This window comes from Adiantum capillus-veneris, chromosome 24 (genome assembly GCF_014529385.1).
Source record: "Adiantum capillus-veneris isolate H3 chromosome 24, ASM1452938v2, whole genome shotgun sequence".
Taxonomy (NCBI): Eukaryota; Viridiplantae; Streptophyta; class Polypodiopsida; order Polypodiales; family Pteridaceae; genus Adiantum; species Adiantum capillus-veneris.
Window position 1 is genome coordinate 22274507 of NC_140954.1, and position 72089 is coordinate 22346595.

The following is a 72089-nucleotide window of genomic DNA, read 5'->3' on the forward strand; positions in this document are numbered from 1 at the left end:
CTAGAATAGCTATGACTCTTAGACCACAAAGAATATTATTTAAAGCTTTGGGACTAATGCCTTGCTCATTTAGTGGATTAGCTATCCCGACTCTAACTCTTATGCCATGTAGTTTTAATGGAGACTTGGATGTACCTGTTCAAGGCCATAAACCCAATTCCTAGGTTCTTGAGATTTAGGTCTCTTTCATTGTTTTGGTCTTTGGATGCCACCATTTTGTCCAATAGGATGCTCCTCTTAATTTGTTTGTTGTATGTTGAGAGTGCTTTGTGAATCAAGTTCTACGATTGTAGTAGGGACTGATGGAGCCTATTCTTTATCTCCCATGAGAGAGAGAGATTTTGTGCAAGGATTAAGCTTCAATTTTAATGATTGACATGGGTGTATAAGCTTAGAGGAGAGTAAAGAAACACAATTAAGTTTGATGATGTTGCGATCTATACATTATCTTAGGGTTATGGGAACCTCTCACCATACAACCCTCTTATACTATTTTCCCAAGCAACCAAACAAACATAAGAGCTATTGAGTCACATACAAGCAAATACTATAAAAGAATCTCAAAATGAAAACATGTCACCTTAAACCAAATGAGATGAGGTTGCCAAACGTGAATTGGAGAGACTCAAAAGAGAGTTTTGAACCACATTTGCACCAAAATTATTGATTCATCTGATGTGCAAGAGTAGGTACAACTTTGAGTGGAAGTTGTGAATCATTCACTCCCTTGCAATGCTACAACTAGCTCAAAGAAGCTTTCCTATATACCACAAGTAATGGTGTATAGAGAGCTCACTCTCTCTCCCTACAACTAAGATGGAGAATGGTATGCTCAATGTAGTGAGAAATAAGTAGAGATCATTGATTTTACAAAGGGAAAGGACTCTATTTATAGGTGAGGAGAGCCCTTATTAGGATTTTCTCCTAATCAACAGTTACATAGGAAAACATGTATGAAATTCTTTATATGTATTTATGAGAGTGGGGCTCTATAGAAAGCGTGTGTGGGAACAGACTATAAAAAGCTCTCATCTACGAAGGGTAAAAACCAATTGTCATGTTTAAATGTGTGTGTGTGTGTGTGTGTGACCCTCCCCCATCCTTGAGCAGAGGATCCACATGGTGGGAGGTAGGGCCCACCATGTGGAACCCTACCCCCAACCAAATATGAATAATTTAGCAACAAAAATATCAAAATAATCATAATGAAGTGTCCAAAGAGGCATTTATCATATGGAAAAAAGGTTACCATTTTGGTAAATTATATACGCATCCCTTTCCTAAGAAAGCCATTTGATTACGTATATTGTCAAATATAGAGTCCAAGAGAATCTACAATCTAAGGTAATAGAACTATATGATATATGTGCTTGACCAGATTAGGAAATGTGGCCCCAACCCATTCGTTTGGATTAGGTGGGTCAAGTCAAAAAAATTATAGCAGGTCTAGGCACATTATATGGTGCTAACCCGACCAAAGGCTAGCTAGAAACAAGTGTGTGTGTGTGTGTGTGTGTGTTTAAGAAAGATTATGTGACAATAGTTTGTTTTCACAAACTATTGAACCATACAATGGGACTAGAGACCAGTCAACGTGTAAATAACCAAACCTTTTGTATACATTAGATAACAAGTAGATAAAGTTAAGACTACAATTGACATTTAAACTTGATATTGACAAATAGTGTATTACATGTTAGTATCAAAGAATCATATACAAGGGTCATCTATCACTAACAAAAATAACCGAATAGTGGATGATCTTTTGTTATTGCTGTAGTTGTCCTTGTAACTCCAAGGAAAGAATCTCTTACCTATCACCATCCAAGAAACACAAGACCGTCTCACAACTGGAATTGCTTGGGAAGACAGGTGTCAACGATCCCCTCCCCTTGTTATCGGTGTCAAGAATTACAACAAAAACTAACAACATAAGATAGATCAAATATTAAGTTTAGAGAATGTGCCATTTATTTATGATAATTTTTACATCATTTTCTATAAAAAATTGGACAACATCTCCTTTGTAAATTGGATCAATTCTCAAAAGTCCAGTCTAATGCCATCTCATCTGAGACCCCCACTTGAGGATTAAAGCTCTTGTAACAATCACTGGACTAATTTCAAAGTAAATTACAAACATTTGTTCAAAAATTATGCATTTATCCACCACGTAAGGATAGCATCAAACCGCATTTTATGCTTCTTTTACCACCAACGATGGTGTCATTTCCATGGAGATGCAGGTAAGAGTCATAGAAAAAAAAGGCCAACATTCCATCAACTAAGTACTGTCAACCACCAAAAGCATAAGTTCACACCATGCATTTAAACCTCATTCAGTAAAATGAATTTCAGAGTTTTCTTTAAGGTTCAAGGTCTGGATCCGTGTATACAAAGTAACTTTATGATGTTGGTCAGGTTCTTAGTCATCTTGAAGTCAGCAAGCTGAACCTCATAAAATCCAAAGACAATAACCATAACCAGATATGAGTGTTTCCACTCCTTTAATATCGTGTATGATCATTACCGCATGTTTTAAGTGTTATTTAAAAAAACAGATGGCATACTACAGCTTAAGTAAAAAGCGATCGATGAATTTCCACCCAAAATTCTGCAAAAATATGGCAATAATTCACTTGTTCAGTCCACATTAAAAAGAAAAAGTTTTATTCATGTCCAAAAGGCCTGCAATTCATGTGTCTCAACCTAGAGCTGATACTCAACTCCAAATACCAACCCTGGATAAAAAGCACCTCAATATGACAAACATAATGAAATAAACATGAGAAATAATGTATTAAAAAAAACAAGTATTTGTATCATGTATCTACCTCTGTGTGTGTGTGTGTGTGTGTACTAAGTAGGTGCAAGGGCACCTACCTATCATGATGTTGCTCATAGCCTGGCCGATTGGGGATTTGAGTATAATGCTACATCAAGCGCTCATGAGTGATTGCCTTCTATACCATACGATGATGGTTGAGTGCGTGCCTCACATTTGCATAAGCCTGAGAAGATGTGTGTGTGTGTGAGCACACTCTCACCTGCATCATCTCTAGCACAAGAGAGCATGTGTGTGTGTGACTGAGAGAGAGAGAGAGAGAGAGAGAGAGAGAGAGAGAGAGAGAGAGAGAGAGAGAGAGAGAGAGAGAGAGAGAGAGAGAGAGAGAGAGAGAGAGCCACACATGGCACGCTACTGATGGACTTCTATGGTGTTCGATACTCAACAGAGGCCAAGACTTATCATTGTGGTCGCATGTGATGGAATTTAAAGCAGGCTAGCTATTAGTAGTAAGTGCAAGTTACCTATTTTTAAAGAGATTTTTGCTCTTCACATGCATGTACATGTGCTACCATACAGTGCGGGCCGTAGCCATCTGTGTGCCCCATGTGGGATGTATAGAAAGTGTTCTCTCTTGATTGGAGCTCCCTGAGTGATGCCAAAAGGGTAGCATGAGATCGTAGTTCAAGAGATCCATAGCCAAAAGTGGTAGCATGTGTGTGTTTGTGTCCGTGCACATACATACATGTATATATGTGTGTGTGAATCAGTTTATTGATTCCAAGGAAAATGATCCTCCAATGTGTGGTGTCTACATGGGAGCATGGAGCCGTGTCTCGTGAGCAAGCCCTAGACTCTAAAAAAAGGGGGTTATGAACTGGTAATAAGCATAAAGCAAGGGATCAACCTTCTAGGTGTGGGTGTGTGGGGTAGGATTTGAGTGAGAGTCAATGTTGCAATCAGAGTGATGGGAATACTCGAGCTTTTGTCAAGCTTAAAACGAGGAGAAGGGTTCCATAACTATATATCATTGTGTTTCACCAAACTTCAATGTCCAGGCATCGTGAGAAGCTTAGAAGTGTTCATAGCGGTAAAAGTCCATTACTTATAAAGTGATATCATAAGCCTTAGCAGTCATTGTCGACAAAGTAAGTAGAAATCCAGTAAGTATCAGTAATCCTTGGTCTAGTGAAATGTGTGTGATAGTGAGTGTGAGAAAATGCATGAACATCTATGCCCATGTGTGATTCAATGCATTTCTGTGATTGTGTCTACATGACCATATTTATTGTTCAAAATTATAACGTATATAAGCCATCCGACTGCCCGCATGCATGCATGTGTGTGGGGACATTAAGATAGATCAAAGCCAATGAGTGGGGACTCGGCTAGATCTTTAAAGAGAGAGCCTAATCTTTGAATAAATGCAAGTGATAAAAAAAAGAGAGATTGCGATCTGAGGTTATGACACTCATAATGTGTAACGACCATCTTGCTTACAACATGATGCATGTGCATGTCATGCATATGTATTTTTTTGTCTATGCTAGATGATAATAAAGTGATCCCATAATTTATGCTGCCATAAAAGCTTTTCCGATTTCTGAAACTAGCTTTCAAGTTGAGCTTGAGTATCATAGAGATCTCCAAGTGTATAGTTGCACTAGGGTGGGGTTGAGAGCCATAGATAACGGCTGTCTCATGTCAATATAGTTTTGTGTGTGTGTGTGTGTAAAGTAGAGTAAATGCACGATTAACAAAAAAAAAGAAATTTACATGGACAAAATAATACTAATGTTTTTTATTTATAACGATTTGAAATGATGGTTCCATGCTATTTGAATTTGTCTTAGTAGTTATGAGAGGATCAAATTTGTTAAAACATAGTGATTTAATTTCAAGAAGCCTCCACTTTGTCTCTGCACAACTCAATGTGAATCCCTACATTGATGATGAGCTTCCCACCTAGGGACACATCCACGCCATCATCAAGGAGGTTATCCACATTGCTCTCCGCTTCATTTTCCACATTCTTGATAGCTTTTGGTTACATCCCTATATCATGTCATCACTTGCAATTTTTATATTCTCCCCTAGCACCATGATTGAAAAATTATAGCCCTCATAGTCTTGTTGGAATCAGCTGGTCTCTTCAAATATCTATTCCAGGTTGGATTAGAGTTAGTTTTCTGTTCAGAAAGGTAGATAAATCAGACAACTGAAATCGAAATTGAAATGGAAATAGTAACAGAAATGGAATTCGCACATAGACTAGAATTGGAACTAGAGTTGGATTATATTCAGATTACTACAATTGGAATAAAGTACAATATGAGCCAAAATATTGCTCTGAGCTTATAGGCAAAAGAGTACAAGAGAACAATACAAAAGCATGTCACTCCTCAAGGTCTCTCAAGACATCCCCAAGTCATTCCTCGTCAAATGAAGTAATGGCCCCTATTTATAGGTGTCGGACTGGGTCTTTGATTGACTGTCCACTGTGCAGTTACTATAGTAGTTGGCTTGGCAATTACCACTTCAATGCCAGTCAAAACTGTAGCCTAGGGATTGTTCCCACCGCCTACATTTCCTTTCCCCCCTTTCTTTGAATTTTGGAATATTTTCAAAAATTAATATGCATAATATTTGGCAATCTGAATAAATTCAAAGGTTATTTTTTGGATTTTACAATTTGATCTTAGCACCATTGTTGAGCCTTGGCAACAGTAACCTTGATATATCCTTCAATCGTATTGGGCCATTCAAGAAGATCCAATCAACCTCATAAGGTCTTGACCATGCTATTTTCAAATTGGGTTTCTTTGTGCCTAGCTTAGACTGGTACATCAACACTAAGTCCCCTTGTTTGAACTCCTTGTTGGGTGGGCATTTTCTAAGCCTAGTCTGAGTCTTTGGTGAGAAATGTCCGCTACTTATAAAGGCTTACGTGGAAGATAAGCCTTCAACATGCTAGATATTTTCATATATCTATGTATGGCTTTATATCAGTCATTTTGTATATTGAGTAATGCAAGTGTGTACTTCTCTCTCTCTCTCTCTCTCTCTCTCTCTACAATGTAGTTATGGCTACTTTCCACTTCAAATCCCCATGGTCTACTTGCACCATCAATCCCTACAAGTGGTATCAGAGCTCAAGCTTGGGGTGCTATTGAGCTTAACTCTTTTCTACCTATTATTATCTTTCTACAATTCTTAATTGGGAGCACTTAATTAGTGTATGCATGTGCATACATATAATTGCATTTGTTGCATCGATTTAAGCCTGCAACAAGCATCATGCAAGTCGATCACTCAGGGTGATTCAAATCTAGCATCTTGACCAAGCTAAGAGTTGGGTGTAGCAAGCAATTGGAGCCTCTCCTAAGCTTTCTCTTGGAAAATTCAAAGGACAATTATTAAAGCCTAGTGCTTACATCATCTAATCATCTCAACACGCATCTTCTCAAATTGTGCAGCACAATAGCTTGGGCACACTTGGTATCACTTAAACTTTGTGATTAAGAGAAATCACGAGGAGGCAAAAAATAGCTTGAAGGTCACAACCAAGGTCAACACAAACGACATCTTCAAGAGTTAGCAAGTTCAAAGGGCAGCATACATGGCACATGTTCGAAGGCATTCCCAATACTTCAACAAACCCGAGCTTTCTCAAGCTCTCAACAATACAATAGAAAAGCAACAAATTGGGTAGGTTGTTACCCAGGCAGTCATTTTATTTGCCTTCAAATGGGATCAAGGTTGGAGGTGAGAATGGTGAGGCACGCACATTGTAGGCCGTGTGATTGGGTGGTCCAAATTTAAAAATTTGCCTGATCTGAATCACAAGATTGCGTTGCCCAAATTTACAAAATTGTCCCGAATTTCCAAATCAGCATCCATTTACATATGTGGCATTGAAATGCCACATACTTCAATGAATGCATGTAGGTGTGGTGGTTAGAGCACCTGCACCACACACGGGAGGTCGTGGTTTCAAGGCTCAAGGTGCGGACCGAATTTACCTACTGGACCAAATTTACGTGATGGCCTGAATTTACTTTTTGACCCAAATTTACAAATCGGCCCAAATTTACAAAAACACATCTGACGGCTCGAATGACTCTCACCATTGATCTCGATTGAATGCCCGTGCCAAATAGTGCGGAGGAGTCCGATGCCCTCCTTTTCACACAATCATCAACCATCATCAACCGCCATCTCACCTCTATAGAAGTGGTCAACTTTTGATAGCGAGCATCCAAAGACAATAAATCCCTTGCAAACATGCTAGCTTTTGATCTTTTGGTAGCCCTTGAAGCTTAGTGTGCAGTGAGTATAGAAATGGTGGATTTAACACACACACACACACACACACACACACACACACACACACACACACACACACACACACACACACACACACACACACACATTCAATATTTGATAACATTTTCCATATCCTACTCAATAGAGCTATAGTCCGCATAAATTGCAAGGCCAAGGCATCCCCATCTGCACATTTAGATCATGGCACGACTAAAAATCGGCATCCATCCACACTTCAAAAATAGCTACTTCATTCCAGCCTCCATCATGTAACTACCTCTCACTCTCTCCGTTTTATTGTTTTTCTTCATAAAACAAAAGTTATCGTAATGGTTGTCTCCACAACAACACCAAATAAAAAAATAAAACTATATAATATTTTCAAGAGATGACTCCCATGCTGCAACTACATTGTAGCTCTTAAGGTAAGTCTCCCACATAGCAAGACCTCAAAGAATTTTCTCTCACAATCGAACCTCAAGAAGCCTTTCACACACATCCTTCACACTAGTACAATGTTCAATGTATCTCAAGGTTTTCCCTATAGTCACATGACCAAAAGAGAATTGATAACAAATGCCATGAAGCACATGCAATTGACTTCAATGAATGGATCATATCATTATGCACATCCAAAACACCTTAAAATGTATGTTTTATCTACCATTTATGGGTTTGGTACTTTAGGTGTGCTCAATGTGATAGGGACTAGATACTACTACAATTGGTGGGTAAGATGTTCCTTGAGAGAAAATTTTGCGACAATACCATGCACATCATTTGCACGTTTCTATGTATGCAAAATATCTTCTTCAACAAGAAATCCAAAGGCGGAACCATGGATGAGCTAGGCAATGGTAGCAGCAAACCGTAGTAGATGTGGAAAAGACACCTAAGCTTCAAGGGAGGTGCAACTTCAAGTATACATTGGCAGCTATACTGTAGTTATGGGTGGCCTTTTGCCTTATGTGTTTTGAGGGGACGAATCTTTAGTTTGTGTGATACCATGTCAGATGAGACCTACTTCTAGTTTGTGTGACTACAGTCTGTATGACTATCCCAATATATGTGACTACTAGCATGTGTGGCATTGATTCTTGATCTACCTTTCCTTAGTAAAGGCCATGCCCAAGGGAAGGATTGTTGGGTGGGCACGTCCTAAGCTAGTCTGAGTCTTTGGTGAGAAGCATCCCCTACTTGTAAAGGCTTATATGTAAGATAAGCCTTACCATGCTAGATATTTTCATATATCTATGTATGGATTTATATTAGTTAAAGTCCCCAATCAGATCCTTATAAATAAAATCTTACCCAGTGTGAGGTGGATTAGGTTGCTGGGGTTCCCCTCTACACACATCCTCTTCGGCGACTTTTATCCCATAGGATGTATGACTTTGTGTAGACACTGGATTGCATCTTATGCATCAGGCCGTTGAGGCATTGTTCAGGGTTCAGTCTTGAGACAAATACAGGTTCTGTGATCGCCCAGACAGGAGACAGTGTATGCTTATAGGACAGCATATTACAGAGATTTTTAGATTTGTCACTGGTTAGCTATTTATGATTGTTTTTGAGCTATCTTTTGGTTCTCAGAGCTCAGTTTACAGGGGAGACTCTGTCAAAATTTTTCCAAAATACTGACAGTTCCTGAGGAAAGGTGTTCAGCTTGTTGTTTACAGCTTGTTTACTGTGTACAGATGCCAATTTACAGGGGAAACTCTGCTGGATTTTTCCCAGAAGTAAACAGTTTGGCAGATATGGCATCTTCTCAAAGTGAGACTCTTTACAACATAAAGAAGCTCGATGGCACAAACTTTCCATTCTGGAAGAAGCAGATTTGGCAGGTTTTGGTGCAGAAAAAACAAGTGAAGCCACTGAAGCTCAAAGGGGAGAGACCAGAAGGTATGGCTGAAGATGAGTGGGAAGAGCTTGACGAGTTAGCTTGTTCCACAATCATGCTGACACTGGCAGAAAATGTTTACTTCAACGTAGCAGAAGAGACTACAACGTATGGCGTATGGCAAAAGCTATGTGGTATGTACGAGAAACAAAGTGCTGCTTCTCAGATTTACTGGCTCAAGAAATTGGTGGATTTGAAGATGAAGGAAGGGATAGATATGTCAAATCATCTCAATGAATTTCACACAATTTTCAGCCAATTAACAACACAGGAGATAGTCTTTCCAGATTCAGTGAAGGCTATGTTTCTCTTAATCACTTTGCCAGACAGTTGGGATACTTTTCGTACAACGTTAAGTAATTCTGTCGCGCCAGAAGGTCTTACAAGTGCCAATGTAGAAGGAAGCTTGCTCACAGAGGAAGTAAACAAGAAGAACATTGACAAAGGCAAAGGCAAGAGTGATTTGGTCGTTCGAGGGAGACAACAGTCTAAAGAGAAGAAGGGTAAGAAGGAACAAAACCGAAGTAAGTCTCGTGACTCGAAGTCAAAGGATGACATAGAGTGCTACCATTGTGGCAAGAAGGGTCACATGAATAGAGACTGTACGAAGTGGAAACAAGAAAAAGGCAAAAAAAAAGAGTTCTGAGCAAGATGAAAAGAAGAGTTTAGTGAAGATTGAAGAGGTGAATGTCACAGGATCTAGTTCAGACAGTGATTCTAGTATAGCAGCTGGTGACATCTTCCTCACAAGCAATCTTGATTCTGTTTTCTTGACTGCAGAGGATGGACATGCTATGAGTGATTGGATTATCGACTCAGGGGCATCTTTACATGTTTCTCCGCACAAAGAGTGGTTTACATCATATGTGACTACTAAAGATTATGTTGAACTTGGCAATGAGCAGGTTTGTGACATACTTGGAGTGGGAGATGTGCAGTTGAAGTTTCAGAATGGCTCTTCTTTATGGCTCAAGAATGTGAGACATGTTCCAGCAATCCGTAAGAGCTTGATCAGTACAGGGAAGTTGGATGATGCCGGTTATGTGACAGTCTTTGGGAACAACGGTTGGAAGATCTCCAAAGGTTCGATGACTGTAGCACATGGCAGCAAGTCAGGAACTCTGTACACTTTACATGTTTCAGAGGTTAAAAACCATGTAATCAATGTGATTGAGCAGCCAAGTGTGTCACTGTGGCATTGTAGGCTGGGACATATGTCAAAAAGAGGAATGGAAATACTTTCTCATTATGTTTATTTTCCTGGCTTTTCATTTCAAGATTTTGAGTTTTGTGAGCATTGTGTTTATGGTAAGCAAACACAGGAACCGCACAGATCAAAGAGGAATTGTAGGGACGAACAGTTAGCTCTTGTGCACAGTGATGTATGCGGACCAATGCCTAGTTTGTCACTAGGGGGAGCGGCGTACTTTTGTACATTCATAGATGACTATTCTCGCAAAGTATGGGTTTACTTCTTGAAGCACAAGGATGAGGTTCTCAAGGTCTTTAAGAAATTCTTGCAGCTTGTGGAGAATCAAAGTGGTCAGAAGCTGAAGTGCTTCAGAACTGACAATGGTGGAGAGTACGTTGATAAAGCAGGAACTTACTGCACCATACAATCCTTCACAAAATGGAGTTGCAGAACGTATGAATAGGACCATACAAGAGAAGGTCAGAAGCATGTTGTCAAATTTTGAGTTGCCTGATGGATTTTGGGCGGAAGCAGTGGCTACAGCAGTCCATTTGATCAACAGGTTTCCTAGTAGGGTTCTGGATAAGAGTGCAGTGGTGGCCAAGATGCTATGGACAGGCAAGGCACCTTCGTATAAGCATCTCAGAGTCTTTGGTTGTGAAGCTTATAGCCATATTCCTACGGAGTTCAGGAATAAGTTAGAACCAAAGAGCAAGAAGATGATGTGCATTTCATGAAGCCAAGTTTCACGCTAAGCCAGAGAAGACAGAGGAGATCAGAAGAGTTTTCTTCAGGGAAGTGTTGGGGTATAGGCGTCTGTGCCTTGCCCGGCCGCCCAGAGTCTGGGCGCCCACTGACTTGTATACCTTATACAAAGCATAAGTGTATAGGGGGCTGCTCACTCTTTTGAGTCTCCCCACCCATATCTGTGTCGTGTGTCTCCTTCTCTCTCTCAGTAGCCAGAAGGGTTTGTTGAGAAAGGCAACGAAGATTTGGTATGCCAATTGTTAAAGAGTCTTTATGGCTTAAAACAATCACTGAGGGCATGGTACCATAAGTTCCACCAGTTTATGCTTTCTCAAGGCTACAAACGTAGTGAGTTCGATCAACTGTCTATACACAAAGAAGGCTAAGGATGGCAGTTGGCTGATCCTTATTTTGTATGTGGATGATATGTTGATTGCTGGCAAACACTTGGAAGAAATTTCAGCTTTGAAGTCAAAGATGGAAAAATCGTTTGACATGAAAGACATCGGTGAGGCAAGTCATATACTTGGTATGCGCATTGAGAGAGACATATCAAAGAAGCTGATTTGGTTATCTCAAATAGAGTATATTGACAAGGTTTTGCAACGTTTCAATATGGAGAAGGGAAAGGCATTGAGTGTTCCATTGCCACCATATGTGAAACTTAGCAAACAAGATTGTCCTATGTCTGAGGAAGAAAAGGCTGAAATGGATAAGATTCCATATGCGTTTGCAGTGGGTAGTTTGATGTATGCAATGATTGCTACACGTCCGGATATTGCATTTGCAGTGGGAGTGGTTAGCAGATATATGTCAAATCCCGGCAAGAAACATTGGGAGGCAGTGAAAGGTATCATGAGATACTTAAAACATACAAAGAGTATGCGCATATGCTATGGTAGTCAGGATTTGAGTGTTAGAGGATACACTGATTCAGATTATGCAGGAGACTTAGATAAGAGGAGATCTACACCAGGCTATGTCTTTACATTGGCTAGAGGTGCCATATCATGGCGATCTCGATTACAAGATTGTGTTACGCAGTCTACTACAGAAGCTGAGTATGTTGCAGCAAATGAGGCATGCAAAGAAGCTATTTGGCTTGGGAGATTGGTAGCAGACTTGGGAATCAAAGTAGATATGCCAGAGTTATATTGTGATAGTCAAAGTGCTATACAATTGGCAAAGAATCCAGTGTTCCATTCGAAGACTAAGCATATTGATGTGAAATATCACTTCATTAGGGAAGTACTTGAAGACAAGCAGATACAACTGCTGAAGATCCACACCAAGGACAATCCTACTGATCTACTCACAAAGGGACTTCCAGGAGAGGGCTTTGTGCATTGTCGTTAGTTATTGGGCATTGGATAGATGGCAGCCATGAAAATCTTTGTACATTTATGTTCATAGATTTACAGTTACTTAAAGTGCCACATTGGACTTTAAGTGGGAGGTTGTTGGGATTAAAGCCTAAGTGGCCTCTTATACGGATATGGCCGGACGCCCGCCTAACACACTTACCTCTAACTCTTTGTATATACTCACTTATACTTTTGTGGATAATAAGTTTTTGGGAGATAACCCTTCAAACAAACTTCTCTGCGTACTGTGTAAGGTCTCTGTGCATCTGTGTGTGTGTGTGAGTGAGTGAGAGAGTCGATCCACGCTTCGCTTCGCGACTTCAGTTATAGTATGTGAGCCGATCCATTGGTTCCAGATGTTGAAAATACAAGGCTGGAAAAAACCTAGACAGCTCAGTCTCCCTAGCAAGCAAGGCACACACGAGAACTGGAGAATCACGTACAAATTCTAAAAAATTTAGAATAGTCTAGTTATCCTGCTGCATCATCTTCCTGGTGGCTCTAACCAGCTGGAACAATCTTCGGAGAGCAGTTGCCTGTGTCCGTATTGTCATTTGAACTTGTGGTCCCTTACTGCTGGAAGCTTGATCTTCAATAATAGCTTGTACCCTATGGTCCAGAACTCCTCTGGCAATTTGCATTTGCAATAGGGCTTCTTTCAGTTGATTTCTGACCTCTTTCATACATTTATATGTGGGACTATCCCCAAGCAGGAGCTCTAGTTCAATGGCTGAGGAATGACAGTCTGCAGTAGACTGCCGTTGCCAGTTTGCATTGACTAGCTTATCATCAAAGGTTAGTGCCCATTCAGGTGCTCTCTCTAGCAACTGAATTCTGCTAGGATGCTCAGGCAGTTGGCACACCTTGAAGATGGTTTAGACAGTCTCACTGGGTGGGAATCGACTCCTGTGAGATGAATAGTGGATCAATCAGTAATTACCATGACAGTTACCACAGTAATTGCCAAAGCATATAAATAGGACCCATTACATTGTAATCGGGTTGTCATAAGTCACGGGCATGAATTGAGTCATTTGTCGACTGTACCTCTGTTAAGCTTTTGATTCATAATCCTTAGCCCTAAGTTGTTCTTGAGCTACATCATCTTCATTGTAATCTTCCATCTGTAATCCCAAATACAACAGTACAATATATTCTAGTCATACATACTTTGTACTCATTCTCTGTGAGTCTGAATCTAAATCTGAACATCATTCTCAATACTTCAGTCTGGTTCTCATTTCAGTAGACGTATTCCAGTTCAGTTTCTATTTCCTTGTCCAGTCTACCGCTTGAACTAACACATCACCAGTAGTTGTAAACTTCTAACACTGGAATCAGCTATCTAAAGAGATCAGCTCCAATTCCATTTTGGCGATCACGGTGGCTAGAGTTGTTGCTGATTGACTAGAAAACTCATCTCCCATTTGGAAGTTTCTCAACAGCAGTAATGGCACCCAAAACCAGTCGTGGCTGGAAACCACCATCTTACCGTGTTGACCCTATTCTTGAGGAGTCAGAAAGAGACTCTGATCCCAAGCATGAGTTGGTGACTGACACTGAGGCTCAGGAGGAGCACAATCAGGCTGATGAGGCACAGGACTCACAGCATTCCAGTCAGTCCAGACGCAGAAGGGTAGAAAGGGAAGCACACAAGGCTAAAAGTCCTCGGTCCAGGCAGGAGTACAAGGGCGCCAAAGGTAGTAAAGGCAGTTGCCATACTTCCAGTAGACAGGCCAGGGAGGACACAGAAACAAAGACAGAAGCATATATTAATTGGGATGCAGATACCAACAAATGTAAGAAAACTCCAAAGCGGCGTCCAGACTCTAATGTGAGAAGTGGAAGGACCAATGGTGATCGGCATGATTACAGATCCTCGTTGAAAATATCTTTTCTAGTATTCAAAAGAGGCAAGAAGGATGATTTGGATGTTCACATCCAAGCTTTTGAGCAGTATGCAGAGCTGAAAAATATTGATGAAGATGACTGGGGTGAATACTTTTCGCAAACTCTGAAGGAGGAAACGAGAAAGTGGTACTACAATTACCCGGCTTGTCAGCTTAGATCCTATAATAAACTAATTAAAGCCTTCAGACTGGAATATTCTAACAACAGAGGTGATGAGGATATTCTTTGTGAACTGGATAAGATTAAGCAGACGAAATTGTCAGTCCAAAGCCATGTTGAGAAAATCAAGGAGCTGACAAGGCAGCTGCAGAAACCACCATCAAAAAAGCGACTGCGAGCATGGTTCTTGAATGGCTTTCGCAACACGAAGCTTAGGGAGCAAAAGGTGCCAACACCGACGAAGAAATTCAATGATTTGGTGCAGCGAGCCCTGAAGCTGGAACAAGAAGCTAAGAAGGAAAAATGTCATAAGAAGAGGAGGTCCTATAGTAGCAGTTCTTCTACTGATAACTCTGATTCAAGTGGAGTTTCCAACAATTCTGAGAGTATCTCCAATGAGAAGACCAAGGATAAGCCTAAAAAGGGGTCTTGGGCTAGAAAGATTGAAGAGATGCCTCGGTAAATTGCTGCGATTAGCCAGACCAGACAACCAATGAGAAGAATGGAGACTTGGTGTTCAAAATGTAAATCTAAGGACCATGTTTCCAACGAGTGCGCACAATGTACTTATTGTAAAGCCTATGGCCCTTTATGGAATAATTGTGGCATTAGGATTCATCATTTCAAAAAGGGCAAAGACTTTTCAGTAGTGGCATATACCAATGCCGAACTAGTAAGAGTGGAAACTGCCAACACTTCTTAGGAGGAGAAACCAGGTACCAGTGGTACTGGTCCAGGGCACGGTAGATACCAAGCGGGTACTGGCCGGGGCTGACTGGCCGGGGCTGAGGGTGTGGTAACTTCCAGAGCCGAAGTTTGAATTGCTATACTTGTGGAAAGTATAGGCATTTTGTGGCTCAATGTCCAGATACACTTGGGACTACGGCTACTGGGGTGAAGGTACCAGAGCCAGTTCCAGTACGCGTAGTTACACAAAGCAAAGGAGTAGTGATTGAGGAAATCCTAGAGATTCCAGAAAAACTAGTCACTACTGAGAGAAAAAAATGGGCTCAATAGAGAGAGGTATGGAAGGCCGGTAAAGAAAAGGTGGTTGATGAATGGCAGGAGCAGAGAGAACTAGCGGCAAAAATCACAGAGGATTTAGCCAAGAAGCTGCCAGAGCAGCCAGAAAATTCTGAAGCACGGGTCATTCAAAAGATACCAGCCCAATCTACTGAGACAGATTAGTCAAAGCTCGGCATACCTGAGACCATGCTGGCTGCAGTAAAAGGGATGATTGAAGAGTTGGGAGTTGATAGAGGAACTAAAAGCACCACAATGAAGGAATGGCATTGTGAAGATATGACCAGTTCTTCAAGTTCTGACAACCACTTTGATAAGGAGAAAGAGGAAATTCATGTCAAAATCTGTGATAGAATCCAAAAACTCACTGTAGAGTTGGAAGATATTAGAAGAACTTTGCCTGAAGCAGCAAAATTCATCAGACAGCGAAGGAAGGCTGAGGCGGAGGCCAGGACAATTGAGTTGACGACTGTCCGAGATTATGAAGTGCTGCTAATTCAGATAGATTACAAAGTCAGAAACAATGGGAACGAGTTTCAAGTGTCATCTTGGATGGAGGAGCAGGAGTAAACATCATGGGAGTACATCTTCATCAGAGGATGGGCATTACAAATTTTTGAAGACATCACCTTTCAAAGTGCGGATGGCAGATCATCGAGTAGTGCAAGCTAATGGTATGGTAAAAAATATGCCAATACGAGTGGGCAAGGAGAAGTTCAAGACCAATTTTCCAGTTCTCGATGTGCAAGGGGCATATGGAATGCTACTAGGGTGCCCATGGTTGTGAATGGCACAAGCTGTTCACGACTATGCTAATCAAACTCTGCCTCTATAAGGGGCCAGTGGGAGAATCCAGATTCAGAAAAACAATACTAGAAGCTAGAGAGAGGAGTTGAGACCTAAAGAACTATGCCAGAAGTATAAGATCAAGAAGATTGAAAGGATGTCAGTAGCTCTAAATATTTTTTCCTTAGCAGAAATTGATCTCAATGCAGTTCTACTGAACAAGGAGCAAGCTGACAACAGAAGAAGAAGTTTCTAGACCAGTTTACTCAACTCAATTCAAGAGAACAATCAGTTCAGTTAAGTGTATGACCGGAAGGATCAATTGAATCCAGTACGCCAGATGAGCCAGCACATTCTAGGGAGGACACGGCAAATCAGAACAGTGATTTGGAATTCAAGGGGACGTCTTGGGATTATGCTGAAGAGTCAACTAAGAGAAAAGGCGGCGGGCCTAACTGGTTACTCGTAGATGACCAAGAGATCGAGGAATGGAATTTAGGCTCTGAAGACAACCCTAGAATGATCAAAGTTAACAAACATCTCAACCCAACAATGAAGGAGAAAGCACGCAAAATGTTCTAGCATTACAAAGATGTTTTTTCCTGGGAACACACTGATTTGAAAGGGGTGGATCCAAAGGTCTGCCAGCACAGGATACCACTGAAGCCAGATGCCAGGCCAGTAAGACTGCAGTGGTACCGAATGAATCCCAATTATGCTAAGAAGGTCAAGGAAGAGATTGACAACCTTCTCAAAGCTGGGTTCATCATTGAAGTAGCCAGTAGCGATTGGTTTTTTCCTATTGTAGTTGTTCCTAAAAAGAATGGGAAGTTGAAAGTATGTGTGGATTATAGGAAACTTAATGCTCAAACCATCAAGGATCCATTTTCATTACCTTTCACAGATATGTTGCTTGATGAGATTGCAGGATATGAGATGTACAGTTTTATGGATGGATATAGTGGCTACAACCAATTAAAAATTGCTCCCGAGGACCAAGGGAAGACCACTTTCATTACAGAGTGGGGAGCATTTATGTATTTGGTAATGCCATTTGGCCTATGCAATGCACCAGCCACTTTTCAGGGGTGTATGATGGAGATATTCAATGCGTTTCTTCATCGGTTCCTCACCATATTCATGCACAATTTCACTGTATATTCAAATGAGGAACATCATTTACTATTCCTGGAAATGGTTTTCAAGCGCTGTCAGGAGAAGGGGATTTGTTTGAATCCATTTAAATCTGTTTTTCTAGTCTGGAAAGGACAGCTATTGGGACATGTAGTATCCCGCAATGGAATAGAAATGGCCAACGACAAGATCTAGTGTGTTCAGCAGGCCAACGCACCCAAGAATGCTTCCGAGTTAAGTTCTTTCTTGGGATATATTCATTTTTACAGAAGGTTTGTGTATAAATTTGCCTCCCAAGCTTTACCACTATATGAGCTCACAAAGAAAACTAGCAAGTTCAATTGGACTGCTGAGTGTAAAGAAATTTTCCAGAACTTAAAAAATGCCATTATCAGTAAACCAATCCTTCGGAAACCAAATTGGGATGTTATCTTCCATGTACATGTGGATGCTTCAGGGCTAGCAATGGGGGCGATACTAGCCGAGCCAGATGAAAGGACTGACTATCCTGTCTACTTTGCCAGCCACAAATTTAGTCAGGCTGAACAAGGTTATACAACCACTGAACGAATATCTCTAGGGATGGTTTTCAGTGCTACAAATTTTAGGCATTATTTCTAGGCAAATTGTTTCATTTCTATGTGGATCATCACGCTCTCTTATTCTTGATTAATAAAGTCATTATTCAAGGCAGATTAATACGGTGGATGATGTTCCTTATGGAATTTGAATTTCGGGATTTTCATAAACCTGGCAAGAACCACTGTGGTGCTGATTTTCTCTCTAGGAGTACGGAGGGCTATTTTGAAGTGTCTTTAAGAGATGAACCAGTGGATGCTGAATTATTTCACCTGGAAGCGGCAGAAGCAGTTGATCCTGAATTATATGAAGTATATCAGTTTCTTTCTCACGGTGGTTTCCCAGATCACTGGAAGCAACACCAGAAGAAGGCTCTCGTCATCAAAAGCTTAAAGTTCACCATCATGGGGGGCTCACTCTACCGGCTAGGTGTTGATGGTACTCTTCGCCGATGTGTGCCTATGGAAGGGAGAATGCAAGTCATCTCAGAGACGCATAATGGAGAATCTGGTGGACACTTTTCTACTGATGTTACTTACAAGAAGATTTTGTAGGCTGGTTTATGGTGGAAAAAATTGATATCTGATGTCAGAAGCTTTTGTAAAACTTGTAACATATGCCAAAGAATGGGTAGACCCACAACTACAGACATGAGTCCCTTAACACCAGTACAACCACTGGGTGTTTTCATGAAATGGGGTTTGGATTTTATGGGACCTTTCAAGAAGGTTACTCCCAGGAAAAATAGGTATATAGTGATGGCCACCTGCTATGTAACCAAGTGGGTAGAAGCTAAGGCTCTTCCTGACAACACAACCAAATCCACTGCAAGATTTTTATTTGAGAATATTGTCTGTCGCTATGGATGTCCTGTGGAGATTGTGTTGGACCAAGGGACACACTTCATCAATGACACTATGGAGATCCTTCTGGATATGCTTTCAGTCAAGCATCGGAAATCCACACCTTATTATCCTAGATGCAATGGGCAGGCCAAAAGCAGTAACAAGACTATTAAGACTATTCTCACTAAGATTGTGCAGAAAGATCCGGACAAGTGGGATTTGAAGCTTTAGACTGCTTTATGGGCATACAAGACAGCTTATAAGGTCACTATAGGATTAACACCATTCAGAATGGTATATGGCACTGAAGCTGTTGTCTCTATGAAGTTTGTTATTCCAAGTCTCAGAATGGCTGTAGAATATGGGTTAGATTTTAATCACAATCTTAAGAAGCGACTGGAGGAGCTTACCCAGTTAGATGAACTCAGACAACGGGCTATGCTGGAATAGGAGATTGTTCAGCAAAGAAGGAAACACTAGCATGGCCAAAGGATTAAGGTCCAAGAATTTTAGAAAGGGGATCTGGTACTCCTATATCAATCCAGATTGGGTCCTAAGACGCCAAATCTAAAGATAGCCTGGGTAGGACCATTTGAAGTGGATTGGGTTTTCTCCAATGGCATGGTAAGACTGAAAGACCTATCTAGATTATTCCTGCCAGGGTTGTATAATGGAGCTAAAATCAAGCTCTACTATTCATAAGCTAGAGAGCCTTGCCAGGAACAGGGTACTGAGGATCTGGGCGCTGAAGACCAAGCAATTCCAGAATCAGCTATCTTGGGGCTTTTTCATGTGCAGCCAGTTCTAGTTTCAGAACCAGTTTCAGACCAGTACCAGTACGAACAAGTCAGGTTGATATCAGGAGTAGAACAGTGGGGACAACGTTATCAATTTTCAAGGGACCAACAGTTAGATGGAATATCAATGGTAATCATTTCAATGAGGGGTGAAAGTATTGTCCAATGCATGTCTGCCATGTCAGTTATGGTGCACAGAAGTCTAGGAACGGTAAGTGGTGGAGCTTTTATGGCACGAACGCTTATAACAGTAAGGCGAGTAGGCATTTTTCCGTGAAAATCCCCTGCACAACAATTACCTCTTGTTGTCCACTCGCCATCGCCAAGCTCTGAAATATCTTCATTGCAGCCACAAACCTCATCCTCTGAGGAGACCGTGGATTGTCGTCTGACTTTTCCAGCCACACTTGGGTATGGTTTCGAAGAATCAAGTAAGTCATCTTCTTCTTCACCTGTTTCATCATCTTCACGGTGCATGGGTAGGAGCAAACTGTCAGAAAAGATGTAGGACACTATTGACGAAACCGAATGTTGGGGTATAAAGCCCAATGTGGTCGCCCAGGTAAGTGGGCGGGCCGCCAGGTATGTACACATATTCTTTTGTAAAAACCTAATAAGAACTCACTATGCTCTACACATTACAGTAGAGCGAGTTCACCATATCGTCGTGCTCTTCTTCTCGCACTCTCTCTCGCGTCGCACTTCCGCTCGTACTCCTTCAACTGGTATCAGAGCTCAGATCGAGACTCGGGGCAGCACTGCAGGAGGCTAGAGTCACTAGCTCAGATTGGAGTGAAATTCGACAGGCGAAGACACGGCCCCAAATCTCGTGGGTAAGCCCGTAGGGCTTGGTGTGCTCAGAATTTCATTCTGAGGTCATCTCGGTCACCGTTCGGCTTCGACAAAGGTCTGCGCAAGCCATTTTTGACTAGGTGGTCTCGACGGGTGCAGATCCGACCCTGCAAATTTGGGGTTTTCGGCCTACGACTGCAGGTGCTGAGGATATCGACTCTCCCAGAGTGTTGATTTGTGGCTGTCTACACATCGAAGGACGGCTCACAGTTCTTGGAGGTGTGTCACATACGACACAGGCGCATCTACACACAGACTGTAGGCGACACCCACTAGTTCATCAGGTAGCTTGTGTTTGCTGCTTGATATTCCAGATTTCATCATGACATTGCAGGTACTTCCACATGGGATGTATTGTCAGAGATGATGTATGTCTGTTGAGGGTTTGCTGGCTGTGAGTCACGCAGCAAACAACCGCCGCAGCGGTTACAACATACAGTGGGAAATTTGTGGATGTATGACTTTGTGGGAAGTCTATGTACTGTCAGATTTACTGCATCCTTTTTTGAGGGTCGAGTGAGGTTTTATTGAGCTGGGGGATTCTCGAATGTTGAGATCCTTTCGGTGATACAGGTCTTGGAGCGATCCCTCGAGCACCCTTAGATAGGCAGCTAGGATGTATTGACTGTGAGTTAGACAGTTGGGATTGCATCTTTGCTTTACTGCCGTTGAGGAATTGTCGCAGTCTATGCTTATAGGACAGTGACAGGACAGTCAGAGACAGTACAGGTGCATGACAGGTTTACCCGCAGCTTACAGTGTCAGAGAGACAGTGTTTTTGAGCTGTTTTTTGGTCTGTTTTTGAGTACACCAGAGCCATTTTACAAAGGAGAGTGCCAAAATTTATGCAGAATCTGAAGCTTTTTTGGTTCATTTGACAGGTTGATATTGGTTCAGAGGTCAGTTTACAGGGGAAACTCTGCCGAATTTTTCCCAGGAAAGTAAACCACTGTGAAGCGTAGCTATGGCTGGATCACAGGACACTGCTCTTTACAATATCAAGAAGCTGGATGGAACCAATTTCCCATTGTGGAAGAAGCAGATTTGGCACGTGTTGGTACAAAAGAAGCAGATAAAACCTATAAAGCTCAAAGGGATAAAACCAGAAGATATGGACGAAGATGAATGGAGCGAAATGGATGAATTGGCACTTTCTACCATTATGCTGACTTTGGCAGAAAGCGTTTACTTCAATGTAGCAGATGAGATGTCGGCTTATCAAGCATGGTTAAAGCTGAGTGATATTTATGAGAAGCAGAGTGCAGCTTCACAGGTATACTGGCTTAAGAAGCTTGTTGATTTGAAGATGAAAGAAGGGACACCTATGTCCAATCATCTGAATGAATTCAACACAATCTACAGTCAGTTGTCAGCTCAAGGTGTCAAGTTTGATGAACCTGTTAGAGCTATGTTCCTGTTGATCACATTGCCGGAATTTGGGACACTTTTCGCACAGCTTTGAGTAATTCTGCACCTCCAGATGGTTTGAACATAGCAGGTGTAGAAGGAAGTCTACTCACTGAAGAAACCAATAGAAAGACAATGGACAAAGGCAAAGGAACAGCCTTAGTTGTCAGGGGAAGGACCAAAGAAAAGTACAAAGGTGGAAAGAGGAATCAGTCTCGTAGCAAGTCCCGCAGTGCTAAAGGCAAGAGTGACATAGAATGCTACCATTGTGGCAAGAAGGGTCACATGAAAAGAGACTACAGAGAATGGAAAGCAGAAAAAGGCAAAGAGAAAGCTGAAGACCATGGTGAGAAGAACAAGTCCTCAGTGAAGATTCAAGAAATAAATGTGACAAACACTGTTGCAGAGGATGACAGTCTAGTGTCAGGAGACATCTACTTCTAGAAGAATACAATGGACTCAACTCTTCTTACAGCATCTGATGGAAATGCACCGAGTGACTGGATTATAGACTCAGGGGCATCACTTCATGTGTCTCCAAACAAGGAGTGGTTTACTTCTTATGTGACCACTAAAGATCATGTTCGGCTAGGCAATGGGCAGACATGTGAGATCTTAGGTGTTGGAGATGTTCAATTGAAGTTTCAGAATGGCTCTTCTTTCACGCTGAAGAATGTGAGACATGTTCCCGCAATTACAAAGAGCTTGATCAGCACAGGTTTACTTGATGATGCTGGCTACGTCACCACTTTTGGACAGAACATGTGGAAGATATCCAAGGGTTCTATGACAGTAGCATATGGAGTAAAGTCTGGAGGACTTTACATGATTTATGTATCAAATGTCTCTAAAAATGTAATCAATGTAACCGAGTAGCCGAACGTTTCTTTGTGGCATAGCCGGTTAGGACATATGTCCAAGAAGAAAATGGAAATCTTGTCTCGTTTTGGTTATTTTCCTGGCTTTTCATTTAATGATTTTGAATTCTGTGAACGTTGTCTGTATGGTAAGCAAACACAGCAGCCACATAAGCATAGAAGCAGTAGAAGAGATACACAGTTGGCACTTGTTCATAGTGATTTGTGTGGACCTATGCCTAACCTATTTTTAGGGGGAGCTTCTTACTTTATGACATTTATAGATGATTACTCGAGAAAAGTATGGGTTTACTTTCTCAAGCACAAGGATGAAGCGTTTAGTGTTTTCAAAACGTTTGTGACACTTGTGGAGAATCAGAGTGGCAAGAAGCTTAAATGCTTACGCACTGACAATGGTGGAGAGTATGTTTCAAAGGCCTTTCAGGACTTTTGTGAGTCAAAAGGTATAAAACGTGAACTTACTGCTCCTTACAATCCTCCTCAAAATGGTGTTGCTGAGAGGATGAATAGGACCATACAAGAGAAGGTCAGAAGTATGTTGTCTAATGCACAGCTGCCAAATGGGTTTTGGGCTGAAGCTGTATCAACAACTGTTCATCTTGTAAATAGATCTCCTAGCAAGGTTTTGGAGAAGGATTCAGTGCCAGAGATGGTATGGTCAGGCAAAATGCCCTCATACAAGCATCTCAGAGTCTTTGGCTGTGAGGCATATACTCACGTTCCAAAGGAATTTAGGAACAAACTTGAGCCAAAGAGTAGAAAGTGCATCTTTCTAGGCTATGGTAATTCTGGTGAGATGGGGTACAGACTTTGGGATCCCGAATTCAGAAAGGTTGTCCGCATCAATGATGTTCACTTTAATGAATCCAAATATCATTCTAAACCAAAGAGGGTTGAGGAGATTAGAAGAGTTGTCTTCCAAGAAATTGGACCTGCACGTGCAAGACAAAATGTCAGGGCTCAAGAGGAGCAAGGATAGGATAGAGTGGAACCACAGGTTGTGGCTGAGCCTGAGCCACCTATTGTGCGTAGATCTGGACGTGTCACGTGACCTCCTGATAGGTTTGTTCCATCTATGAACTATGTCATGTTGACTGATTGCAATGAGCCTTCATGTTACAAGGAAGCGGTGCAAATGAAGGACTCCGGGAATTGGCAATTGGCCATGCAGTCAGAGATGACAGCTCTGCATAAAAACAAGACATGGAAGCTAGTTAAATTACTACAGGGCAAAAAGGCTCTACCTTGTAAATGGGTTTACAGGTATAAGATCACCGCTCATGATAGTCAGTCAAAGTACAAAGCAAGGCTTGTTGCCAAGGGCTTTAAGCAAGAACAAGGCATTGACTTTGATGAAGTCTTCTCTCCGGTGGTCAAGATGACTACATTGAGATGCTTTCTTGCATTGGTTGCCATATTAGATTTGGTGTTGCACCAAATGGATGTCAAGACAACGTTCTTGCATGGTGATTTAGATGTGGAAATTTACATGCAGCAGCAAGAAGGGTTTGTTGAGAAAGGCAAGGAAGATTGGGTATGCCAGTTGTTAAAGAGTCTTTATGGCTTAAAACAATCACCGAGGGCATGGTACCATAAATTCCACAAGTTTATACTTTCTCAAGGCTACAAATGTAGTGAGTTCGATCACTGTCTATATACAAAGAAGGCTAAGGATGGCAGTTGGCTGATCCTTATTTTGTATGTGGATGACATGTTGATTGCTGGCAAGCACTTGGAAGAAATTTCAACTTTGAAGTCAAAGTTGGCAAAATCGTTTGACATAAAAGACATGGGTGAGGCAAGTCATATACTTGGTATGCGCATTGAGAGAGACAGATCAAAGAAGTTGATTTGGTTATCTCAAACAAAGTATATTGACAAGGTTTTGCAACGTTTCAATATGGAGAAGGGAAAGGCACTGAGTGTTCCATTGCCACCATATGTGAAACTTAGCAAACAAGATTGTCCTGTGTCTGAGGAAGAACAGGCTGAAATGGATAAGATTCCATATGCGTCTGCAGTGGGTAGTTTGACGTATGCAATGATTGCTACTCGCCCAGACATTGCATTTGCAGTGGGAGTAGTAAGTCGATACATGTCAAACCCATGCAAGAAACATTGGGAGGCAGTGAAAGGAATATTGAGATACCTGAAAGCTACAAAGAGTATGCGTATATGCTATGGGAGTCAGGAGCTAAGTGTAAAGGGTTTTATAGACTCAGATTATGCAGGTAACTTAGACAACCGAAGGTCTACGTCAGGGTATGTCTTTACATTGGCTGGTGGAGCAGTATCATGGCGTTCTAGATTACAAGATTGTGTTACTCAGTCTACTACAGAGGCTGAATATGTTGCAGCATCAGAGGCATACAAAGAATCAATTTGGCTTGAACAGATTTGGGAATCAAAGAAGAGATGCCTGTGTTATATTGTGATAGTCAAAGTGCTATACAATTGGCTCGCAATCCAGTTTATCACTCAAAGACAAAGCATGTGGATGTGAAGTATCATTTCATCAGGGAAATGCTCGAGGATAAGGAACTTCAGCTTGTCAAAGTTCACACCACAGAAAATCCTGCTGATCTACTTACAAAAGGACTTCCCTCAGAGAGCTTTGCGCATTTTCGCAAGCAGTTATGTGTAGGGTAGTACATCACTTCTCTACATCTCTTGTATATTAGCTTGTATAGTAGCTTCTCTCACACTTAAAGTACCACATTGAACTTTAAGTGGGAGGTTGTTGGGGTATAAAGCCCAATCTGGTCGCCCAGGTAAGTGGGCAGGCCGCCAGGTATGTACACATATTCTTTTGTAAAAACCTAATAAGAACTCACTATGCTCTACACATTACAGTAGAGCGAGTTCCCCATATCGTCGTGCTCTTCTTCTCGCACTCTCTCTCGCGTCGCACTTCCGCTCGTACTCCTTCACCGAAGCTCTTATTACTGCTACAAAGGCAACTCTTCCACTCATCCCGTACAACAAAATTCAGCATTATGTGTTTATTGAGCAAGCTATGGCTCTACTGCAACTGCGGGACTTGCGTGTGGTTCTGCAAGCCACAAGGATTGAGTTCGACAGAGCCATCATAAGGCAAGTCTTGGACTCCCTACAAATGCCATGCATTCTGGTAAAAGCTTTCAAAATATCTAGTCTAAAGTTAACTTCCAATAGAAGAATATTTAATTATATAGCTAGATTTTGAGGATTGTCATTGTGAATTCAACAAGGCCTTTGTAGGACAAGTGGCACTGCCGACTGAATATGTGCATAGTTGACAAGACAATGGAGTTTTCTCCATCCAAGTATTCCCTCATATAGGCCCCTTATCGCATCTTGAGAAGTTGATAAACAACATGACTAGTCAACCTTGCATGGGGTTGTGCCCCCTTTGGTTCTACCTTTGTTCTGACAGCCTTTTTTTTCTCTTTTTCCTTGTCTAATTGGGCTAAGCATACAGGCACACAAACGTGGTTTTCTTATTCAAATTGTTAGTTTAAAACTGAAGGCAGTGGTCCTCCAAGAGAAATTGCAAAGTCCACGAGCAAAGAAGCTAATGAAATGATGGTGAGAATCCTTATTGACTGTAATTAAAGCTTACACTCTGAATATGACTTAACATATAGTTATTTACAGAAGTGAACTATCATCATTTGGCATGTGATGTCTTAGGGGGGGATAAATTTGATTTGATTTGGTATTAACGTCCGCGGGGGGCCAGAAATGACCCAGAGAGAGAGAGAGAGAGAGAGAGAGAGAGAGAGAGAGAGAGAGAGAGAGAGAGAGAGAGAGAGAGAGAGAGAGAGAGAGAGAGAGAGAGAGAGAGAGAGAGAGAGAGAGAGAGAGAGAGAGAGAGAGAGAGAGAGAGAGAGAGAGAGAGAGAGAGAGAGAGAGAGAGAGAGAGAGAGAGAGAGAGAGAGAGAGAGAGTTCATGCCGACCCTTGAGGCATTTTTGATGGATGATTCCAAATATTATACAGAGACAATCCTAAAGTAGTGAACATCTATACAATGTAGACTCAAGAGTTACACAAAGTAGACTCAAGAGTTATACAAAGTATCTTTCAGCTCATTTTGAGGCTTGAGGTGTCCTTCTATGAGGAGCAATACAAAGCAGTTACACAAGCTGGTATTGAGCCTTGAGGTGTCTCTTGATTCCTTCGAAGTAAGTGTTGGTGTAATCTTATCTAAAGCATCTTTTGCCTTGCCTGGTAAGTCTTCAACTTGCTCTTTGCTTGGATTTTCCCCAGGTACTCCTGAACCACCTATGCAGTGACATCCCTTGTCTCTGTTTCTTGCTTAGTAATCTTCACAACATGTTTCTCTACTTGTTGTACTTCACGTCCTTTCTTAATGGAGCCATGTGTTTTTGCATCTTAATTTTACTAGAGTAATGAAATCATGGTCCACTATAGATGCCTGCACTTCAGCTGGTACTGTCTCCTGTCCTTGAGCAAGCACCTAAGTATTCCTTAGAATACTTTTTGCTCTCAATTCTAGCACCTCAAATTCAAAGTCCTCAAACCTTCCTTGAAGCAACAAGCACTCAACATTTTCCTCTGAGAGCTAACATGTATCAACCATCAAGATCTAAATCATATTTAGGCATACCTCTCAATTTGCCTTCTAGCCCCTTGCAAGCTTGCATTCTACTAAGCAGAATACTGTTATTTGGTTGAATATTATAATAATCAAATTTCTACTTTTTTATTTGCTCAACCAAACAAGAGGACATTGATGTCACGATACTTTTGGAACATATGAACGGAAGTGTTTACACATATGATTGACACTCTTTTTCTACATGGCCCTGCAAAACACTTCATCGGATTTCTTGCATGCAAAATGTATTGTGTTCTGTATCGGTAGCAAAAGAAAGTTTGACATATTAGTCACAACAGCTAGCTGCAAGCTGCATGCTTTGGCTACAGTTTGATGAAGCCATGTACTTTGGTCTGCGGCACTTCTTCCTACAGTAACTACATTTTGTACCTCAATGATTGTACTTGGTTGTCAAGTGTTTTGGCATGTATATATCCATGGTTGTAAATCTACAAAGCTACTTTCTGCTTTGGAAGGTGTTTTCTATATTACCATCTACTTACATGTGGGATTCTCTTCTTCTCTCTCTCTCTCTCTCTCTCTCTCTCTCTCTCTCTCTCTCTCTCTCTCTCTCTCTCTCTCTCTCTCTCTCTCTCTCTCTCTCTCTCTCTCTATTTGGCTTATTGCCTCCCTCCGACATTGTCTGTCATAATTTTGGAATTATAGTTTCCATGCCCATATGTAAGTTAGATTGTGGCTTCCATGCCTATGTTGACTATATATAGCTAGCTTTTGGAATCCTATGTTCAAGGTGGAGAATGATGGTGCAAAAATTTTCTACAAGAGTATTAGATAAGGGAGATAAGGCAAGGTTTTATTTTTTGTTATTTGAGAACACAAGCATGGGGAAGAATTTTGCCATTCTTATAGAACTATTTCAAAGTATATTGTAGAGGTAAATTAAAAACAATTATGTTAGAGATTTCTATCGATAGAATAGACCTGCATGTATGATGTCAACAAATTGACAAAATCACAAGACTTAATTTGCCTCAAATTGAGTCGACTCAAGAAATAGAGCAGCTTGTCAAGTCGCTCGAGTAGTTCTGAAGTTTGTAAAGATATATGTAGAAGAAATTTGAATGATTTTTCAGGGACAATGATACTTCATGAATTTGACGAAGACTTTTTGAAGGAAGGGAAGAGCACCATGAGAACAAAATCACTCCAAATCACATAAAGCTAAAACGCCATTATTTGAGAAATAGTAGGTACTTGGATACTTGCTTTTGTATCTAGAACGTCCACATAGCAAGCAGGAGCATCATCAAAGTGGGATGCTAATTTATGCTTGTCGCTTTTGCAAAAAAAAAAAGAGGGTGTGCTGCTTGTTTCTTGGTAAGGGCGTTCTGTGTTTAGCTGAAGAACTGCAATTTCGGTTATTTAATATCGAAGTGGCTGTGCTGGAAGCCCAATACTATTGCTCTTCAAGCCCTCTAAAAGTATAGCAAGGGTTTTACAAATTTCTTTAGGCTTTCAAATGGCGGTCTCTGTTCCTGAGCGGTCGTCTTACATAAGCACCATGAGCATCACTAAATATTTTTTTTGCTTTGAAAGTAGGAGTTTTGGCCAAGCAAGGATTTATTGGTTTCTATATAAGTTATATTTCTATCTTTTTTAGATGAGTGCCATTATAGAAAGTAGCACAGCATCGTGATCTGACCAATAGATTGGAAAATTGTGCACAACAATATTGACCAGGGGTTCATTGGTTCAAATGTGATCAAGTAAAGTTTTATTTGTTGTTTTGAAAAGTGTGTTTGCAATGTGAAGCCTATGTTTTCCCATCATTCGTTGTAAGTGCAGCTGCGGTCCAGATTGTGTGAGCATGTCGATGTTGAAGTCACCAATTATAACAAGCATGTTTTGGCTATTTTGCATCTCTATAACTTTTTCTAGGTCATCTAAGAATGGTTGAATACTGTTATTGGAGACCGATATAATGCAATTAAATGTAGAGGCCTGGAGTTGTTGATGTACCATATAAATTCAATTATATCATAGTATATTGATGTGTGAGTTTTTGATGAGGTAACATTCAACAAAGAGTCGTATAAAATGGTTGTGTTATGTTTGCTTTGTGTTGGGATTGCTTTAAACTTTTTTTTAAAGCCTATTGATGGTGTGGAATATGTGTTTACTTCTTGAAGGCAAGCGACATCAATCATATCAATAAGTGGATGAGACTTTAAGTCCTCAATATGTTTTGGTAGTGATCTAAGATTCAATGTGAAGATGTTGATGGTGTTTGCATCTCTACAACTGAAATATGGGACTGAAAATTCCCACTAGGATATTGAAATAAATCTAGCATGCTCCTCTCTTACAAAGTCATCGACTGTGAAGCTTGATTGTTCTAGACAATCTAATAAAATAAATTTTTCTTTCGTTCGAGCTCGAGAAAGCGCAGTATACGTCAAACCGTGCTTAGTACACTTAGCAGGCGAGAATGCCATCGGATGGAATGAAAGTCCTTGAGAATGGTGTATGGTTCGTGCAGAAGCTTGTTGAATCGGGAATTGAGTTCTGTATGTTTTTTTACTTGCATTTTTAGTTACCTGGAATTCTTTTGTTATTGGGAATATGCATGTCCATGTGGGTTCTATGTCTGATCCATATAATACTTTGTGTTTTAGGCACGTTTCTTGTCCTCTTCTTTTATTAGAAAATTCAATCCACATTATTTTCTTGCTATTGCAAGTAGTTATGGTTTGAAAGTAGCCATCTGCTCCATTCACAAGCCCATCGTTTATATTGTAGTCTCCTGCGCATAGCTCAACCAACATGAGAGGTTTGGTCTTTAGGACTGTTTGTAAGCCAACTCTTTTGTTCGTGACATTTAAAATTAAATTTGATGTAATTAGGGATCGTCGTTTGCTTTTAGTATGTATGGTCGCCCTTTCATGGCCTCAAAAACATTACTGTTGTGTCTAGCTGTGTTTTTTTGGGTGTAGAATAGGTGAGGTGTGTATGTGTCGAAGAAATTTTGCTTTAAGCAGCTACTGTTCAAAGCTTGAATATCACTGTCCGTTTGTTCATTTTTTCGAATTTGGTTTAGCATGTCGGTGAAACTAGTATTGTTTAGGCGCATTACTTGTGTTAATTCATATTGCTTGAAGTATGTTTACCAAATGGTTTATTAAGAGAATCAATATTTGCAAAAATCCACTTGTCTTTTACTGAAGATAGTTGATAAAGGTCTCCAAAGCATAGTATATGCAGACCTCCAAATGGTAGATGATGTATATGATTAATGGCTTGCAACCGTTTGTCAATGTATGAAAATATGCCTGCTCCTACCAACTATATCTCATCCACAATGACCACTTTCAGTTCATTGTACGTTTTTGATAGGATGTCTAGTTGTGAAGCCGGGATTTGCAATAATGTTTTTTGATTTATTGGTATATGCAAAGTTGAATGTATTGCTGTTTCATCGACATTGTATGCTACTTTTCCTTTATAAGCCAACTTTAAGATCTTTGGTTTCTGTGGGTCGCACAGTTTATCAGAGTTATAGTATCTAGCAAGTTGTTCTGCAATAGCTTTTAAGAGAACTGTTTTACCGGTGCTAGCTCCTCCAATTATGAAAGCAAAGAGTTGTATATGTGGGTCATGCTGTATTTTGTGCAAGACATCGTTGAAAAAAGCTCGTTATCGTATGTTTAGGTTCCTTATTTGTTCATACTGCTCGTTTGTTTCTAGCACTATAGATGTAATTATATTCCGTAGCAATGTCAGCTAGTCTACAAGTTTCTAGATGTGAAGGCCTTCTTTTATACTTCTCTATAATTGGTTCCCTCATAATGTCCACAGAATCGTCCGGCAAAGCCTCCAACTCATGTCTACGTTTTAAGATGAACACACGGTCTTGCAGAGGTGCTGTGTTCATGAATTGAAACTATCGTGAAGCATGAAAAAGGGGCAAAGAAAGTATTAAATATACAACTTGTTGAGCAGACATTTGTTGCATATTCAATAGCGATAATCCCAATTGCTAGATACGCGAAGCTATGCTTGAGTTGCTTAGCCTTGCATGTTTGAGAATTTGCTAGAGCGTTTTTGTGAAGTTATTGTCAACTTTTGTTAAATACGATGTACAGTATAATGGTGCTACATAAGGCTCTAAAAAGAACTGAGAGTCAATATTTGCTTCCCAAATATTGATGATGTGTTTCGCGAAAGTGTTTGTTTGAATGTTTTGCAAGTTTCTTTTAAGAAATACTGTTGGATGCTTGATGGTTGTTGCGATTGCTCTAGTGTACGCTTCTTGAGTGATGTGCAGGTTTCTAATAAAGTCTTCAAATTGAAGGGGTTTGTCAGTTTCTTCATATGTGTCTAAAAAGTCAAAATTGTTCTTTGCATTCTCGATATCTGTTGAAGTTGGATTTTCTAATGGCTCAAGAATTGTAGTTGTTTGAAATGGTGGCTTTGGGAACTTAAATTTGCATTTTTTTCTATTATTTTTTTTACATGTGTGTGTATGAAGCTGTGTCTGACTAGATTTCAGATGCTCAAGAATGTTTTCTTTGTCACAAAATATATAAGTGTCGATAAAATTCGTGATTTCTTGTTGATTTTATCCATTGTAGATAGGTGCGTCCTTTACCCAAAGTAGCCCATGGTCACGTTCACTACCACGCGATTGGAACTCTGTGACGAGAAAAAAATCCTGTATGTGGCCGTATATGTGTGATGTTTGCTTTAACAATTGTCTTAGACATGATGTTCTATGGTGATAGTACCTAGCACATGTAACATGATCTCCTCTTATAAGGTCATTTAAGTTTAGTGGTTAATTTTGCTCTGCAAGGCTAGTTGAAGCTAAGCTTTTCAGAACCTCTTGTAGTGGTTTTCAGTTGCGCTCGCCGCTTGTGAATGTGATAAAGAAGGTAGGTGGCCCGAGTTGGCAAATCATTGCAAAGAGATTTCTCTGAAGGCGCTCAAAATAGTATGGAGAAGTTCTCAATCGTTCTAAATCTCAGTAGACAATGTCTTTTTGTAAAATATCCTCAATGTTTTCTCTTGTCTTTACATCTCATGCACAAATTAGTTTGTTATTTAGAGTAGCTTTTTGCAAACGCACACATGTCGAAGTGTGGATTTGATGGATACTTATTTTTATTACTTTGAAAAAGATGTTGGTAATATGATTTGCAAATCTTCGGTCACTATTCATGAGTTCCCATTGGCAAATTTCTAGGAATGATTAGTGGTATAAGGGAGGTGTATTTTGTCGTTGGCTCCCATAGAATAAGGTAGGGAAGTTCAATTCTTCGCAATGTTGATCGATAAAAAGGCCAAGGGATTTCTTTCCCTCGCATGGTGCAAGAGTTAAAACTTTTGAAAAAGCATCAAAAAAGTCATTTGAGTCTGTGAAGTTAGGTAAAAGTGTATCTGTGTGCAATTCGGTTGCCTCTTCATGTAGATCAATGTTTCTTTCATTGCTCACATGACTTTGATTGTCTCTGGCTAAATCAACTATTTCTGCTGTTACGCTCTCAAGCTCTAAAGATTGTCTATTTGTTTTTTCCTCAAAATCTCTAATGGTATTCATTGTATCGTTAACCTCGATTTTATGTTTTTTGTTTAAAGGAGTTTTAACCAGTTCGCTTAGTGCATCAATAATAAGCTGAGGTTGAACTTGTCCACTTTTAAAATAGATTTGTACTCAAGTTTTCTCTTTACTGCAACTCCTATTGTTGTATGTTCTAAAGTCAATTGTGGCAAGATCCTTTGTATTGTATTTGTAGTGACTGGAACGTTGATTATGCTTCCTTTTAGTGAATGTTGGTCGTGGTGCAAGTATTGGTGTATCTACAAAAATGTATTTCTTGGTGCAACCAGGTGCTCTTCTAGCTCATTAAGAACTAAGACTTTTTTTATAGGTTCAATCATGTGTATTGAGAAAGGTGACAAGAACTTTGGAGCCTTTTTTACTTACAAAAGCTCATACAACTTTTCCATATTTTAATTGTTTTTTTGTTATTACTTGTACTAATTGCAATGGAAGTTTCATGCTCAATGAAGTTTATCTTGTATGAACATCTAGCAACAAGCTGTTCTTTAAAGAACAGTCGCCTACAACAACTATAAATTTTTAAGGTGTCTGTTGGACGCGCTTGTAAAAATATTGTTCCAATTTTGCTGCTTATGTATTGCTGATGTTAGCTGCTGGACCACGATATTGTGTTTGCTTGTTTTTATTTATTAGATAAAGCAAATGACGTTTTATTTGTTTGGAATAATTTTGCGGGAGGTTGAGGAGCTTCATAAAATGAAAGCAAACTTGTTCATGCGTGTTGTATTTGTTTTCTGTAAGTAAAGCTAGCAAGGAGTTATTCGTGTGTTTCAAGAAAGAGAGTAGTTCTGTGAATTTCTTCTGCAAATTGGAAATTCATGCTCCATTTCTTTGCTGATATTGTACTGTTTGAGAATGTATGAGAGTCTATTTACAATGCTCGGTAGCATTGAAGCCTAGATATCAGGATTTTGCTGCAAGAATAGGGTCTGAAGTTTGTTTTTTTGAGAGCTCTTTGTGCGCAAAAAAAAGAGTTGCAAGCTTGTTTTCTAAATCTGTGGTCCACTGAGTATATGTCCGTTTTTTTGCCCACTTCTTTTTTCTCTTTTCCTTTACTTTTACAGTTTTTGTAGTTTTTTCAAACTCTTCTTGACTTGGCTCTTTTGTTTCTGGTATAAAAATAAGGGGTTCATAGTGCCCATCTTTCCCGCATTCATCATAAAAAAGTAAATCCAATTGTTTTGTGTTGCTTGCAAAATTCACTTTGAAGATAATCAATTTAGAAGTTAAGCTCCAAACATTGACATTTAACTGCAAGTCTCGTGTCAGCCGAAATAAAATTACTGCATCTCCCCACAACCCTCCTGTTCTTGCTGGTAATTTCATCAACTAAATATACTCCTTGAAGCTATTGATATTATGAGTTTCGCATAACCAAGATGCACTCAAGTGAATTTCTACTATTTCTTTTATCGGTGTATCATCAAGTCTTAAATTTTTAAGGAGCTGAAAGATGCCTAGTTGCCTTAGGTTATGACTCGAAGTTTGATTATCTAATAGATATACTATGCTATCAAATAAGCAATCATCAGCATTATAGTTAAATGCTTTTAGAGGCTGAAGATGTATAAATCTTACAGCATTTAAGTTTTTTCGCACCATGTTACAAGCATTTGGGATTAAATCATTGTTTGAAGGTACAAGAGGTTCAAAATGTCCAACGTGCATTGATCGGTCGTCATATATTATATGTGACTTCGTTGTGAATTCTGAGGAATATGTAATGTATGGCTTGGAAGTTGTTTTCGACCATAATGTAATACTTCTTTCAAATAAGCGTGAAAACCAAAAGATACAGAAGTGATCACCCCATAATCCACCATTAGCAGCTTGTAGTTTCATTCGGTGTATGTATTCCTCTAATGAATGTACTCCATGCAAACTTACTAGGAAATCCATACATAGAAAAGTATGTACGCAATGAAGTGCATTGTGGTCTTCTCTATTGATAGCAAGAATGAAATTTGAAACAATAGCATACCTCAAAGCAGTTGATGATAAAGAGCGTTTAAGCAAATAGCTAAATGTGTCGAATAGGCAATCTCCGACGACGTATACGTAGTCTTCTGGAATTTTCAGTATAACATTGCCAAATGTAAGTCTAGTTGTAAGAGAATTACAATTTTCTAGCATTGCAAACAAGGTACAAGCTGCTTCAAAAAAGCTAGGGTTTATTGACTGCATAACAAAGTTCACTAGTGAGGCATTTATACAAGCATATTTTGAGAAAATGTTTTTTTTAAAAACATTAGGAAGAGGATGGGGTGCAGGAGGGCCTCTTTATTTGCCACGGGCTTATGGAGGTGATTAACATTTTGACGAATAGGTGTACGCCACGTGTGCAAGAATGGTGGGTGTGTAAGAGATGTGTAAGAGTGGTCAAAGGATGCACTTTTCCCCCCGAAAAAGGAGGTGGACAATTTTATGATTTTTGGCCTTTCATAACTCCCACATATGGTCTCTGATTTGAGTGGAGATCATAGATCTGTAATCTACGGATCGAGCTCTTTCCATAGATATGCTACATGATATGGTTTTAATTGCTAGATTTTAAATTCTATTTTGGGGGGAAACTTTGAATTCAAATAAACTAGCTGTTTTGCATGTTTGAATTCAAAAGATGTCCTTTGATTACTTTCTTAATACTAAAGGTTTGAATTCCTTAAACTGCCAAATAAAGAGGCCCTCCTAGACCCCAGTCTCTTCCTAATGAATGTCTTTTCTAGGAAAAAACCAAATCAGATAGAGGTTATTTACCACAGTAGGGCAATATCTACAGAGGGTTTTTGTGCAACGGAGGTGTCTACAGGGATTTCAAATAGCTGATCTTAAAAAAAAAGATGTCTTGTTGTCCTTCTAGGTGAGTGATTGGATAACAACTATTTTTCTCCTCCTTCGAACCATGGCGCTGAAGACAAGCATCATCCAACAGATTCCTGCATTGGTAAAAAGAAATTGTTAACGTTAAGAATACAAAGTCAGTGCATCCAAGACTGAGTTTGCTCTATAAGGGAACCTACGCTACATATCAAGCTCGTTGGTGCTTTGCAGGAAGCTCATCGTACCCCACTAAAATGTTATTTTGTCTATTGTAAAGTGTCGGTGCGTTCGGGTGGAGCTTAGTTAATTGTAGTCTAAGTCCCTTTTGATTTTTTCAAAGTACGTCTCACGCGGCTCTTTGATTCTGAGCAACAAGGGAACCCATTTGTCAACAATGGATATCCTTATGTAGCTGTTGTCGCTTTCAATTGCGCCATTTACGTCGGGAATGAGAGTAGGGGTAGTAACTTGTGAGCAGTGTACTGTTCATTTGACTGAGAGTGCAAAGCAGAAGGCAATGCATTGTGAATTATGGTTCTACATTTCTCACAGCCTGTAAAGAAAGGATTGATTGTTGGAGAAAAGAGCAGACAACCATCTACCTGTGCAAACCATGTTGAAAACTGTGAGGAGGATTTTCTTTCCTTTTTTAAAAAGGTATTGAGTATTGATACCTGTTTGACCATCTATTTTTTTTTTCCAGAAACTGGCAACTTGCATCAACTCTAATCTCCGATCGGTTTCATTAACGGGCGCAATGATTTTCGATGTACGAAACTGTAGTGATCGTGCACCGAAGAAAGCTCCTGAGAATAAGTTTTTCAAAGTGAACATTTCATGCTCCTCTTTGCGAAACTCTTGCACAATGTAGTTTCTTCGTCTTCATAAGCAGTGTTGAAAGCCACCTTTCCTTTGCATACATAACAACATGTTAGCATGCTAAAGAAGGGTTTTTTTTTCACCAGCTAGATTAGAATGTACCGCATGGTTTTACATATCGAGACGTACAATTTGGTAGTCAGTTTCTGCGGTGCCGTCTGCGAAATCAAACTTGTATATTATATTTTTCCTTGTTGTTGTCTGAGGGTCTCTGTCTTGCATTGCAACAACCGAAACTGTTTCCTCTCTCTCTCTCTCTCTCCTTATGCTTGAACCAAACTAGAAAGAGTTGCACTTGGAAAAAAAAGTATTTCACATGGCTGCGGAGTCATACTTGATATCAGCGAGCTTCCAGTAACTATGATGATAGTTGGTGCATCCCCTTTATTAAATTTAGGGTTTTTAGGATGAAGCCTGAAGTTTTGTATGCGTACCAGGTCCTTTTTTTTATCAACTCTTCAAATTTTTGAATTTCATCTTTGTTTATTTGCAGTGCGACTGTCACAAAGCCATCTTTCACTGTTAAGTTTGCATGCAAGACTGGAAATGAAGGACTGATATTTTGGTCATAGCTTTCGTAACGGCTCAAAATTAGTCCTTTAAACAGGTCTCCATGTTGCATTCTTTCTGAGAGGTCAGTTACTTGCATGAACTTTTCAGTCTTTTTTTGTTGTTCCTTCATGTTTTTTGGAAAAATAAACCATGTATGAGTAGTTAGGAAGAACATTTTCCCTCTTTGAAAAGAATAAAAGCCTGTTTATGGCTATGCTATTTGTTAATATTTTGCTTAGGTGGAAGTGCTATGATGTTAGTAAACCTTTCTCTATGTAAAATAATGTACTTATTCTAGAGTGTGAAGGCCTATTGACCTCTTGGTTAGTAGCGTATATGATGAAGAAAAATCTTGTTGGAACTATGGCTCTTGATCTATGTTGGCAACCAATATATGAATTATACTTTATATAGTTGCGCAAGAGTCTAAGACAGGCTCTTACAGTTCTAGAAGAGGTGCATGGCTGCTTGATTAATTCCTTGATCTTTCAGAGAGATGCATGTGACCCTTGAGAGGTAGTTTTAGGAACTTGCCACTACTATATAAAACATGTTTTGTTTGTGCCATTCAAACATGGCATTAATTCCAACATTAAGGAAAGCATCATTAGAGTCTACGCTTTCCTTTTTGCTTGGATTGAGAAATCTGTATATGAATCAAGTATACCAGCATGAATACTATGCATGGTAATTTTGCTTGATTCTTTTAACCGATATTGGATCTATGGCGAGTAATTAACCTCCTCTAATTATTCTATTCATCAACTCAATTACCGATTGGGCCCCTCTTTTTTGTATTGGTCATTAATAGCAGTAGGTCACACAAATCGTGTTCTAGATTCCATAGTTTTTTTGCTACGTTTACCATGAGTTAGTACTTCCAACTGTAAGAGGCATGCATGATTATTAGCAATTGATGCATGCATTAGTTTGCATTTCCATTTAGCGCATAATTTGTTGTTGTTTTTGACATATATTGAAGTTCAAATGTTTCTACATAGAGCCTTAAATCATTCCGTTAAACATGTGGGGAGACAAGGCTTCTTGGGCTCTCTTTCATAAGCCCCAGTTTATTACATTTCATGGTTTGGAACTCTCCCATGTCCATTATCTGATTTTTACAGAAGTAAGATATGTGTATGTGTGTACTTATGTGTGCATGTGAGTTTACTGCTAAGATGGGGTTTTGTTGAGCTTCTTTGGGATTGCTTATATATAAGTCTTAAATCATTCCATCGAGTGTGTGTGGAGGCATGTCTTATTGGACTCTCGTCGATGAGCTCCCCTTTTTTTGTACTCTGAGGTCAAGAACTTCCCTGGCTCCATCAACCATTTTTCACTAAAATAAGGTGTGTGGTGTGTGTATGTGTGTCTGTGTGCATGTCTGTTTTGGAAGTGTCGGCCTGCAAGTACTCAAGGCTTTCTGATTTGTGAATCTTGAGTCTCCAAGCTTCCAAAAATCCTACCTTAGGAATGCTTTGTCACGCACATTTGGAGCTCTCTTTTTTCCCCCTTTTTACCTCAATAAGAGCTATTTCCATTTTAGAGCTACTCCTTCCATGGTGATTAAGTCCACATGGCTTTGCTTAGTTTGTTTTCAGCAAGGATAGAACCTGAATGAGTAGGGAGCCTGCTAGCTTGGTATAGTGGGAGTAATTACCTGTAGGAGGGAAGATATGGATGCAAGTAGCTTTTCCTTTTTTTAATGTACTATGGGATTGTTAGGCCAGTGGCAAAGAAAAGTACAATGCGCTTAGCAAAACTTTGGACAGTATGTACAATGCCTTGTTTGCAATGGCATCTAGAGAGAGAGGGAGAGAGAGAGAGGGGGGACTGCATTGTAGGAGCCCGAACGAGAGCTAGAGACAGACCGATCATCCTCCGTAGAGGGAGAGAAAGAGAGGAGTCATGTTGTTGTACTAGGTCTCCTGCCCACAATGGATTTACATTTTGTCATGGTCGATGGGTGTTGTGAATATTAGAGGGTATTTGCAAGGTTACTATAAGAGTGTGTGTGTGTGTGGGTGGGAAGGGGGGGGGGGGAGTTTTTAAACGTATGTGCAGTCTGGAAAAGTGTCATGTTTTTAATATAATGGGTCATGAGCTTAAGCTTTGTTGAACTTTCAGGATCATGTATGTATGCGAGAGAGAGAGAGAGAGAGAGAGAGAGAGAGAGAGAGAGAGAGAGAGAGAGAGAGAGAGAGAGAGAGAGAGAGAGAGAGAGAGAGAGAGAGAGAGAGAGAGAGGAGGCATTGCAAGAACAATCTGAAAATCCCTTGAAGATATTTTGAATGTCAAAAAAATAAAATAGGAAGGAAATTTTGAGGAGCACAAAAGGATTCCTCTAAACATTGAATTTGACTTAGCTAGTATGAGTTCAGTACATGTTACCAAACGCAAGTTTAAACTTATTATGCACGAGTATGTTTGACTCTATTGCAAGGAGATCTCGACAAACATTGCAAATTGAACCAAATAACACGAGGTCAGCACGTGTTTCCAAATGGAAATTAGGCTAATTGTATGTCTGCATGTAGCACAAAGAGAGAGAGAGAGAGAGAGAGAGAGAGAGAGAGAGAGAGAGAGAGAGAGAGAGAGAGAGAGAGAGAGAGAGAGAGAGAGAGAGAGAGAGAGAGAGAGAGAGAGAGAGAGAGAGAGAGCACTCTGCTTTCTGACTGAAGTCACAGTTTTTTCCAACCTTATTTACTTAATTTACACTACATAAAAGATCTTATGTCAAGTAGTTGAAGGTAAGTATGCACAAAATTGATGCAAAAAAGCTGTTTTTTTACAAACCACTAATATCCAGAGTCCATGGCTCCAAAAATAGAAAGTATACACATCACTCATTCCAAGGCCTCAATCCTGCATCTCTATTCAATTTCACCCCAAAGTATTGACTTCCTGCTATTGCATTCATTACATCATACGCAGGAGGCCTTTCGTTTCAATCAAGAGACATGCCTTTCCAAATCCAAGAGCCAATGTGTGTCTCTAATGGCTTATCTGGGTGGTTTTCCTCTATCTTCACAAGTTTCAACAACTTGCTAATAATATAGCTAATAGAATATATGTCGTGGTTGGTGGAGGGCGCGACCATTTGTTTGCTTAAACACTCATGAGCCAATCAAGGATGTTTGTTTTGAGCAGGTGGCTGCAGACTCATGCTTGTAATCTGCAGGGCGTGGTATGTACAAAGAAGCACTAGCTCTTGTTGAAATGCTCCAGCCCCCAATGCCTGCATACACAGCATCTGGGTTCTTTGGAAAGTGGAGTAGTATATTTCCAGGCTCAAGATTGTTATGCAGAATATTTCTTGAGTGCATGAAGTCCACATTTCCTTCGAGTACGATCTAGACTGCACATGTCCTCCACAACATGTGGTAAGTCTTGTGGAGGAGGTTGTTTTTGCTTGGCTTTGGCCACCCATAGCCACCCTTCTAAACTACCCCCATTCCAAAAAGGAAAAGTTACGAATGGTTGTGCTGCATCTTGACATAGCTCCACCGCACTTACAATTCCCCGATGAGCAACTGGGAGCTGAGTTGCTTCTAATGCTGCATGATTATCCAATGTCTGGTTGGCTCTACTTGAATGGACGATCTTAGCTGCGTACTGTTTCTTTGAAACGTGTCTATCCAACACCTGACTCTTTGCTACAGTTCCAAAAAAACCAGCTCCAAGGCAGGCTTTTGGCAGGAATACTATCTGCGAACACTCCAACTGGAAGAGAGGAGGTGCGCAATCTCTAAATTGATTACTCAAAAGTAGTTCTTGGAGTTGGTTGCTTGCCGCTGCATCTGTACTTTTACTATGTCTATGTCTTTTGCTCCGCCTGTGTTGTTGAGTGTTGTATAGCTCCTCAATCAACAATATTTTCTCAAAAATGTCTTCTCTTTCTGTGAAAGGCTTTTCAAGTAGATTGATCGAGCATCTGATTTCACCTAGCGCCTTCAAGCACTCATTTCATATAGTTTTGTTGTTGACTAGGTGAGCCTCAAACTACAAACGTGGGCATGTATTTTGGAGAATATCCTAAACCAAGGGCACAACCCGGTCAGTAACTAGTTTGAGGTCTTTTTGGCCTGGATCGAATAGTTGGTGCAACTTTTCTTTTGTTAGTTGCAGCAAGAAACGAAGCATTGTTGCAATAAGAAAGTGGCACTCATGTTTCTCAAGATGGGCTCCTCTATCCGTGTTCCTCTTTTGAAATCAAATTTACATATCACTGAGTCTAGTCCACTAGTTGAAAAGGTTGATGCAACGTCAAAACTTTATAACAAATTTAGCCACGAAAGATAACCAATGCTGCAGTAACTGAATGTTGTTCATGGTGATAGCCATTTTTCAGCTCTTCGTAATTGCCATAGTGAGCTACCTCACCCTATCAAAATCACTCAAACACTATGGTTATACTCACCTCTTAACTGTACATAGGCGTTGTCAGGCAGTTTTTGGATGAGTACAAAAGCCATAAATGATGCCAAAAAAACTTGCCGACCACCCTCATGTATATATATGTACATAGTGCTTCCAGCTTTGAAAGTGTCTGTGTAAAAAACCCTATACAAAGGCTTGAAGCTATTGGTTGAGTTTTGGGTTGGTCGAGCTTTCAAAAAATAGTTTTTAATGAGCATTCCTAGCCGTGCTTGATAGCTTGCAAATCGGACTCCGACATCATGAGTTACACACGCTCGAAGTGGATAGTTTTTCACTTAAAAAATGGCGGCGGATGCACGTGGGAAGATGGCAAGTGGACCGAGTTGATGGTTTTTTTTAGCAATCGCATGCTTAGAAATTTTTGGAGTTAGCCGGGGTAATAAGCTCCAAACTGTGCTTTACGGCGCTATATTTGGTGGTCGGGGTCACCCGCTACGCCTTCGAGAAAATGGCTCAGTTTGGGGGCAAAACAAAATTTCAGGTTTGAACATGGGGAAGTTGGGGAGAGCATGCCATGTGGCAATGGAATAACCCCACATGGGGGGGAGCAATTGAAAAATGGAGGGTATAAGGGGGGGAGTGGGTACCCCCTAAGAGTGTATCAAAGGAGTTAATGGAGCTTCTTGGCCTTGCTTGAGAGAGCTCGTGGACTTTGGGGAGAGGAGGGGGCACCCAATCTGAGTTCCCACTACCTGGACACGCACCCTGCCCATTTTTTGGTCCCCGGACACTGTCCCCCCCCACTTGCCTTGGTCAAAAAGTGGCCGACAGCCCATTTTTAATCCAAAAAAGGCTCAAAATGGACCAATAAAAAGGTGCCTAAAGGGGGAAATAAAGTCGGCTAAGAGGGGAGAGAAAATCCCTTGGGATAAGAACCAAAAAAATCCCCCTTTAATAGATGCATTTTCCTACACATCCCTTTTTGCTTACAGAGACTTGTTTTTTGGAGCTTTTGAGAGACCTTCCATCTTCAAAAGCTTGTAACTCTCTCGTCGGTTATCAAAATCAAGCATATGGATGATCTACGGAGATCCTCATGACACAAGATTCGTCTTTATGGTCTCGGTTTTTTGAAATTTTAGCCATGGTTTGAATTAGAGCTGTTTCTCGCCCATCTTCATAAGTGTTCGACTTTGGTGTATTCTACCGTCATACAGGGTTTCTTTCCAATGGTGTGACTCGTGCAGAGTTATAGAGGCACTTGTTTTCCTTGTCGTTGGCATGCTAACATCATTTTGGTGCCCCCACTGAGGAGAAATCCTCATGTGCTCCAATTTTTGCAAAAATTGTCCACTATGTAGGCAGAGAATGTAAAGGGGATGTGGGTCCTTATGGACAACCGCCTATGTATGTGCTTATTATGGATAGTAAGTGAGGCGGTCGTTTAATTTGGATTGCAGCCTTCGTGAGGGTCGTGAGGTTTTGTGAAGCCGAGCACTGGGGTCCGGGTTACCCAGTGTGACGTGGATTAGGTACTGGAGCGATCCATCGACATCCCTTGTAGTTTCGACGTCACATGTAAGTGTTTGTGTGGGAATCAAACATGGCAGACGAGTTTCCTAAGTTTCATGGATTGCCTAGTGAAAATGTGCACTCTTTTATTGAGAAATTGGAAGTTACTTGCTTGCTTCGGGGCATACAGGATCCGACTATACTGTTACGGCTGCTGCAATACAGTTTACAGGATGAAGCAAAAGCTTGGCTACAAAATTATGGAGAGGCAGCACAGGCACAAACGCCAGGGATTGTGTTGGACTATAATCATGTGAAGCTGGCATTTTTGGCACAATACCGGAATGTCGAAGCACCTGATGAAGTTTGGCATGAGATTTTGGGCTACAGTCAGAGGGCTAATCAGAGTGTGGATGATTTTGTCATGCATTTTACCCGCCTTTGGGATAAATGGGCCCGAGCATTGGGAAATGAAACCCCTCCCGCCATGTTAAAAAGGACCGTTTTGTGGAAACCTTGAAAGAGAGTTTGAAGTTGCCTACCACTTTTGAAGAATCAATTGTAATTACCAGGGGGAAAGAATGGAAAGCTCAAAGACTTAAAGAGTATGGGAGAGTGGTCCATGGACAAGTTAACGGTGGCCAAAATGAGGAGAGCTAGGTAGAGGCTGGAGTTCAACCTATGCGAAGGGCTATAGACACTGAGCAATTGCAGCATAATATGCAGGACATGATGACCATGATGCAAGAGTTACGACTCAATGTCCTTGGAGGTGGTCGTGGTCCTGGCGGTGGTAGAGGGGTGGATCAACCATACGAAGCTCAACCTAATGCCAATGCGGGTCGTGGACGAGGTGGTCCTCAGCCAGCAAGAAGGTTTATCCCTACTTGTTATAATTGTGGTGAACTGGGACATATCAGCACTCATTGTACAAAGCCAAAGAGGATGGGAGGTGATATGTACCCACTTCCCCAGTAGGTTTGTGACAGGTCTAATGATTATTCCTTGGATATACAAGAGGATCGTGGTGTTGAACATGAGAATCAAGCTTCAACATCAGGTGGTCACGTGGGTATTGTGCAAGTTGAGAATAAAGAGGTAGATATGATGCCATTGGGGAAGAGGGAAAGGGCACCAAATGGTGCTGGCCCTAGCAAGAAGAAAGGGAAGGAGAAAGAGGGTGAAGATGCAAAGACCAAGAAGAAAAGGAGACCTCACAGGAAGTTTGAAGTAGCGGATTTGCCATTGGGAGAAGGTCAGACAGCTTATAGTCTCAAGAAGGATCTGATTGGGAGGAAAGTAAATTGTACTTTTGGACAATTGATGAACATGGTACCCAAATTTAAGAGGCAGTGGAAGTTGTTAGTGAATCCTATTGAAAAAGAGCCGAAGCGTGGTCATGTCAGAGTGTTGTCTCTGGAGGAGTTACCTGACATCTGTCCTCTGGTGAACGCTTGGCACAAAGGTGTGGGCATGGGAGAGGCCTACATTGATGGAGGTGCTGAATTTTGTGTGATCACATAGTCATGTGTTGAGAGACTTGGCTTGATCATGTCCGGAAGCTCTGGGTTTAGGATTCGACTAGCAAACCATGCCAAAGTTTAAGTGTTTGGGACTAGTCAAAGGCTTGGAGATTGATTTTTTTAAATGTGAAAGTTATGGTGAACTTTCACGTTATGCCGGCAGGTTTGGGAGCTTTTCCTCTCATATTGGGACGACCTTGGTTAAGAGCTGTTGGTTCTGTACAAGATTGGGGAAAGGACACAATCGCTGTGTATAGCAAAAAGGGAGAGAAGAGGATGTTTGATATGATTACCAAACAGCCTCTGGCATTAGAAGAGGTGTCTGAAGATGATGAATCTGAAATCACCAGTGAGGGAAGCTCAGAGGATTCAGATAGTAGCGCTACTTCGAGTTCCAGTGACGAGGGTGAAGTGTCCTTTTTGTTACTAAATGAAGAGGAGAAAGAAGATGGTGAAGTGCTGCAAATTTCAGAGGATATAAATGCGTCAAGTTGATTGGAGCAACTTGAAGAGTTAATGCAGCCTAAGCAAGAGCTATCAGTGAAGAAAGGACTTGTTCAAAATATGCTAAGTACAGATTTTTCACAAAAAGAAAGGGCAGAATACTTGAAGATGTTGGACAAGTTTCCGAATCTTTTCATTACATCATATCAAGAAATAAGGGGTTTTGTTGGGGACCCAGTGAAGATTGAGTTGATAGAAGGAGTAAAGCCAGTGAGATAGAAACTAAGAAGAATGGGTAAGGAGCAAATGAATGCTTTAAAAGAAGAAGTGGATAAGCTTTTGGATGCAGGGTTTATTGTTCCAGTAGATAATGCTGAGTGGGTCAGCCCTGTAGTGGTCACTCCCAAGAAGGATGGGCGTTGGAGAGTTTGTGTTGATTATAAGCCATTGAATGCAGTGACCAAGAAGGATCCTTACCCGTTGCCTTTCATTGATCACCTCTTGGATACAGTGGCAAGTTTTGAAAGGTATAGCGTCTGTGATGGTTATTCAGGATACTTTCAGCTTATCCTTGCTCCTGAAGATCAGAAGAAGACTACCTTTATCAGTCCATGGGGTTGTTTTTACTTTCTTTGCCTTCCCTTTGGGTTGACAAACGGGCCTGGGGCTTTTGAGAGAAAGGTAGATTGGGTTCTTACCCCGTTCCTTGGGAAGTTTGTCAAAGGATTCATAGATGATTTTTGTGTGTACAGCTCACGCAAGGAGCATGTTCAAAAGCTTGAGATGAATTTTGCAAGGAATGATGAATGCGGGGGTCAGTTAAACCCTAAAAAATGTCATTTGGCACAGCCAAGGGTGAAGCTTATGATCTCTGAAAATGGAATTGAAGTAGATCCAGGGAAGGTAGAAGCTTTGCTATTGCTGTCATCCCCAAAGGATACAAGACAATTGGCTACTTTCATTCAAAAGGTCAAATATCTGTCTCGTTTCATACCTTTGGCGTCACAGCTGTTGTATCCTTTGCAACAAGTGGTCAAAAATGATCCTTTGGAGTGGACACGTGACTATGAGGATGTTTTTGACAAAGTTAAAGAAGTGTTGAGCACCTTACCTATTATGCAAGCCCCTGATTGGGAGAAGGAGTTTTATGTTAACCTGTCAGTTGGAGAGGATGCTATTGGGGCTATGTTGTTGCAAAGAGGGAAAGAGTCTCAGTATATGAAGCCTGTTTATTATGCTAGCAGGGTCTCATGAAAGAGAGTACTCAGAGGTTGAATTGGTGATGATTAGCATGGTCTATGCATGTAGACGGTTTAGACATTACTTGTTGCAGAAACTGTTCACCTTTCTCACCAGTTTTTCATTGCTTCCTCAATTGTTCAATAACTCAAATATATCAAAGGCAGTGATGAAATGGGTTATTGAGCTGCAAGAGTTCCAATTCACTTTTCTAGTGGAAGAGAGTACTCGGGCTACTTTGGCAGACTTAGTCACTTATAAAGAGACTCCTGTTTTGGTTAAAGAGGAGGCAATCCAAAGGAAAAAAGTGGAAACCCCTGCTATATCAAATGCTTCATTGCTACATTTTGATGGCTCTTATCGAAGAAGTCATGCTGCTGCTTCTGGTGGGGTTGTTATTTATGATGCACAGGGAAATCTTGTGAGGAAGCAAGGGTTAAAACTCAATGCAAAGAGTAATAATGAAGCGGAGTATATGGCTCTTGAAGGCGGGTTACACATTTGCCTACAATTGGGAATCAAACGTTTGCAAATCAAAGGTGATGCGTTGTTAGTGGTAAAGTAGGTGTTGGGAGTATGGAAGAATAAAAATCCTAGACTAAAGAATCTATGCTTCAAAGTGAAATCGCTACTCAAAAAGTTTGAGGCATGCATCTTGTAGCATGTCGAAAGGACTCAAAATGAAGAAGCGCATGAGGCCGCGCAAGCAATGATTACTTGTGTGTTTGTGTTGAAAGCGGATTCCCCTTTGTATCATGGAAGAGAGGTGCTATCAAAAGAGGTGGATTTCTTGTTGACCGGTCTCTTGCCTGAAGATTTGCCTTCATCTAAAAAGTATGCTTTTATGAGAAGAGCAAGGAAGTACAAAATGATTGGTGACATGCTTTACATGAAAGGAAGTGATCTGGTGTTGCGTCATGTGCCTTGGAAGGAGGAGATTTACAAAATTTTAGAAGAAAACCATGAAGGGTCTTGCGTAGGTCATTTTGCTATGAAGATTATGCTTCACAAGATCTTGCAAGAAGGCTATGTTTGGCCTAGTATTCAACGAGATCTCAATCACTGGTGTAAATCTTGCTTGGCTTGTCAAAAGATGGGAAAAAGGGTTCTTAAACCCGAGCTGCGGAAGACAATCTTGGCTAATGAGGTGTTTGAAAAATGGGGTCTAGATGCTATTGGGCCATTACCCACTACAAGTAAGAGGAATGTGTATATTTTGACAACGATGGATTATTTATCACGTTGGGCAGAGGCCAAGGCTGTCAAACAAATTACCAGCAAGGAGATGGGAAAATTTGTGTATGAGCACATATGCTGCAAGTTCGGGGTGCCATTGGAGTTACTGTCTGATAGAGGGCCAGGGTTTAGAGGTGAAATGTTCGATTTCTTATGCAAGAAGCTTGGCATAGAGCATAAATACATCACCCCTTATTATCCGCAGTGCAATGGACTTAATGAGACGTTTAATGGAGAATTGGTGAAGATTCTGACAAAAATGACTTTAACACATGCAAAAACTTGGGACTCAGATTTGCCTTGTGCGTTATGGGCATATAGAATGGCAATAAAAACTAACACATGATTCTCACCATATCACTTGGTTTATGGCAAAGAAGCCTTGATGCCTATTGAAGTGGAAATCCCTGCACTCAAGTTTTTGTCATTGCAAGATGAAGAGCAACAAGATGCTTGGCAACAAAGGTTATTGGATTTACAATGTCTGCAGTTAGACAGGATTTTGGCCTTGGATTACTATCAAGAAACATGTAAAAAGGCCCAGAAAAGAGCTAATGAATGCATGAAAGATAAGGGAATTGAGAAAAGAGATCTTGTTTTGCGATACAATAGTAAATTGGACCACACTTTCCAAAAGAAGTTTCAGATCAAGTGGGAGGGTCCTTTTACCGTTGTAAATAAGTTTGATAATGGGACATATCAGCTGGCTGACGTAGATGGTACACTACATAGCTACCGTGTTAATGGTTATAGACTCAAGAAGTATTTAGCACGGTTGATGACTATTGTGACAGATGAGATGCTATCAATGGAAACAAAGAGTGTGAATGCGCCACAAAAGGTGGATGAGGTTTCTAGGGATGAGCTGCAACAATTGTTCACCCTGGGGACCTTTTGTTGTCATGAATGATCAAGCAGGCTAAGGGGGGTTGACAAGTTATGTCAGGCATTTTTTGGATGAGTATAAAAGCCATAAATGATGCCAAAACAACTTGCTGACCACCCTCATGTATATATATGTACATAGTGCTTCCAGCTTTGAAAGTGTATGTGTAAAAAACCCTGTACAAAAGCTTGGTTTTGGTCAAGATGTTGGTTGAGTTTTGGGTTGGTTGAGCTTTCAAAAAATATTTTTTAATGAGCATTCCTAGCCGTGCTTGATAGCTTGCAAATCGGACTCAGACATCATGAGTTACATGCACTCGAAGTGGATAGTTTTTCACTTAAAAAATGGCGGCGGATGCACGTGGGAAGACGGCAAGTGGGCCGACTTGATGGTTTTTTTTAGCAATGGCATGTTTAGAATTTTTTGGAGTTAGCCGGGGTAATAAGCTCCAAACCGTGCTTTACGGCGCTATATTTGGTGGTCGGGGTCACCCGCTACGCCTCCGAGAAAATGGCTCAGTTTGGGGGCAAAACAAAAATTTCAGGTTTGGACATGGGGAAGTTGGGGAGAGCATGCCATGTGGCAATGGAATAACCCCACATGGGGGGGAGCAAGTGAAAAATGGAGGGTATAAGGGGGGGAGTGGGTACCCCCTAAGAGTGTATCAAAAGAGTTAATGGAGCTTCTTGGCCTTGCTTGAGAGGGCTTGTGGACTTTGGGGAGAGGAGGGGGCACCCAATCTAAGTTCCCACTACCTCGACAGGCACCCTGCCTATTTTTTGGTCCCCAGACACTGTCCCCCCCCCCCCCCCCCCCCGTGTTAATGGTTATAGACTCAAGAAGTATTTAGCACGGTTGATGACTATTGTGACAGATGAGATGCTATCAATGGAAACAAAGAGTGTGAATGCGCCACAAAAGGTGGATGAGGTTTCTAGGGATGAGCTGCAACAATTGTTCACCCTGGGGACCTTTTGTTGTCATGAATGATCAAGCAGGCTAAGGGGGGTTGACAAGTTATGTCAGGCATTTTTTGGATGAGTATAAAAGCCATAAATGATGCCAAAACAACTTGCTGACCACCCTCATGTATATATATGTACATAGTGCTTCCAGCTTTGAAAGTGTATGTGTAAAAAACCCTGTACAAAAGCTTGGTTTTGGTCAAGATGTTGGTTGAGTTTTGGGTTGGTTGAGCTTTCAAAAAATATTTTTTAATGAGCATTCCTAGCCGTGCTTGATAGCTTGCAAATCGGACTCAGACATCATGAGTTACATGCACTCGAAGTGGATAGTTTTTCACTTAAAAAATGGCGGCGGATGCACGTGGGAAGACGGCAAGTGGGCCGACTTGATGGTTTTTTTTAGCAATGGCATGTTTAGAATTTTTTGGAGTTAGCCGGGGTAATAAGCTCCAAACCGTGCTTTACGGCGCTATATTTGGTGGTCGGGGTCACCCGCTACGCCTCCGAGAAAATGGCTCAGTTTGGGGGCAAAACAAAAATTTCAGGTTTGGACATGGGGAAGTTGGGGAGAGCATGCCATGTGGCAATGGAATAACCCCACATGGGGGGGAGCAAGTGAAAAATGGAGGGTATAAGGGGGGGAGTGGGTACCCCCTAAGAGTGTATCAAAAGAGTTAATGGAGCTTCTTGGCCTTGCTTGAGAGGGCTTGTGGACTTTGGGGAGAGGAGGGGGCACCCAATCTAAGTTCCCACTACCTCGACAGGCACCCTGCCTATTTTTTGGTCCCCAGACACTGTCCCCCCCCCCCCCCCCCCCCCCCTTCCTTGGTCAAAAAGTGGCCGACAGCCCATTTTTTATCCAAAAAAGGCTCAAAGTGGACCAATAAAAAGGTTCCCAAAGGGGGAAATGAAGTCGGCTAAAAGGGGAAAGAAAATCCCTTGGGATAAGAACCAAAAAAATCCCCCTTTAATAGCTGCATTTTCCTACACATCCTTTTTTGCTTACAGAGACTTGTTTTTTGGAGCTTTTGAGAGACCTTCCATCTTCAAAAGCTTGTAACTCTCTCGTCGGTTATCAGAATCAAGCATATGGATGATCTATAGAGATCCTCATGACACAAGCTTCGTCTTTATGGTCTCAGTTTTTTGAAATTTTAGCCATGGTTTGAATTAGAGCTGTTTCTCGCCCATCTTCATAGGTGTTCGACTTTGGTGTATTCTATCGTCATACAAGGTTTCTTTCCAACAGTGTGACTCGTGCAGAGCTATAGATGCGCTTGTTTTCATTGTCGTTGGCATGCTAACATCGTGTGTGAGTTAGGAAATTTTTCCATATCTCCCTAAAACCCTCAGCTAGCTAGTAATTTGGGCTAGTTGAGCCAAAAAAATTAAATAAATTCAAAAAATAAAATATACTATGGCCCATTTTTGTATAAATATTGCATTGTACATAGGGCCTAAATATAGAGTTTTCATAATTATTTTAGTATTTATTTAAATATCTCTACCTAGGTGTGCGTTATTTGCCTATGTATGCTATGTACATTGACTCACCATTGCCACAATTTTTCTTACCATTTTTGCATACTCTTAATTCCATATAAATATGTTTTCATGCAAGCTTCTCTTATTTTTGGTGTGAATCCACTCCAAGAAAAACCCTCAAAAATACCTTCCACCATCGGTCATTGTCTTTCACTAAATTCCTATTGTCTATAGGTACCCTTTCTTACCTCATATAAATAAATATACATCAATAAAACAAATGAGGGTCCTCCTTATTTGACTCCCTATATTTTCATATATTTATTTTTTATATATATAGCCCACACTATTCTACATTCTATGAATTGTCTATATATACTAGCTTGTTTTTTTCCATCATATCCATATATTATATTTATGCATAATTCATAACCATGCATAAATTCAAACCCCTAATAATTAATTAGGTCATGGTATCATGCAAGGAGGGGCTCACCTTTGGAGCCATATGCAAATTCAACAAAAGGGGGTCCACTTAAGACTTTTTTGTGAAGAAAAACAGGTATGTCTTGGTGTAAGTTGCTTGTGTGTGTGTTTTGTGGCTCATCTTCTTGGTTGTGACAAAATCTCTCTTGCGTCCTAATTTGCATACAATAACTAGGTGGTGCCTCTATCTTGTTTGGGTTTGACTGTCGGTTTGTTGTTGTGTTGTGCTTGTTGTAAGTAGCCCCAATTGAGCAGCACGGGTGCCTTGAGGGTTGTTTAGAGGTCGCCTCTCTTGTTGCCCGGGTCCCAAACCACCTCAATGTGTTTTATATCCTTCTACATGTTCCTTTGGATGCAGAAAACCATCCCAAAAGCCCAAAGCTGGCAGGAGATCTGGCAAAGTGATAGAATTGACCTAGCTTCCAATCCAGGTTCATTTCTGAAAATTTTGATACCATAAGACCTCCTACTCATGCTGAACCTGATGGTATCAAGAAAAGTCCGTTTGGCTTCCAAACATGGATCACGATCCATCTTCCTTTGAGTCGGAACAGAAGCAGAATCTCACCACCCAAAGAGCTAGTCCACAGGACCCTGGTGGCTCTTTCAAAATTGAAGTTGGACCTAAATTTTTGATGTTGTGTGAGGAATTGTGTGCTGCTGAAAAACCTAGCTAAATTTAGTTGATTAAAAGCTAGAATCAACAAGAACGGCAGTAAGCTTAGAGCTATCAAGAAAATGTTGCAGGTTGCAGGTACTAGAGGATACTACCCAACAAGTAAGATCAAACAGGGATTCAAAGTAGCTAATGAAGTAACCCGGTTTGGATTTTGCAATACCAATTCTTCATGAATTTGCGATCAGGAATCCAAGCATCTTTGACCAAGGGAGCAGTCACTCAACGAAAGAAAGCATGAATCAGAGACCACTACCGCCTTTAGAACCCATTTTAGATGAGATCTTCTCTGACACTTTGTCAGAAAGATCATATAGCATCATGACTGAGGATTCTAACAATTCTAACCCGAAGGAACAACTTCAACGCGGACAGGTCCTTCTCAACCTGCATCTGATCTTCAAACAAGTGTTGAGAGTGAAACAGGTAACTGATTTCCATACTCAATATGAAGGTTTTGGGTTGACGTTAGAAGGGACTACTTTGAATTCGTTCCAAAACTTAAATAGCTTCAAGTTTCCAAGTATTGAGTAACTTCTCCGAGAGTTCGCTAAGGAATAAAGAGGAGAATCAAGCATAACAATGTCTACCAGATCTATGCATTTAGGCAAAAGGAGAAAGAAAAGGTGAAGGAAGCATCGCTTCGTTTTAAGAAATATATAGAAAGATGCCCTGCTCGAGAACTACCTCAGGATGAGAGACTGTCAGTCCTTTCCATACAAGGATTTTAAAGAAATGACACGCTTAAAAAGGACTTGCACATGAAGGCATGTGTAACTTTGGAGCAAGTCACAAAAGAGGTGTTGTATCTGGTAGATAATTGCAAGGCATATGGGAAGGTGACTGAAGACACAGATCAGGGACAGAGTAGTACCTCTTCAACCACTAGTGAGTTCATGATAAAATTGGGCGGGCAAAACCCAACTATGCCGCACGCTGATCAAATGTTCGAGGAAGTGATCAAGAGGATAAACCAAGGAAACAGGACGAACCCGCAGACATGACAACATCCCACCAAAAAATGTGACACTTGTGAAGGAGATCATCCAACCCAATGGTGCAATCTTCAACAAAGACAAGGAGTAAATGCACCGCGAGTACTGAAGTGGTGTGCTACCGAACAAAAATGGACAAACCATGAAACCCACGAATGTTTCTATAATCAAAACTATGTTAGAGAGAGACAATATGGACCACATGGACGGCAAAATTTTTTAACCCCCCCAAGGTACCAAGTAGGGCCAAATAACACAATCCAAGGGTAGGAAAAACCTCAACCTGTGTTGGGACATCAACCTCCCTTACCCCAAGAAAATAAGGCTATGGAAAGGATCTCTGAACCCATAGAACCACCTTCCGATCAGAGTATGGTCCAAGTAGTCTCATATCGGTAAGATTCAGACAATACCTACGAGAGGGCATTTGATGGGAATACATATTATTTGAAGGGACACATTCCATGGATAATTTCTGAAAAGATGTTCCAGCCCTCATATATAGCATAGCCAACTAAAAACCATTACTTGGTCAATGAAAATATGCTTATGTTCATGGAAAACATGGCTACAAACCTAGGGAGTATCCTCCTAGAGAAGGACAACCAATGGGGGCTCCAGAAGCTTCTCCACCACCTGTAGGACCATGCTATGAAGGTGGTGGTGATCATTGGGCAAGGGTTTGTCCAAACAAAGGTGAACGAGTTAAAATTTTTGGGTTTTGTGATGGATGTACCACTGAGCATCTTATTCCACATTGTCCAAGAAACCCTAACAACAAAGGGAAAGCAACCATAAATAAGATAGGGATTGTGCCAAACTCAAGTGGATCAGAAACAAAACCAACCATTTCGATAAACGTTGTAACAAGAGCCCAAGCACATGAGGCAGCAAGGAACATCCCAGCCAGCCAAACAAAGATAGAAAATTTGTCTGTCTGAACCCGTAGGAAATCTTGGAAGGCAAAACAAGACAAGATGAAAGCCAAAAGAGAAAAAGAAAAAACGGGATTGGAAACCAAATCACTGCAAACAGAGGAAGAACGGCAAAGGGAAAGAGACCTTAAGGAAAACAACGAGGTAAAGAAAACATCGGTTATACCATTGGGAGGATCTGTCTTGGTAGACAAGGTTTTTGAACTTTTGGATGCAATTTTAAAAGATTAAGATGCAAGGTTAAAGCTTAACCAAACCCAAAAGGACAGGTGGTTAACATACCCTCATCTGGGCTATGAAAAGGAGAGGCTAAAGATGTGCAAGGATCTCATCCAAGCGCTCAAGCGCTTATGGAACCATCAATTCCTAGTGCTCCAAAAGCTAAATTATTAATCTTAGAAAAAATTCAAGAGTTAGAGGGGCAGGGAATTGAAAAGGAATACCAACAAAATTCTGTAAACGAAACACCATTAGATATGAGGGTGGCAGCCAATACGAAAGATGGAATGTATTCTCAAGCACCACTGCCAATTTTGGAAGTAGAAGAACAATGGCCTCAGGAGCTCTGGGAACAGATCAGGAATAGAAAAGATGGAAGTGCTACACTTCTGTCAGCTCCCATCACAAAGATCCACTTGGAGCATGGGCTCTACCCAAATGACATCAGATCACTGTATGGCGATGCAGGTACAATAATATCGGAAGATAGTAAACCGCAATCATTGAAGACTTTACCTTCATTTATTGGTAACCATGAAAACCGGTCAGGGTGAATAAAGTACCATCTCAATGAAGGCCAATCCAAAGATGATGGATACCAAAACTCTTCATGAGTTGATGTCATCTCCTATCCGTTGTACGCTAACTCTGTTAGAGTTACTGCAAATCAGATCGCATCTTTGGAAGGAGGTCGGAGAAAATTTGAAAAAATAGGGCTCATAATTCCGCCACCCAATGCTTCTCCAAAAAAACTAAAGTCATACCCCTCGAAACAAACTAAACATGAGCCAGTACCAATAAACAAGGTAGGGAATTCTTATGAAGGTGAAGAAGGAAATACTACCCTGCCGGTGGAGTACAAAGAGGTTAAGTCGATAGCAATATTGGATAGTGGGGTTGGAGTAGCCATAGCTACCAAAGCAATGTGAAAGAAGTAGGAAAAACTTGCTCTTCAAAAGACTAGAATGAAACTTCAATTAGCAGATGGGTATATGGAAAGACCAATTGGCATCTTGGAGTAGATTGTGGTAACGTCTTCGGAATTACATATGAACACACATTTCTATTATGAATTTCGATGAGAGCACCAATTTCAACATCATATTGGGCAGACCATTCATTCATCATCTCAAAATGGTGCAAGATTGGGGTTATGAATGTATCTATCTAAGGAACAAGGATGTCACTATGAAAATTAGTGTCACAGATCATAGCTATAGAGATGTAGAACGAACCCAAGAGAAGACTTAAACTCCACACAAATGACCAAGAAGGGGGAATATCGGCTTGGATGCAAAACAAAGCTCACTAGTGGCGAAGCTTCTGAAGGTGAAAGGAAGATTGCATTCTTGATAGGACTACACAAGATGAGGAATATATACCAAAGCCTTTTCTAGAATAGATGTTCGAACCTTTTGGATGGCAACAAATACTTGCCACTCTTGATGTTTTTGTAAACGAGGTGACCCTCACCAAATTCTATGATGAGGAAGGATATGATATCATTCCATTGTAGGTATTGGGTGTTAGCCTAGATCCAAAATTAGAATGGGAAGTCCCTGACAAGGACGGGGTTGCCAAGTATCGATGCATAGTGGATGAAATCTCAGTAAGAGACGTTGACCAAACGGACAAAGACATTTCTAAAAATAAAAAAATAAGCTGTTAGAGGACAACGCAGACGATGAGCTGTCTAGTACCTCAAGTCAAAACATCAAACGGAAGGATTGACGGGTGATCTACTATGATTTCTCAAACCAAAATCCTTGAAGACAGCGAAAATATTCGAACAAATGCAGAAACAATAGAAAGAAGACCAACAAAGACTTAGTACCTCTGTTAATCGAACAAAACGTAGTACCTAAGGTTAGTACAAGCAACCGATTGCCTCAAAGACGGGATATCAAAGAGGTACATGAAACCTGACTCAACCAAACCAAAAATGGAAAAGAAGAGCACACAAAAACAAAAAAAAGAGAGCAATTCCTAGAAATCGATTAAGTTGTCCAAAATGGAGCGCAAAATCAAATACAATGAACTGAAACGAGCTTTGAGGGAAGATTGGACAACAAAAATGGAAACTGACGAGGAATCAAACAATGATAAATTCGATGCACCTTCCCACTATAAGAAGAATACTATTCAAGATAGGAAAATTGTGGTGTAAAAACCCAAACGAGATCCCAAAGAACTAGGAACTTCATATGATGGGCCTAAAAAATCCAAATGCATCAACTTAGCATAACCAAGCGGCGAGGAGCCAAAATCGGCATACATCTCCCCGGACCTCACTGACAAAGAAGAGAGACTTCTAGTGGATATGCTAAGACAATACAAAGACGTCTTTGCATGATTATACAAAGATCTAAAGGGGATAGATCCTGAGATCCATCAGCACACAATACCCCTTAAGAGTGATGTCAAACCACGTAGACAACATCCTTACACATACAATGAGACTTTTGCCAAGAAAATTAAGAAAGAGATGGATAAACTGAAGGATGCTGAGTTTATCTATGAGATTGAACACACCAATTGGGTGTCACCTATTGTGGTAGTACCCAAAAAGAATGTCAAAATGCGTGTCTATGTAAACCTCAAACAGGTAAATGCAGCCACCATTAGGGATAATTATCCACTATCAATAACGGATCATGTTATTGAGAGAATAGCAGGAAAAGAGGCCTATATTTTTTTGGATGGGTTCTCAGGCTACAATCAATTGACAATTAAAGCAGAAGATCAGTATAAGACAACTTTTGCAATAGAGTGGGGTATATTTGTCTACAGAGTAATGCCTTTCGGCCTGACCAATGCCCCTGCTACATTCCAACGACTAATTAGTTATGCATTCAAGGAATATCTCAGACAATTTCCAGAGATATACATGGATGATCTTTGTGTTTATTCTCATCAAAGAAGTGACCACATAACTCATCTAAGGAAAGTCTTTGAAAAGTACAAAATGTATCGTATTTTCTTAAACCCTGAAAAATACGTCTTCATGGTAAGACAAGATAAAATTTTGGGCCACATTGTGTCCAAAAATGGAATTTCCACTAATCAAGATATTAGGGAAAATTTGGACTCACAAAGGGGTCTTATAAGGAGTTTGACTTCCTTTCTCATGTCCAAAATGGGCGTGTGGTAAAATTTCTGCAAATCAACTCTAAACTTGACAGAGATTTGGTAGTTAGTATCTACTCTTCAAGCTCTTTCTATTGATATATAGCACGCCACAAGATTCATCATATTTTGAAAGATTCTATTTTTGATATTCTAGATTCTAGATGGAGTTGTCACATCACAAGAGAATAAAAAATAGAATCTTTCAAAATATGAGGAATCTCATGACGTGCTATATATAAATAAAAAGATCTTAAAGAGTAGATTCTAATTGTCAACCTCCGCCAAGTTTAGAGTTGATTTGCAAAAACTTTACTGCACACCCATTTTGGACATGAGAGAGGAAGTCAAACTCCTTATAAGGCCCCTTTGTGAGTCCAAATTTTCCCTAATGCAAGGTGCAGATAATTGCCACACTACCGAGACCAACAAAGATGAAGGAGGTGCACGCATTTATGGGGCATTGTGGGTACTATAGGCGTTTCATATATATGTATGCTGTAATAGCTAAGCCGTTGTACGTCCTCATTGCTAAGTTCAAATGGATGGAAGGATGCAAGCAGGCTTTTCATAAGTTGAAGCAACAATTCATTTCTGCTCCAATTTTGCAAGCCCTTGACTGGAGCAAAATCTTTCATGTTTATGTTGATGCATCAGGCTATGCCATAGGATGCATATTAGCCCAGCTAGGAGAGAAGAAAGTGGATTTTCCCATTTGCTACTCTAGTCGGTAGCTAAACAACACAGAGAAAAATTATACCACTACGGAAAGAGAAGGTCTGGGAATGATATATGCTATCATAATATTTAGACACTACCTTCTTGCAAACATGTTTGTTTTCTTTGTGGATCACCAAGCACTGCTATATATAGTAAACAAACCTTGTAACACTGGAAGAATTGTTCCCTAGTTTATACCATTTCTTGAGTTTGACTTCACGGTAGTCTAAAAAAGGGGACTACACACACACACACACACACACACACACACACACACACACACACACACACACACACACACACACACACACACACACACACACACACACACACTAGCAGATCATCTTTCACAACTATTTCATGGGGAAGCACTTTCACGACTATATCATGGGGAAGCACTTGAAGATATTAATGATGATCTTCCCGACTCTTATCTGTTTAACATTGAAATGGTTCCAAGGTGGAGTACATTCCTCTACTCACAATCAAGTCATTACAGATAGAAAGACAACCATCAGTTATACATCAAACACGTAATCTCCAGCTTTTAGCAGGACAAGTGTACAAAGCGGTAAGGATGGGATATTGAGACTATGTGTAAAATCCAAAGAATCAACCTATTACCTCAAACAGGCTCATATACAGAATACGGGATTTCACAATGGAGAAACGCAGACAGGCCAACGTCTAAAGAGACTGGGAGTCTACTGGCCAAACATGGGACACAGTGTCCATAAATATGTAAAATTGTGTGATAGATGTACAAAACAACCTCCAGGGAAACATGCCACCCTATTTAGAGTAGTACAAGCACCCAAATGGAGTACTCACATAGTTGAGTACCTAAAAAACAAGACCTTCCCCCACAGGCTGGGGCAAGGCAAGAATGAAAATTGTAGAAGAAGAGGCCAAACACTATCTGCTCATTGCCAACCAACTGTATAGGCGGGGAAAGGACAACAACTACGGCTGTGTGCTACATAAAGTGAATATTACGTTATCTTAGAACGAGCACACTCAGGACCGCCAGGGGGACATTTCTTTGCTGATAAAACGGCAAAGCTCGTGCTACACTCGGGCATATGGTGGCCAACCCTATTTATGGATGCAGAGACGTAATGTTAAACAATGTGATGAATGTCAACGCACAAAACCACCCCTACAGAGAGATGAAATGCCACTAAGGCCAATGATGGGAGTACGTGCTTTCGCCAAATGGGGCATTGACTTCATTGGTCCCATCATACTTTAGGATATAAATCTCATGCACAATACATCATAGTAGCAATAGACTACATGACAAAATGGGCAGAAGCAAAGGTGACCCAAAAAAATGATGCACAAAATGCAATTCAGTTCCTTTTCGAACACATCTTTACGAGATATGTTCTACCCATAGAAATAGTGAGCGATAGGGGATCACGCTTTTTAAACGACGTCATTGAAAGCCTCCTTGACAAATTCATGGTGGTCCATTGCAAATCAGCACCGTATCATCCACAAGCTAATGGGCAAGCAGAGAGTACCAACAAAATCTTATGCATTGTACTCCCCAAAATAGTCAATGACTCAAGAAATGATTGGGATCAAAAGCTACACACAGTCTTATGGGCTTACATAGTAGCTTTTAAAACTTCCATTGGGACGACTCCCTTTAACCCGGTATTCCAGATTAATGCGATCCTACCATTGGAATTCTTAATCAAAACCCTACAAGTGGCAACACAATTAGGATGGATGGGCCATGAGCTATCGGAGAGACTAGACACCTTGGAAAAATTATGAAACCCGACTTAGAGCAATAGTTGGGACATATGCTTAAAAATAACAAATGAAGGCTTTCCATGATCAACACGTGATTAGCAAGGAGTTCCAAAAAGGGAATTAAGTTTTAATGTATACCCTCAAACAACACTCCAAAAGACTCAAAAAACAAGGGATGGGGCCTTTTGTAATACATGTGTTACCATATACATGTGGTAGTGATGTGTGTGAACACACTAGGACCGTCGGGGCATTTTTTCCCTCTTTAGGAGGTTTTTTCCCCCGTGCATTGTATATACGCCCATCACTCTAGGGCTATCAATCTTTCCATTGCACACTAAGTAACACACTCTCTATTGTGTGCCTTGAGCTTCCTTCGTCTTCTCCAAGCTGTGTGTGTTTCTCTACAACCCTAATTCCAACAACATGATATATCACAAAGAGGCGCCATCAAGCTTGCAACATTAGCAGGTGAGGAGATGCCTAATTGGATGAGTGACTGCAGATTAAAGAAATATCTTCTTCCGTTGAAACCAAAAGAACTCGAAACAATACATGCAACATCCCAGCGCAGAAGTCAAGCACATAATCAAACAACACTCCAAAAAACTCAAAAAACAAGGGATGGGGCCTTTTGTAATACATGATATATCACAAAGCGGCACCATCAAGCTTGCAAGATTAACAGGTGAGGAGATGCCTAATTGGATGAGTGGCTGCAAATTAAAGAAATATCTTCTTCCGTTGAAACCAAAATAACTCAAAACAATACATGTTGCAGCTCAGCGCAGAATTCAAGCACATAACATTCGAGAACAGGCACATCAGGAAGACAAAATCCGATATTAAAGCGCAAGGAGCAAGCAAACTTTCAAAGAAAATCACATTGAAATGATGGTATTGATACCACTCCGATATCATCCATACAAATGGCAGCTACATGGTTAGAGGAATGGATCTACGCATTAATTACAACTTACTGATGTCACCATCGAGCAAGCATTAGTGGATGCTGGGGCTAGAGCTAATGTTGTTAAGCACTCCACTTTCAAAAAAATCACGCGGGAACCTCTAATGCCAAACAGGATAGGGTTCAAAGTAGCAAACAAAGGCACAATGGATAGTCTGGGCCACATAATTTACCAATCACTATTGATGGAATAGTTTATCTACATCAGTTTCATGTGGTCGACGATCAACATCTTAACAAAGCAGTTATTCTGGGAGTGCCATGGATGCGCACTTATCAAGTGACGCCAAACTAGGAGGACAATACCTTACAGCTCAAACAAGAGGACCAATCTTTTGCCACGCCCTTTGTACAAACAGACCATGTATGGGAACCTCTACCATCACCACATACACCAGTTCAACGATATTCCAAAACAAGCTCTTCATCACCATCTCCATAAACTCTTCTCTCTCGTGAAGAAGAAGAAGAAGGATACTCTTGCCTTGACGTTAGAATTACTTATCAATTATACGGAGTGGTGCAAGCTCTTCATCACCATCTCCAAAAACTCTTCTCTCTCGTGAAGAAGAAGAAGAAGGATACTCTCTCTCTATTTGCTTATTATCTTCTCTCTCGTTTCACGATGTACGCGCTCTCCGGAAGTTTTCATGGTGGATACCTCTACGTAGCTCTCATCACCGCTCTCTTGCAAAAAAGCAAGAAGACTTTTGACAACCCCTAATTGATTCTAAAGCATGGTGAGAAACCATAAACGCCATCGTCATCATCTCTCTCTCTCTCTCTCTCTATGTCGTTTTTCTGCGTAGTCACCCTCTCGGTGATTTTTTTTTTTGTAAATGAGTGCATGTATGGATTAACCAAGTACATACGAGGTTGCCTCATGATTGTCTGATCATGTTTTACATGTTGATTTATGCACATGATGCGTTATGGTCACGCACGTGCATAAAGAAGTGCTTTTCGTTTCACGTCATAGAAGCAGTAGGAATACTGTTTTGGTCATAAATCACAAACCATTATGAATCAGCCCAAACCCTTTATACCATAGATAAAACACATCATTTATAACATTTTCGCTCTTATGTATCATCTGAAAAACACGTACGAGTTAAGAGATATGGTCAGAAAATAGATTGTTGTCCACTACACTTAACCAAATTTTTTGACTTCACGCTCCTTGTAGAACTAGTATATAGATTCACCGATAGGAAAACCCACTTAACCACTTCGGAAATGGGAGTTATTAATCACTCTATTATCAGTTTTACCTATACCTACACGCGTAGGAGTGCTATCAAAGGGGGATACCATATGACGTCGTGAGTTAACCGAGCCGTTTTGATATGTTTTATGGTTTGTTTTTTCTGAGTTGATTTCATTTATTAGATGGCCCTAAACTTACATCAGGGTATATGGTTAAACATTCCGAACCGCATAGGCCAATATGAATAAAGTGACTTTCTTTTGGGGTTACCGTTTGTTGTGTGAGTACCATATGGTCAAAGTGATGTGATGGAGTGATAGTCTATATCATGGATCTGAACTTGATGCATTGGTTTGAGGTCAAATAATTTCATTTTCATGTTTTGCATGCTCCCAAAAATGTCAGAAAGTTGTTTTTGCATATGTGTGAAGTTATGGTTTATGGTTGACCTAAAGGTCGGAGTTGTTTTGCATCATGTTTATGGTGTTGGAATGTTATCATATGATATATGGGAACTCATGAATTGATGTGGATGCCTCATATGCATGGTTATGCTTGCTTTCCACCTTTTTAGGTTAAAACTAGCTCTACGTGCTAGAGTGGTGAAGTGCAGATGTGATGCATCAACTTTGCATGGTTGGATGTTGTCAAAATTGGAATTTTATATCATGATTAGTCGCTCGTTATACTCTTTTTATGCATGAAAGAATCACATCTTAAGGGTCACATGTGTGTAGACTCCGATTGATTGCAAGGGATATGTCAAACTCCAAGTGTGGGAGTTGGTTCAATGTGATTATGATTTATGGTTAAGGGCAGAGATTCCCTCATGGATTATGGTTGATATTTTATGGTGGAATCCGGTGTGGCTTATGGTTTTTTTTTTGTCTAGATTGAGTTATGTTGCCGAAATGTTTACCAAAATTTTTGCAGCCATGTTATATTCTAAAGTGGTTATGCAGATTGGTCGTGCCTCACCCAAGTAGGGTGGAGAGCTCACCCGTGTGATGTGATTGGATTATGGTTTATGGCTTATGGTTTTTGGATTGGATCATGAAGTGATCAAGATGGTTAATGGTAGACGTGTAAGGGTAGGGACCCTGTAAAGTCTAACTGTTTGGAAAAGAAATTTTTTGTGCATATGGGAAGTGCTATTGTGATTGGACTCATGTGTTATGTTTCTCATGGCAGTGTCGCTACAAGACTAGGATCACCTACATCGCTTAGCCTTAGACTAAAGGGTCACTGACTTGGGGCTTTGCTGGATCGGGAGTGTTGTCTAGGTCTTCTTCTTTTTGTTAGGCTCATCTACACGGTTAGTGCACCGGGGGTTGAATGACCTACTCGGCTAATGCGTCGGGGATCTTGCGTTGGCTTTGCCTAAACACCCAGTGCGAGGCATCGAAGAGGGGAGGCGCCTAATATGGTATGATTGGTGTTGATACCCTATCACCTGCTAGTATTTGGGATCCTTTCAGAGCTTGGGTTCATGGAGGGAGGCGAAGCGGCCTCACCCATGTCTGGATCATGTAGGATGGAGGTTTTTTGGCTCGCTCCTGGCGAAGTGAAATTCTCTTTGTCTGTATTAGAGAGAAAGTGGATGGGTGGACCGGTCGATCCCTACACAGGGTCTGGTGCTCTGCTAGTTGTTTTGTCATAAACTTTTTTTTGATGTTATGGTATATTTGTCATTGCACTAATACATGGTTGCCTGTTCCATTTAGATGGGCATTTAAAGATTCTCTGTTGTCAATTTCTCATCTCTCTCTCTCTCTCTCTCTCTCTCTCTCTCTCTCTCTCTCCCTCCTCCCGCAACGCGGTGTACACATATATTCACCCTCCACAATGTTATATTTTTTCTTGAGTACGTTTTTATTCATAACACCCATTCAGGGGTAGCACTAGTCGCTAGGTACCTATGGATGCAGTTCGGGCTCATGGCCTAAACTCCGTGCTTGGTCGGGCACTGAGAACTCCTCCCCTATGTAATTGATTCCGCAACTCTGATGTATATTGAAAATTGTATAAATGTGTAAATTGTATATTTTGTACATAGACCCCTAGGGAGGGGTATCTCTCACCTGGTATCAGAGCCAATGCTTAAGGTTATAGGGATAGCCTTAAGCCTGATACTAGTCGGGTTAGTTATGCATCATGCACGCATTCATGCATGCTATTTGAGAAAGAATATTGTATTCATGATGCATCTATAACTGACATTGGTTGGTGGCACTTGTTTGACTTGTCTTCTTGAGCGGAACTGTTTGGTTTGAGTTATAATAAAATGATTGAAGTGTTCAGCAAATGTATCAAGAATTTTATTTAAATGTTTGTTTTAGTAATGACCTTTGCGGGCGACTTCTAACGTCTCATAACTAAATCCATCTTTCAATGGGGTGTAAATGACTACCCATTCCTTAGAAAATTATGGTTCAAATTTTTCCCTCCCGCCCACCCTTTTTGACTCATAATGCGGGAAGATTAATATAATATATTGTTGATAAGATTTTAAATTTAACATGATGCAGAAATAGATCATGCCTCCTAGAGGAAATGGAGTTCTTGCTAATGCCAATGTCCCTATTGCACCTCAACCGACTATGATTGATCGTGACATTGATGCTATGCTTCGAAAGTCACAACCAGGAAACTTTACCGGAGAAGGCAAACATGTAGCCAAGGTTCTTGAGGACTAGATTGAGTGCATGGATGGCTACTTTGATTTAGCTCATTCATCCGTAGAGAAAAAGGCTATCATTGCTAAGTTTAAACTTGAAAAAAAGGCCAAGCGTTGGTGGAGAGACCATTGTACTGAGAATAATGTCAACCCTAATGCAACAACTTGGGATTATCTCAAGACTCCATCAAAGAAGGATTATCAGAACAAAGTTTATCATTCATACCATATGAATGAGTTTCTTGACTGTACTCAAGGAACGAGAGACCTGGAATTATACTATCAACATTTCTTGATCCTTGTCAAGTATGCTCCAGAAGGAATGACTCAAGAGGTCAAGGTAGCTTGATTTGTGTCAGGGTTACATAATCCTTTGAAGACTAGACTTCAAAGCTTATGCCCTACAAATTTTGCAGATGTTCTTGATGTGGGTAAACCGATTGAGCTCGAAATATTAAATGGTAATAAAAGACCTCGACCAGAAGATGAGTCTAGATCTTCATATCCTCAGACTCGACAAGCCATATTACATAGGAGGGTAATAAGAGATCACCTTTGCTTCAATTGTTTTGAGCCTGACAATGTGTCTCAAAATTGTCCTGGTTTAAGGATCCAGAGAATTATGAACTTGCAATAAAAAATGATGCTAGAAGTACGGACACTAAAATAGGAACTTTAGAGATTCACAATCTGGATCTAATACAAACAAGAGACTACTACAAAACCAAGGGAATTTCAGACCTGGAAATCTAATCTTTACAAGAAATGGACAATTCAATAGACCAGCTCGTTCAGGAGAAAATCCACAAACTCAAGGAGGAACCCAAGCCAGTAGAACTCAGAATGTTCAAGGTGGAGGAAATCCATCAAATGTTCGTGTTCATGAAGCTACTACAAACAAAGGAGAAAGTGAAGAACTTTCGGTGCCATTTGGACTTGCAAATGCTCCAGCATTATTTAATACTATGGCAACCGAAATCTCTCCAAGACAGGATCATAGTTGAGAAATAGGATAGTCAATTTAGCATATATCTATCGAAGGTTCTAGGCTTACTCATTTGTTATCCATGTCGAGGTGAGGACACCTCGAATTTTTCAAGTGTGAGAGGATGTAAGATCCCCAATTTTTGGGTCTCTTTTAAAAATAAGAAAAATAACTTTCAATATCTATTTCGTCGAATTTTGATTGACAGTATTGGAAAGTCATAATTATGTCGGATGTTACGGTGTGACATAGTCTAGCTACGATTTTCATTAGTTGGTTAGATATTGTTCCGATGGTCAAATTTAATGTAAAAATTGAATGGTAAGGGGGAGAGTTGACCATCGAAAAGCAAAAGCTTGTTTTTAGGAAAGAAAGAGTCTTTTTAAAAAAGAGAGAAGGAGCTTAGTTTAGAACTCTTTTCTTGGAAGCCAAGCTTCTTCTTAGAGTCTCTAAATCGTGCGTCGAAATCCGTGTTCGTATTAAAAATAAAAAAAATAGAAATGAAAAGCTATGAACGTGCATGAACTTGTCTCTCCTTGCTCACTCTATTCTTAGCTAGTGCTTTTGGTCTTGAGAGCCTTTATAAAGACCTCTCTTCTTTCACTTTGAGGAGGATATATACACTCTCAGAAGCAGAAGCTCTCTTGCCTTGACGTCAGAAGTACTTATCTATTATACGGAGTGGTGCAAGCTCTTCATCACCATCTCCATAAACTCTTCTCTCTCGTGAAGAAGAAGAAGAAGGATACTCTCTCTCTATTTGCTTATTATCTTCTCTCTCGTTTCACGGTGTACGTGCTCTTCGGAAGTTTTCATGGCGGATACCTCTACGTAGCTCTTATCATCGCTCTCTTGTGGCAAAGCAAGAAGCCTTTTGACAACCCGTAATTGATTCTAAAGCACGGTGAGAGACCATAAACTCCATAGTCATCATCTCTCTCTCTCTCTCTCTATGTCGTTTTTTTGCATAGTCACCCTCTCGGTGATTGTTTTTTTGTATACGAGTGCATGTATGGATTAATCAAGTACATACCAGGTTTCCTCATGATTGTCGTATCATTTTTTACACGTTGATTTATGCACATGATGCGTTATGGTCACGCACGTGCATAAAGAAGCGCTTTTCGTTTCACGTCATAGAAGCGGTAGGAATATTGTTTTGGTCATAAATCACAAACTATTATGAATTAGACCCAACCCTTTGTACCATGGATAAAACACATCATTTAGAACATTTTCTCTCTTATGCGTCATGTGAAAAACACGCACGAGTTAAGAGATATGGTTAGAAAACAGATTGCTGCCCACTACACAACCAAATTTTTTGACTCCAGGCTCCTTGGAGAACTACTATATAGATACACTGGATGGACAAACCCACTTAACCAATTGAAAGGCTTGATGGTAAATGAATTTAGGTCTCCGTTATCACTTCGGGAATGCGAGTTATTAATCTCTCTATTATCAGTTTTACCTACACGCGTAGGAGTGCTATCAAAGGGGGATACCATATGACGTCGTGAGTTAACCGAGCAGTTTTGATATGTTTTATGGTTTGTTTTTTCTGAGTTGATTTCAATTATTAGATGGACCTAAACTTACATGAGGGTATATGGTTAAACAGTCAGAACCGCATAGGCAAATATGAATAAAGTGACTTTCTTTTGGGGTTATCGTTTGTTGTGTGAGTAGCATATGGTGAAAGTGATGTGATGGAGTGATAGTCTATATCACGGAGCTGAAATTGATGCATTGGTTTGAGGTCAAATACTTTCATTTGCATGTTTTGCATGCTCCCAAAAATGTCAGAAAGTTGTTTTTGCATATGTGTGAAGTTATGGTTTATGGTTGACCTAAAGGTCGGAGTTGTTTTGGATTGATGTGAATGCCTCATATGCATGGTTATGCTTGCTTTCCACCTTTCTAGGTTAAAACTAGCTCTATGTGCTAGAGTGGTGAAGTGCATATGTGATGCATCAACTTTGCATGGTTGGATGTTGTCAAAATTGGATTTTTATATCATGATTAGTCGCTGATAGGAATCTTTTTATGCATGAAAGAATCACATCTTAAGGGTCACATGTGTGTAGACCCTGATTGATTGGCAGGGGATATGTCAAACTTCAAGTGTGGGAGTTGGTTCAGTGTGATTATGATTTATGGTTAAGGGCTGAGATTCCCTCATGAATTATGGTTGATATTTTATGGTGGAAGCCGGTGTGGCTTGTGTTTTTTTTTTTTTTTGGATTGAGTTATGCTGCCAAAATGCTTTCAAAATTTTTGCAACCATGTTATGTTCTAAAGTGGTTATGCAAGATTGGTCGTGCCTCACCCAAGTAGGGTTGAGAGCTCACCTTTGTGATGTGATTGGATTATGGTTTATGGTTTATGGTTTTTGGATTGGATCATGAAGTGATTAAGATGGTTTATGGTAGACGTGTAAGGGTAGGGACCTTGTACAGTCTAACTGTTTGGAAAATGAATTTTTTGTGCATCTGGGAAGTGCTATTGTGATTGGACTCATGTGTTATGTTTCTCATGGCAGCGTCGCTACAAGACTAGGATCACCTACATCACTTAGTCTTAGACCAAAGGGTCACTGGCCTGGGGCTTTGCTGGATTGGGGGTGTTGCCTAGATCTTCTTATTTTTGTTAGGCTTATCTACACGGTTATTGCGTCAGGGATTGAATGACCCACACAACTAACATGTCAGGGATCTTGCCTTGGCTTTGCCTAAACACCCGGTGCAAGGCATCGAAGAGGCAGGGCGCCTAAACTGGTATGGTTGGTATTCATACCCTACCACCTGCTGGTATTTGGGATCCTTTTAGAGCTCGGGTTCATGGAGAGAGGCGAAGCGGCCTCACCTATGTCTGGATCAGGTAGGATGGAGGTGTTCTGGCTCGCTCCTGATGAAGTGAAATTCTCTCTATCCGTAGTAGAGTGAAAGTGGATGGGTGGACCTGTCGATCCCTACACAGGGTCCGGTGCTCTGTTAGTTGTTTTGTCATAAACGTTTTTTTTGATGTTATGGTATACCAGATTTTGTCATTTCATTAATACATGGTTTCCTGTTCCATTTAGATGGGCATTTAAAGATGATCTATTGTCAATTTCTCATGTCTCTGTGCACTCTATTTAACCCTCCACTATATTCTCTCTCCCCCTCTCTTCCTGCAACGTGGTGTACACATATATTCACCCTCCACAATGTTATATTTTTTTCCTGAGTGCACTTTCATTCATAACACCCATTCATGGGTAGCACTAGTTGCTAGGTACCTCTGGATGCAGTCCGGCTCATGGCCTAAACTCCATGCTTGGGGCGTTGAGAACTCCTCCCCTATGCAATTGCTTCCGCAAATCTGATGTATATTGAAAATTGTATAAATGTGTAAATTGTATATTCTGTGCTTAGACCCTTGGGGAGGGGTATCTCTCAATCCACAAGCAAGAAATTTCAGTGGCAACCAAAACAAAGCCCTCAAGAAAAACAACCAACAACATCACCCTTCTGCAGGTCACCGTCAGACACATGGCGCGTCTTTTACAATAACTATTGTTCCGACCTCGTAGCTTCAATGTGACCTCGCCATTAGCAACCACTGAACATATTGTTCACCACTCCTCTCTTGCACAACTTGTTGTTTCCCCATGCATATCCTCCATCAGCATCATACGGCCACACTACACGGCTATGCATAGACACACGCTTTGTTCTCATGCACTCTAACACATGTTCGTTTGGGATGACTCACTCTAGGACGGGAGAAAAATGCGACAAAATTATCATTTGTATATATTATTATTATCATATTATTTCTTTTTTTTTCCTTTATTTTTCTTTAAAACAAGTTTTGCAGAGCCTTATAAACTCTTAGCCGGCATAATTATGAGCCATACCGACACCATCTAATACCAGGATAAGAATATGTATGTAGGGGAGGTTACACTAATTTTGGCTAATTTTTGGCCAACTGACAATAATTGTAAATAATTTTCTTTTATAAAAAAGAAAAAAACAACAGATAATCAGCAAAAATTGATAAGTCGAGCCAGGAAAGTCGGAATTGAATTTTGAAATCAAACACCAAAACTTCAAAGAAAGGACTTCGAACATGGAAAGTATGGAAAGATTCGGCACAAGTTGGATTTTGAGCCAACTTCTAAAGGATCAAAACTGCAAATCGAATTCCATTTGTCAACCGAGCGTCAGAATGAAGAACAATTCAAACTGCAGGTGATATGCCAACAACAAGATATGATCAATGGAGGTAAGTATGAATGGGGCATTCCGGGTAGACTAGGAACATATAGTCAATGGGTCAACATAAGCTCATTTGCATTCAGATAGATAGATAGATAGATAGATAGATAGATAGATAGATAGAGAGAGAGAGAGAGAGAGAGAGAGAGAGAGAGAGAGAGAGAGAGAGAGAGAGAGAGAGACAAAAGCATAAGAGGTTTTGGATTTGTTTCTGTCCAGTGCAACCACCTTGGTAGATCTTACTACACCAAATTTGACAGGATGCCTCGAAGGAAAGCACAAAGGGAGTGGAATGATGCACCTTATGAGATAATAGATATCTCCTCAAAATGAGAAAGCTCATATCACAAAACAGGTACTCGAAGCAATACCTGCTAACATCTTCATCGGAAGGTTTCAAGCCGCAGATGGAGAAATAGTAAAGGCCACTATCTTTCCACAAGAAATGTGGACACTGCACCAAAAGCTAGAAGTGCAAGGAGGGGGCATATGCCTACAATTAGACAGCTTCCTACAATTACCTCCTTGGGGAACGGACTTCAGACAAGCTCATGAGCTCATAAGTTCAATTCAGTACAATGGGGAAGCCACTCTGACAGTAGTCAAGGTAAAGATTACAACAAAAATAATCAATGAAGCCCTCCACTTGTAGCAAGGGATGCACAATCTATTGCAAAAGACAAAGTCAATAGATAACGATAAAACTTTCCTGAAGCAAAGAGACCACAAGCTAACATATCAGGATTTGATATACTCAAAAACTGAATGCCGTTGCACCTCATATCGCAACACTTCAAAGTGCAGAAGCCACCCAGATATACAAAACCGTTGTTGCACATGGCGGTAGTAATGGCAATGGGCTTGGTAGAGAGAAGCGTGGTCAGCTTTGTGATTTAAAAAATTACCTCCTCGACAACATTGTCGAAGCAAACCTAAAGGGGAGCCAAAAAAGCAAGGCCTACATGAATGCGCGACCAATGCGACGTGGATTGGCTATCAGGCACTAGGGATGATTGATGATCTACCACCTGCAGAAGTGCAGATAGATCTGATTCACAGGTCTAAAAGAGCAGTAAGATATGTGGTCGAACCTTCCACCAGGTTGAAACCAGAAGCTAAGCAAACAAGGAAAAGCGCAACCATAAGAGATTTTGACAACAAAAATATAGAGTTGGATGCTCGGAGTAGCCGGGAAGCTAGGTCCCAACAGAGAGGCACTCCTTTAGAGTACCAGTCTTCAGAGGAGGAGCACGACAGCCAGTACTCTCTTGGATATACACGATTGAGGAACAAAATTGCGCACATGGCAGAAGCTATCCCGATTACTCATGCCAGGAGGACAAAGGAAGAAGCACAGGCATTGAGGGAAAGGCTCCGCCAATAGAAGCACGAAGAAAAAAGAACCCAAGGAATAGAGGCTGATGATGAAAAAGAGGAGGAGTAAGAAGAAAACATTCCACTGCTATGCAGGCAGACAGCTGCTCTAGAAAGGATCAAGTAGCAAAAAAGACAGGAAGCTAAGGAAAAATGAGAGATTGCCATTTCCATGCGGCAACGAATCCATAACAAGCTCAAACAAAAGATGGAGCAAAGGGAGAAAGAAGAAGCAAAGAAACCACGCATCAATGATCTTGAATCATCTGACGAATCTAGTCGAAGTAAAAAAGAGGAAAACAACTCACAAGGGAAGGAACAACAAGACACACATGACCAGTAGGGTTAGGAGTTTGATTCTCCCAAGGACACTTGGGTACCTCCAGAGACGGCAATAAAACAGGAAAAAAAAGTTGAAGACCTGCTAGAGCAAGGAGCGGAGAAAAAGCAGTCGGAACAAAACACAGATCAGGAAATGGAGGCAACACAACCAAAGCCTACCAAAAATTCCGTAGATATAGAATATTTGAAACTAAAAGAAAAAATGATTGATGAGGCTGAAACATCAGATCAGGGCCAGAAAAGCCGGCAGAGGCGGCCAAGATCGCCTCGATCACAAGCTGTAATAAAGGAAGGAGTAGAAATAATCGAGTCATTTGACATTGATGCTCACTTAGAGGAGATCAAGATCTAGCTTCAATGCCAAAGGGATCTTTACAACCTGTGGAGGCTGGAATTGGATGATACTAAAATAGATGTATCTAAGGTAGCTGAAGATGCCCTACAGCTATAGAAAAGAATAATGGCATTAGAGAAGCACAACTCCAAGCCCAATCTAAGTTGCAAAGGGAACAAGAAAATGCAGCCTACTATTACAAGGAGATGCAATAGTTTCACG

The 72089-nt window shown here is 40.6% G+C and overlaps 1 protein-coding gene across 1 annotated transcript; it reads right to left on the reverse strand.

Moving 5' to 3' along the window:
• Nucleotides 1–40419: 40419 nt before the first annotated feature.
• LOC147426072 (uncharacterized) lies at nucleotides 40420–41463 on the reverse strand. Its single transcript, XM_086498170.1, has 3 exons — nucleotides 41423–41463; nucleotides 41161–41320; nucleotides 40420–41028 (listed from the first exon to the last, which is right to left on the reverse strand). Exons 1-3 carry the CDS (start codon nucleotides 41461–41463, stop codon nucleotides 40420–40422), a joined length of 810 nt encoding a protein of 269 aa, XP_086354296.1.
• Between the last annotated feature and the right edge of the window lie 30626 nt (nucleotides 41464–72089).

Excerpts from the sequence above, each read along its gene's own strand:
- LOC147426072 (XM_086498170.1), bottom strand. The coding sequence starts at position 41,463 with ATGGCTATCACCATGAACAACATTCAGTTACTGCAGCATTG. Across the intron at positions 41,321-41,422 it reads ATTCAGTTACTGCAGCATTG|GAACACGGATAGAGGAGCCC; the intron begins GTTATCTTTCGT and ends ATTTCAAAAGAG. Across the intron at positions 41,029-41,160 it reads CTGACCGGGTTGTGCCCTTG|CCTTTCACAGAAAGAGAAGA; the intron begins GTTTAGGATATT and ends CTACTTGAAAAG.